Raw genomic sequence first — 72,089 nt, 5'->3', positions numbered from 1 at the left:
CTTAGTGACGGTCCCAATGGCGGGGAATGGGCCCATGGTCCGGAGAGGGATCTTCAACTCGACGACCACTTCCCCTATCGGGATGTCCTCCGGAGAATGCTCCTTCACCGCCATGGAATCCTGCGCATCCCCGGTAGCCGCGAGCTCTAAGACTTTATCTGCGACAGCCCTCCCTATATCAGCCACCACCTCCAGCAGGTCTGGTTCCTCGGCTAGAGGGTCTGCATATGAGAGAAGCATTGAATCACAAAGAAATGAAAGTCTTAGGCAAATAGAGAAGCCAGAAGAAGCAACTAGAGCAAGAAAGAAAAGAAGGAACAAATGAAGTACCTGGAGAAGCCTGCCGGGCAGGAACCTCTGTCTCCCCGGAAACAGTTGTCGCCGGGCCCCGAACTTCATCCTCTGCCATGGTTGTCCTGTCAACTTTTTTTGCAGCATCATCCATGAAAGATTCCGTGGGGGTCTCTCCAGCTCAAGCGGCGGGGGAAGAGTGCCCCTAAGGGAGGGGGCTGCCTGCGTCGTCTCACCTCCCCCTCCACCTGAAGGATCAAGAAGGTCGTCAACATCACCCCCGGCGGGTGGATACAAGTCTTCACTCCCGGGCCAAGGGCTAGGCTGGGGGCTCGGCACAGGGTCCTCTGCATCACCCCCCCACCAAGGCCGAGCTCTCTGCGCCCTTCAACGATCCAAGATGTCGGAGCTTCGTCCGGGAGCTGTGGACGAGGGTTTCCGTGTCCTCCTCCACCTCCCTACCGGCGACTATAAGAGAAAGATGTCAGTCAGCAAAAAGAGTTGGGTATGCACAAGCTATCCATGAATGGAAAAATTCCTCCTTACTCTTCTGCAATGAACATGGAAGTCCAACTTGAACTCCATGGGAGGTGGATATTCCCGTCTTCTCTTTAGAGATGGAGGGGCAGAACTTTCCGGCAGCTTCGGTGCTTGCCGCGGCACCAGGGGCACCAGGGAAGACGAGCTCTGCAAGGAGCTCAAATCGAAGAAGGGGCTGGACTGCGGCTCCACGTCTGCCGGTCGCTCGGCTGAGGAGGCCTTGGCCTGGGCAAGAAGAGGAGATTGGCGGCATGTCGCGTCAGCATTGATGGCTTTGGTGGTGGTCTTCTTCAGTCTCTTGGTGGCTGGTTTGGAGTCTACCGCCCCTCAGCTAGCAGTGCGCCTGCGGGAGCGCTGCTCGGGGTCCGACTCAGGGGCTTGCGCCCCAGCCGCGAGCCAATCCTCAAGCTCCGCCACCTCGCCGACCCCCTCCTCCTCCTGAAGCATGGTTGCTGCCGTGGCTAGGGCATCTAGCCCGGCAAAGTGTAACACCCCAGATTCGATGCGCCAGGTGTCTTCCGTTTATTCACCGTCGTTGCCATGTCATTTGCTTGCATGTTGCATTTTGCCATGTCAACATCTGCATGTTTTTCAAAACTTAAATCCGTACGGGTTTCCTCGGTTCTCTCCGTTGTCCGTTCTGAGCCCGACCACACTCGCACGCGCCGGCGGCACCTCCGAATATTATTTTAATAAGTGGCATAAAAATATTCTCGGAATGGGGTGATAGTTGGCATGCGGTCTTATTATAGTGTAGACGGACCACCTGACAAATTTCGTCGCATTCGGAGTTTGTTTGATAGCCCAACCGTTAAACATATAGCGGTACCGTTGTCGGTACCTTCGTCGGACGTTTCGGTCTCCGAAACAGTTTTCGGTCCGCACTTCATATCTCTCCTCTCAGCTAAACCCTCCTACACAGCCCACTAGCCCATCTACCGAACCCCCCTCTGCTCCAGACCGTCCGATCGAGATCAAACAGCTCCGAAACGGAGCAAAACCCCTAACCCTAGCCTCCTTTTCTATATATAGATGCCTCCCCTGCCATTTTTGGCATCCGACCAACCCCCCTCCTCAATTCCCGCAGCCAGCCGTCGCTTCCTCCTTGTTTTCAGTGCCTCCTCCCACCTCGAGGGCCAGGCCGCCGCCTTCCCCCTCTAGATCCGCCGCCGGCCATCTCATCCTCTCCACTAGGCGCCGCCTAATTGGTCGTGCCGCCACCCGGCACCGCTCCCCTCCAACCGCGAGCTGCCACATCACCCCTGCCTCCCTCCTCCTCCCACATGGCCTGTTGGAGCCTATCACAGGACCGCCCCGGGCCAGGTCTGGCCCCGAACGAGCCTGCTGCCGACCTCGCGACATCACGCCCGAGGGCTCGCTGCCACTGCCCGCGTCGCCCCGCCGCCGAGGAGCTCTGCGCCGCCGCCGTCGAACCTCGCCGCGCCAGCGGCCCCGAGCCCTCGCCGGATCCGCGCCCTCGCCGTCCTACGCATCACGGCACTGCCTCCTCCGCTGCCCCGCGCCAAGCGCCGCCGCCTCCCGCGCACGTCCGGCTGCCGCCTCGGCCGTCCCGCCGGCGCCCGCGACCTGCGCCGCCATCGCCGAGCTCCGGCCACGCCTGCTCCAACCTCGCCGTCCCCGCCGCCTCTCGCTCGGATCTGGCTGCCGCCACCTCACCTAGGCCACCCCCGACGCCCCGCCGACGTCTCGTCGTCGACCTCGTCGCTGCCGGCCTCCTGCTCGTCTTGATCGAGTAGGTAGGAGCCCGACCCGACGCCGTCCCCGTGGGCCTCGTGGGCCCCGCGCCTCCACGGCCCAGCCCAGCTTTCCCCACCGGCCTGCCTCACCTCCTCTTCACATGGGCCGAGCCCATTGGTGAGCAATCCCTCTAAAACCCGCCCATGCGTTTTTCAACTATTTGTCGCTCGCTGTAAATATGTCGTCCCTGAAAAGTCATTTTATGTGTGCAACTTTGTCTGCTCATAACTTCATCTATGTAGCTCCGTTTTGCATGTATAATATATCAAAATGTTCATCGTGAGATGCTCTTCATTTTGTTCCATTGTTCCACACTTGTTTGAGTATATCTTGATGCCATTATAGTCGTTGCAAGAGTGCTATATGATGTTAACTGATGTCTGTTAACAGAAATTGGTGAATTGTCTTTTTCATTGGATTTTGTGTGTGCATCCTTTGAGCTTGATGTCTACATGATTTTTGAGCTACATCATGCCATATTTACTGTGGTTCAATCCATGTATTTTTGTGAGTCTTGTAGTGAGTGCATCAAGGTTGTGAGGTAGGGTACTTGTTGTTACTGTTTTGCTAGACTAAATCTGTTATCTCATGATCCTATGTACACCTGCTGCTACAAGTCATTCTATACATAATCTGGAGATGTTCACAAAGGATGTTTTGTTATACATGTCATGATCTATCCATCCATGCTCTTGGTTGCATTTATAGCCTGTTGTAGCTTGTTGTAATCTTGCTATCAATTTGCTAAATAATGTTGCTGTCAGCCTGTTAACATGAAGTTCAGTTTTTGCCATGTGTTTTGCTAGTGATCCATGCACTCTATTAACTTGCTACTTCCATGTATAGCTTCATAAGTATGTCATCTTACTGTTGATCACCTTGTCATGCCATGTATTTCTCTGTGGTGAGTGGTACGAGCTCACCAACATGCCTACTTATTGTTGTTCCTGCCATGTTTGAATCTGTCATATCATTTGCCATGTTTGCATGGATCCTACCATCTTTTATGTTGATCTTTGGAATAAGTTCAGTAAGGGAGTTTTGTTCTGTCTCTTTAACATTAGCATGCCATGCCCTTGTTTGCCATGTTAAGTTCATGTAGCATGTTGTTTGATATCTCTAAACTTTGCAACCTGATGTTATTTCTGCTAAGTCTGTAAACTAATTATTTGCAATCTTGCCATGACCTTTTGAGCATGTTCTAGTGATTTCTGGAGATAGCTCAGTGTTCATGTTATGTTATGCTTCATCTGTACATCATGCCCATGTCTTTTGTTTTCATATTGAGATGTTGTATGTTTTGATGCTTGCAAGATGCGTAGTTGCTGTTTTGGACAGCTTATCCTCTAAACTTGTATAGAGTGTATGTGTTGAACCATTGCTCCGTTTTGAGTGTGCTCTATATGAAACTTGCTTAGAATTGCATGTACTTTCATATTACCTTGTTGCATCCATGTTTTGAGTGTGTTTGCTTGATGTTTGAATGCATTTTGCATCAATGCCATGCTTAACTTGTTTTGCTCATATCTTCTAGGTCGTAGCTCCGAATTAAATGAACTTTATATGTAACTTGACTAGAATTTCGTGTAGATCATCTTGGTGCATCTTAACTTACTGGTTAACAACCTGAACATAAGGTTTATTCAGATCTGTACCAATTTCGAAATTTGCATATGAGGACTTACTGGATTTGTTGTATGTTGTTTCCGGCCTCATTTAAACTTGCCTTGATGTGTTGCTCTTGTTTGCATCATCTCTTGCCATGAGTAGCTTCATGTAGCCTTTGTCATGCATCATACTTGGTTGAGCATCATGCCATGTCTATGTGTTGTGTGTTTACCTTGTTGTTTGCTTCTTTGCGGCTGTGCTTCTTCTCGTTAGTTCCTGTTTCGTTGCGATCGTGAGGATTCGTTCGTCTACGCTTGGTTCGTCTTTGTGGCTTCATCTTCTTCGTAAACTCGTTCTTCTTCCTAGCGGGATTTCAGGCAAGATGACCGTCACCTTGGATCTCACTACTATCATTGCTATGGTAGTTGCTTCGTTCTATCGCTTTGCTGCGCTACCTATCACTTGCTCTTCAAGCCTCCCAAATTTCCATGTCCGCCTCTAACCTTTTCACCCTTCCTAGCAAACCGTTGCTTGGCTATGTTACCGCTTTGCTCAGCCCCTCTTATAGCGTTGTTAGTTGCAGGTGAAGTTGAAGATTGCTCCATGGTGGACTGGATTATATTGGGATATCACAATATCTCTTATTTAATTAATGCATCTATATACTTGGTAAAGGGTGGAAGACTCGGCCTTATGCCTGGTGTTTTGTTCCACTCTTGCCGGCCTAGTTTCCGTCATATCGGTGTTATTTTCCTTGATTTTGCGTTCCTTACGTGGTTGGGTGATTTATGGGACCCCCTTGATAGTTTGCTTTGAAAAGAACTCCTCCAGCAAGGCCCAACCTTTGTTTTACCATTTGCCTCACCACCACCTATACCCTTCCCTTGGGCCGGCCAACCCGAGCGTCATCTTTATTATAGCCCCCCCCCCCCCGGGCCAGTGCTTCTCTAAGTGCTGGTCCGAACTGAGTAGACTGCGGGGCCACCTCTAGGAAACTTGAGGGCTGGTTTTACTGGTAGGATGTCTCATCCGGTGTTGCCATGAGAACAAGATATGTGCAGCTCCTATCGGGATTGTCGGCACATCGGGCGGCTTTGCTGGTCTTGTTTTACCATTGTCGAAATGTCTTGTAAACTGGGATTCCGAGACTGATCGGGTCTTCCTGGGAGAAGGAATATCCTTCGTTGACCGTGAGAGCTTATAATGGGCTAAGTTGGGACACCCCTGCAGGGTATAAACTTTGGAGAGCCGTGCCCGCGGTTATGTGGCAGATGGGAATTCGTTAATGTTTGGTTGTAGATAACTTGACACCAGATTCGAATTAAAATGCATCAACCGCGTGTGTAGCCATGATGGTCTCTTTTCGGTGGAGTCCGGGAAGTGAACACGGTTTTGAGTTATGTTTGACGTAAGTAGGAGTTCAGGATCACCTCTTGATCATTGCTAGCTTCACGATCGTTCTGTTGTTTCTCTTCTCGCTCTTAATTATTTGCGTATGTTAGCCACCATACTTGCTTAGTCGCTGCTCCAACCTCACCACTTTACCCCTTCCTTACCCATTAAGCTTTGCTAGTCTTGATAACCATGGTAATGGGATTGCTGAGTCCTCGTGGCTCACAGATTAATACAACAATAGTTGCAGGTGCAGGTTATGCGATGATCATCACGCGAGAGCGATGTTACTTGTTTTGGAGTTCTTCTTCTACTTCTTCGATCAGGGGATAGGTTCCAGGTCGGCATCCTTGGCTAGCAGGGTGGATGTCATTTGAGTTTCTGTTTGTGTTTCATCCGTAGTCGGATGGTGCTCTTATGTAAGATGATGTTGTATTCGTGTGGCATTATGTGCCTCTTGTATGTATCCCCTACTTTTATGTAATGGTATGATGTAATGATATCCACCTTGCAAAAGCGTCTCCAATATGCGCTTCTATCCTTGGTGGGACCTTCGAGTTCCTTTAGGATAGGGTCGCATATTGGGCGTGACAAGTTGGTATCAGAGCCTCGACCGACCATAGGAGCCCCCTTGATTGATCGTGTAGTTTGGCCGTTGTCGAGTCTAGAAGAAAACTATTTTTGGAGTTTAGTTATATCGGAGAGTAGGAATTCTTTTTACTCCTCAGCCCCTTCGTCGCTCTGGTGAGGAATCTTGACGTAGGTGTTTTGAATTACTCCTCTTCCCCTTCAAATTTCTTTAGGTTCACGCAGTTGGTTTCCGATCATGGGTTGTCAGCTCTTTTCATACGGTGCATTTCTCTTCAAGTTGACTCGAGCCTCTTCATCTTTGCCAAGTTCAATCCTCAGTTCGCTCTCAATGAAGTTGTTTCCCCATCCTCAGTTGTTTTCTTTTCCCACCCGGCCACCCTTTTCTTCTCGGAGCAAGAGTCCGTAATCGAGTATCCTTCCTACTCGTGTGACGCATTTGCATTCTTTCAACCGGTGTTTACTCTTCAAGTTATTCATCGGTTTTTCCCTTCCATGTTGCCTTATTTTTCCCGCCCTCTGACCCTCTTCTTCCCGGAGTCTTTCATGTGGAGTCTCTTCAGTCTTCCCTCAATCATTTCAACCGGTGAATTCTCGTCTCTGTGGACATTCTTCATCTCTTTATCTTCTCTGGTGGATTCAATTCCATTTTTCGGTAGTGATTATATTCTTTCCCACGGCTCAAGTGTTTTCCTTGCTCGTTCGCCTCTCACCAGTTTATCCTTCCGGAGTGTGCAAGACATCTCAGGAGATTCGCATGTGTTCGAATTAATTCAAGGTTATCACCTCATTTAAATATTTCAATTGTTCTGATGCATCATCTATATGTTCAACATCCCTTTCCAATGGTGTTTTTCTCTTTAGTGGGCCCTAACCCACAGGTCTTTTCCCAGGATCTTACCTGGCTCTTCTAATTTCCCGGAGCTATTCTCAAATCGTTTTCGAAGTTTGACGTAAGTATGAATTTCATCAGTCAGATCTTTTCCAAGATCAATTTCGAATCATTTTCATTGTTGCCTCAACCTCTTCGCTTTTCGTTCTCCCGGAGTGCCTTAACAAATTTTGGTGGTGTTTCTCATTGTCATTTGAAGACCGAAGAAGAGTTTTTCCTGTAAATCTCGTCTGTTCTCCCGAAGTTTCGTGGTTCTAGCTTCATGTTATCCTCGCTAATTATTCCATGTGTTAGATATTCTTTTCATCCATCCGGAGTATGTCAGGACTTGCTTTTCCATTTCTTTTCACCGGAGGCCATCGTTCCAAAAGAATTCTTCATCCTCACATTTCAGCTACCGTTATCCAATTATCCCGGTGCTTCATTCAAGTGCTCTTCATTCAGTTCAAATTCATCCCGTTCCCTTGTATCTAAATCCCCTCAAGCATATTTGTTCTTCTAAGTCTTCCCAGTGATTCATTCTCTTTCATCAGTCATTTTTGAATTCTTATGGGGGTTCGTTCAAGATTATTTTTACTTGATTATCATTTTAATCCATTCGTTCTTTCCAATAATACAGGTGGTTCAGTAAGACCTTCTCAGGTTTGCGCTATGTCACTCCTCAATCCTTTGCAAGAGAAATACGTTGTATGCAAATGCATTGCCTCTCATCAATTTAATTGATGGAGGATAAGCATAACATAATTATTACTCTTAGTTCATCATCGTCAAGTAATCCCTTCCTTCGGAGTTTGTTTGTGATGAATAAACTCTAGTTCCAAGTGTTTTCTATATTTTCTTTTCCGGAGTTCAATTTCCTTGGCCATTTCGTCGGAACCTCCATCTAAATCACTGCAAGGCTTTAATCTTATTATTTTCATCCTTCAATTCTATCTCATTGTCCTTTTGTTTATTGGAGTTCTTCATGGTGGTTCTTCATGATTGAATTCATTTTTTCAAGTGTTCATCAAGATACTTGTTGGAGGAGCTCAAGTTTTATTCTTCTTCCATCTTGAAGTGCAATTAATTCTCCATATTCTTTTCAAGTGGAGTTTTGCATTTCTTTGTTATTCCCAGATATTCAAGCATTTGGTTGTGGCATAATTTCATCTCAAGTTTTGAGTTGTTTTGATAAGTTCACAACAAGCTTATTTGTTCGTTGTTGATTTTCTCAACAACTCCATTCAATCCTTCCTTCTAAGTTATTTTAATTCAATTCTTTCAATTCTTCCAGAGGCATTGCATTGTTCATCTCGTCAAGTGTCAACTCATTGGGTGAAGTTCATGTTTTATTCCTTTCATTTATAGCCGGAGTGCTGCCCAAATATTTTCGTGCTTATTTTTTTTACCTTGTCTAACCGGAGTGGTTTCAGAGTCTATCTTGTTTCCATGAGCATTTGATTCTCGTCATATTTGCCGTTCCTCTTTTCTAACCGAGTGCTCTCGACTTTGTTCATCTTCTCTCTTGCGTTCTTACTTCACCTCTTCCTCTTTCTCTTCCGCCTCGTTCCTAAGATCTCGGGACGAGATCTCTTGTTAGTGGAGGAGAGTTGTAATGCCCCGGATTCGATGCGCTAGGTGTCTTCCGTTTATTCGTCGTCGTTGCCATGTCATTTGCTTGCCTCTTGCATTTTGCCATGTCATCATCTGCATGTTTTTCAAAACTTGCATCCGTTCGGGTTTCCCCGGTTCTCTCCATTGTCCGTTCTGAACCCGACCACACTCGCACGCGCCCGTGGCACCTCCGAATATTATTTTAATAAGTGGCATAAAAATGTTCTCGGAATGGGGTGAGAGTTGGCATGCGGTCTTATTATAGTGTAGACAGACCAACTGCCAAATTTCGTCGCATTCGGAGTTCGTTTGATAGCCCAACCGTTAAAGATATAGCGGTACCGTTGTCGGTACCTACGTCGGACGTTTCGGTCTCTGAAACAGTTGCCGGTCGCACTTCATCCCTCCCCTCTCAGCCCAACCCTCCTACACAGCCCACTAGCCCACCTACCTAACCCCCCTCCGCTCCGGACCGTCCGATCAAGATCGAACGACTCCGAAATGGAGAAAAACCCCTAACCCTAGCCTCCTTTTCTATATATAGACGCCTCCCCTGCCATTTTTGGCCTCCTACCAACCCCCCTCCTCAATTCCCGCAGCCAGCCGCCCCTCCCTCCTTGTTTTCAGCACCTCCTCCCACCTCGAGGGCCGCGCTGCCGCGTTCTCCCTCCAGATCCACAGCCGACCACCTCATCCTCGCCACTTGGCGCTGCCTGAGTGGTCGTGCCGCCACCCAGCGCCGCTTCCCTCCAACCGCGAGCTGCCACGTCGCCCCTGCCTCCCTCCTCCTCCCGCAGGGCCCGCTGGAGCCCATCACAGGCCCGCCTCGGGCCAGATCTGGGCCCGGAAGAGCCTACCGCCGATCCCGCGTCCCCGCGCCCGAGGGCTCGCTGCCGCCGCCCGCGTCGCCCCGCCGCTGAGGAGCTCCGCGCCGCCGCAGTCGAACCTCGCCGCGTCGCCGAGCCCGAGCCCTCGCTGTCCTTCGCATCACGGCACCGCCTCCTCCGCCGCCCCGCGCCAAGCGCCGCCGCCTCCCGCGCCCGTCCGGCTGCCGCCTCCGCCGTCCCACCGGCGCCCGCGACCTCTGCCGCCATCGCCGAGCTCCGGCTGCGCCTGCTCCGACCTCGTCGTCCCCGCTGCCTCTCGCTCGGATCTCGCCGCCACAACCTTGCCTAGGAGACCCCCGACGCCTCGCCGCCTTCTCGCCATCGACCTCGCCGCCGCCTGCCTCTTGCTCGTCCGGATCGAGTAGGCACGAGCCCGACCGGCCGCCGTCCACGTGGGCCTCGTGGGCCCCGGGCCTCCACGGCCCAGCTCAGCTTCCCCAACCAGCCTGCCTCACCTCCTCTTCACATGGGCCGAGCCCATTGGTGAGAAATCCCTCTAAAACCCGCCCGTGTGTTTTTCAAGTATTTGTCGCTCGCTATAAATCTGTTGTCCCTGAAAAGTCATTTTATGTGTGCATCTTTGTCTGCTCATAACTTCATGCATGTGGCTCCGTTTTGCATGTATAATATATCAAAATGTTCATTGTGAGATGTTCTTCATTTTATTCCATTGTGTCATGCTTGTTGGAGTCCATATTGATGCCATTATAATCGTTGCAAGAGTGCTATATGATGTTGACTGCTGCCTGTTAACAGAATTTGGTGATTTGTCTTTTTCATTGCATTTTGTGTGTGCATTCTTTGAGCTTGATGTCTACATGAGTTTTGAGCTACATTATTCAATATTTACTGTGGTGCAATCCATGTATTTTCGTGAGTCTTGTAGTGAGTGCATCAAGGTTATGAAGTAGGGTACTTGTTGTTACTGTTTTGCTAGACTGCATCTGTTATCTCATGATGCTATGTAAACCTGCTGCTACAAGTCATTCTATACATAATCTGGACATGTTCACAAAGGATGTTTTGTTACACATGTCATGTTCTATCCATCCATGCTCTTGGTTTATTTATAGCCTGCTATAGCTTGTTGTAATCTTGCTCTCAAATTGCTAAATAAAGTTGTTGTCAGCCTGTTAACATGAAGTTCAGTTTTTGCAATGTGTTTCGCTAGTGATCCGTGCACCCTATTAACTTGCTCTTCCCATGTATAGCTTCATAAATATGTCATCTTACTGTTGGTCACCTTGTCATGCCATGTGTTGCTCTGTGGTCAATGGTACAAGCTCACCAACATGCCTACTTATTGTTCTTCATGCCATGTCTGAATCTGTCATATCATTTGCCATGTTTGCATGGATCCTAACATCTTTTCTGTTGATATTTGTAATAAGTTCATTAAGGGAGTTTTGTTCTTTGTCTTCAGTATTAGCATGCCATGCCTTTTTTTGCCATGTTACGTTCTTGTAGAATGTTGTTTGATAGCTCTCAACATTCAACCTGATGTTATTTCTATTAAGTCTGTAAACTGTAATTATTTGCAATCTTGCCATGACATTTTAAGCATGTTGTAGTGATTTCTAGAGATAGCTCAGTGTTCATGTTTTGTTATGCTGCATCTGTACATAATGTCCATGTCTCTTGTTTTCATGTTGAGATGTTGTAGCATATTGTTTTGATGCTTACAAGATGCCTAGTTGCTGTTTTGGACAGCTTGTCCTTTAAACTTGTATAGAGTGTATGTGTTGAACCGTTGCTCCGTTTTGAGTGTGCTCTATATGAAACTTGCTTAGAATTACATGTACTTTCATATTACCTTGTTGCATCTATGTTTTGTGTGTGTTTGCTTGATGTTTGAATGCATTTTGCATCAATGCCATGTTTAACTTGTTTTGCTCATATCTTCTAGGTAGTAGCTCCGAATTAAACGAACTTTATATGTAACTTGACTTGAATTTCGTGTAGATTATCTTGGTGCATCTTAACTTGCTGGTTAACAACTTGAACATAAGGTTTTTTCAGATCTGGACCAATTTCAAAATTTGCATATGAGGACTTACCGGATTTGTTGTATGTTGTTTCCGGCCTCATTTAAACTTGCCTTGATGTGTTGCTCTTGTTTTCATCATCTCTTGCCATGAGTATCTTCATGTAGCCTTTGTCATGCATCATACTTGGTTGAGCATCATGCCATGTCTATGTGTTGTGTGTTTACCTTGTTGTTTGCTTCTTTCCGGTTGTGCTTCTTCTCGTTAGTTCCTATTTCGTTGTGATCGTGAGGATTCGATCGTTTACGCTTGGTTCGTCTTCGTGGCTTCATCTTATTCATGGAGTCATTCTTCTTCCTAGCAGGATTTCAGGCAAGATGACCGTCACCTTGGATCTCACTACTATCATTGCTATGCTAGTTGCTTCATTCTATCGCTTTGCTGCGCTACCTATCATTGGCTCTTCAAGCCTCCCAAATTGCCATGTCAGCCTCTAACCTTTTCACCCTTCCTAGCAAACCATTGCTTGGCTATGTTACTGCTTTGCTCAGCCACTCTTATAGCGTTGTTAGTTGCAGGTGAATTTGAAGATGGCTCCATGGTGGACAAGACTATGTTGGGATATCACAGTATATCTTATTTAATTAATGCATCTATATACTTGGTAAAGGGTGGAAGACTCGGCCTTATGCCTGGTGTTTTGTTCCACTCTTGTCGCCCTAGTTTCTGTCATACCGGTGTTATGTTCCTTGATTTTGCGTTCCTTACGTGGTTGGGTGAATTATGGGACCCTCTTGACAGTTTGCTTTGAATAGAACTCCTCCAGCAAGGCCCAACCTTGGTTTTACCATTTGCCTCACCACCACCTATACCCTTCCCTTGGGTCGGCCAACCCAAGGGTCATCTTTATTTTAGCCCCCCCCCCCTGGCTAGTGCTTTTCTAAGTGCTGGTCCGAACTGAGTAGACTGCGGGGCCACCTGAGGGAAACTTGAGGGCTGGTTGTACTCATAGGATGTCTCATCCGGTGTTGCCCTGAGAACGAGATATGTGCAGCTCCTATCGGTAATGTCGGCACATCGGGCGGCTTTGCTGGTCTTGTTTTACCATTGTCGAAATGTCTTGTAAACTGGGATTCCAAGACTAATCGGGTCTTCCTGGGAGAAGGAATAACCTTCGTTGACCGTGAGAGCTTATAATGGGTTAAGTTGGGACACCCCTACAGGGTATAAACTTTCGAGAGCCGTGCCCGCGGTTATGTGGCAGATGGGAATTTGTTAATGTCCAGTTGTAGATAACTTGACACCAGATTCGAATTAAAACGCATCAACCGCGTGTGTAGCCGTGACGGTCTCTTTTCGGCGGAGTCCGGGAAGTGAACACGGTTTTGGGTTATGTTTGATGTAAGTAGGAGTTCAGGATCACCTCTTGATCATTGCTAGCTTCACGACTGTTCTGTTGTTTCTCTTCTCGCTCTTATTTGCGTATGTTAGCCACCATACTTGCTTAGTCGCTGCTGCAACCTCACCACTTTACCCCTTCCTTACCCATTAAGATTTACTAGTCTTGATACCCATGGTAATGGGATTGCTGAGTCCTCGTGGCTCACATATTACTACAACAACAGTTGCAGGTGCAGGTTATGTGATGATCATGACGCGAGAGCGATGTTACTTGTTTTGGAGTTCTTCTTCTACTTCTTCTTCGATCAGGGGATAGGTTCCAGGTCGGCAGCCTGGGCTAGCAGGGTGGATGTCATTTGAGTTTCTGTTTGTGTTTCATCTGTAGTCGGATGGTGCTCTTATGTAAGATAATGTTGTATTCGTGTAGCATTCTATGCCTCTTGTATGTATCCCCTACTTTTATGTAATGGTATGATGTAATGATATGCACCTTGCAAAAGCGTCTCCAATATGCGCTTCTATCCTTGGTGGGACCTTCAAGTTCCTTTAGGATAGGGTCGCATATTGGGCGTGACACAAAGTTTTCGCCGCCAAGCTCTTTCCCGGCAGCTCCTTTCGTGGCTTGTGCCTCGCTGCCGCCATGGGAAGAATTCCCGTCCTTGGCTTTCCCCTTGCCGTTTCCGGCCATTCATGCCTTCCTCATCTCAGCAAGCCGAGCGGCCTTGTCCTCCTCGACCCTCTTCAAAATATAGCCACCTCCACAGAGGAGGTGCGTTGATGCATTCTGGTTTCAATCCTGTTGGCCCTCTCCACCAGGGTGTTCGATGACTCGAGCTCTTCATCCAGGGTGGGTAGCTGCCAAGTGCTCGCTACCGCTTCGGCATTGTAGTCCGGCATCCATTTCAATATCTGGTCTCGGGTAGAATTGATATTCAGAGGGATGACGGTTATCGGGAGCTTGAACAACTCGAAGCAACCAAATAGTTGGTCGCACAACCAGCCATGGCCATAAACTGATAAGTTGTTGGCCAACCCTGGGAACAGCCTCATCCTATCCGCAGCATCACCATACATCCAGGAGGATCGGTCCCTTTCCTACAGCGGCAAGATGCGATGGAGAAGGAAGTCTGCCACCACATCCTCGATGGTTAACCCGACAGTTCTCAAATGGGTGATGCCATTGATTGCCGGGTGCAGCCTGTCCTCAGTAAGGCATTTGGCGCTCCAATCCTTGCCACGCACGACACATTCCTTTCGGGTTTCACAACACCCAGGGGCTTCCTTATCGTAGATCCAGCACCAATCTCCTCTCCATTCATCCCACCTCTCGTGCTAGTATCCAGGGAGGTAATCCCAAATCTTGCTCGCCACGCGTGGCATCCAGCTAATAATTCCGGAGCGGTAAAATTTTCTCTCCACAAGCGGGACGAAGTAATGCCGGAACAGATCCACCTTGGGTCTAACTCCGATGAATTTCTCGCATAAATGCGCAAAGATGGCCATAGTCTCCATTGCGTTTGGCGTGAAATCAAGGAGGTGGAACCCATAGATATTCATGATTGCCTCAAAGAACTCGGAAAAGAGGGGACAAAGTGTCGGCATTCTAGGAATGGCGGTGAGGGAGTGCTAGATTATGGGGTCCTCAAAGAGCCGACCTATGTGACATGGGCCGGACTGACGGGCCGTGAAGATACAGAACCGAAGGCCTTCTCCCGTGTCCGGATGGGACTCTACGTTGCATGGACGGCAAGCTTAGTTTCTGGATGTCTAGTTTCCTTCCTCTGTTAACCGACTTTGTATAACCCTAGCCACCTCCGGTGTCTATATAAACTGGAGGATTTAGTCCGTAGGGCAATCACAATCATACAGGGTAGATATCTAGGGTTTGCTATTACGATCTCGAGGTAGATCAACTCTTGTAACCCCTATACTCATGAAAGTCAATCAAGCAGGAAGTAGGGTATTATCTCCATTAAGAGGGCCCAAACCTGGGCAAACATCATGTCCCCTGTCTCCTGCTACCTTCGATCCTCAGATGTACAGTTTGGGATCCCCTACCCGAGATCTGCCGATTTTGACACCGACATTGGTGCTTTCATTGAGAGTTCCTCTGTGCCGTCGACAGAAGGATTGATGACTCGCCATGTCATTAGGGACAACATCACTTCTGGAGAAGCCCTAGCTTTAGGGAAAACCCTCCTCTCGACAGCTTCATCATGGGCGCTCGCCCGGCCATTAAGCCTGAAGGAGCCCAACTTGTCGCCGAAAATAGCCTCCGCGTTGGCCCTGAATACTCCTACAAGATGGATCCGGTAAATGTATCGGCCTTAAACGAACTGCTAGATTGCATCGCCACCCTGGGGGTTGCAACCGACTATGATCGGATTGGGCTTAAACCCGATCAAAGAGAAACCAGATCTCCGCCGATCACCCATCTTGTGGGAATCGTGGAGGAACATGCTGACAATAACTCTTCTCCTACGTTGAGAACAAAGTACGTTCGGGTTTCCGAGCTCGGAGAACCGGACTCCTGTCTTCTGGAAGACACTTCTTGTCCTCCGCACATGGAATCGGGCACTGAGCCTACAAACACGCCGGATGCTCCGAAGCCCAGGCGTGTAACCTCGGAAATTCTTCAGAATCCGGACATCTCACTGGGTCAGGGTTCAGATTTGATCCCTCCCACCGACCACAAGCAATATTCCCCAAGCAACTCTGGTCCTCCGGACATATGCGACCTAATGAATGTGCGACAGCAGCCTCAGGAAACAGTCCACAACTTTTGGGCTAGATTTCTACTTGTTAAAAAACAAGATCAAGGATTGTTGTGACGACGACGCGATCTCGGTGTTTTGCAACAATTGCACCGATGAGGGAATCCTTAATGCCCACAATCACCATCGCGTCCTGCACTTTGCCGATTTGGCACACATAGTATAGAAGTACTGTGCAATGGAAAGCGCCTGGAAAACCTTGACAGCCCACTGGGAACCGCAGGCCTTTAGGCCATATCCCGAACGAGCAAAGAGGATTGATACGTCTCCAACGTATCTATAATTTTTGAGTGCTCCATGCTATATTATCTACTGTTTTGGGTAATATTGGGCTTTATTATCCACTTTTATATTATTTTTGGGAGTAACCTACTAACCGGAGGCCCAGCCCAGATTTGCTGTTTTATTCCTATTTCAGTGTTTCGAGGAAAAGGAATATCAGACGGAGTCAAAACGGAACGAAATCAACTGGAGAAGTTATTTTTGGAAGGAAAGCCACTGGATAGACATGGATTCTATGTCAGAAGATACGGGAGCTGGTCACGAGGGTGGGGGGCGCGCCCACCCCCCTAGGGCGCGCCCCCCTGCCTCGTGGGTCCCCCAAAGCTCCACCGATGTACCCCTTGCACCCATATATACCTACGTACCCTAAAACTTCCAGAACAGAAGATAGATCGGGAGTTCCACCGCCGCAAGCCTCTGTAGCCACCAAAAACCTCTCGGGAGCCCGTTCCGGTACCTTGCCGGAGGGGGAATCCATCACCGGTGGCCATCTTCATCATCCCGGTGCTCTCCATGACGAGGAGGAAGTAGTTCACCCTCGGGGCTAAGGGTATGTACCAATAGCTATGTGTTTCGTCTCTCTCTCTCTCTCTCTCTCTCTCTCTCTCTCTCTCTGTCTCTCTCTCTCTCGTGTTCTCTCTCGTGTTCCCTCTATGGCACGATCTTGATGTATCCCGAGCTTTGCTATTGTAGTTGGATCTTAAGATGTTTCTCCCCCTCTACTCTCTTGTGATGAATTGAGTTTCCCCTTTGAAGTTATCTTATCGGATTGAGTCTTTTATGTGAACACTTGATGTATGTGTTACCGTGTTTATCTGTGGTGACAATGGAATATCATGTGCCACTTTATGTTTGTTTTGGTGACCAACTTGCGGGTTCCGCCCATGAACCTATGCATAGGGGTTGCCACACATTCTTGACATTCCGGTAGAAACTTTTGGGCACTCCTTGAAGTACTTTGTGTTGGTTAGATGAATCTGAGATTGTGTGATGCATATCGTATAATCATGCCCACGGATACTTGAGGTGACAATGGAGTATGTAGGTGACTTTAGGGTTTTGGTTGATTTGTGTCTTAAGGTGTTATTCTAGTACGAACTCTTTTATAGATCGATCCGAAAGAATAACTTTGAGGTGGTTTCGTACCCTACCATAATCTCTACATTTGTTCTCCACTATTAGTGGCTTTGGAGTGACTCTTTGTTACATGTTGAGGGCTTGTTATATGATCTATCTATGTTATTATTGTTGAGAGAACTTGCACTAGTGAAAGTATGAACCCTATGCCTTGTTTCCTATCATTGCAATACCGTTTACACTCCCTTTTATCATTAGTTACCTTGCTGTTTTTATTATTACAGATTACAAATACCTTTATCTACCATCCATATCGAATCTTTTTGTTTCTTGTTTTAGTACTAGTCTAGTTTATAAAAGAAAACTACAAAAAAAATGGAGTTAAGTTTGTCTCATACGCTTCGTCTTTTTAATCTTTTTCATGAGTATGATGGAACGGATAATTGTGCTCAAGTGCTAGAAGAAGAAATCTCTAAATTGTTTGGCACAAAATATTTGAATGATGAGCATGATTGCAATGTTGTTAGTACGAGTTCTTTAATGATGATTGCACTAGTTATTATGAAAATGTCTCCTATAAACATGTCAACTTTTGCGGAGTGCAATGGGTTTGTAAGTACACACCAAATAGGGAAGATAGATATTGCAAGAGGCATAAGTACTTAGAAACCAAATTGTTGCAACAAGAGCTAGATGAATGTGCTGAAAGATTCAATATTTATAGTACCTCTTGTGAACTTTGCAATGAACATGGTCATTTAAAGCTCCAATGCTATTTGTTTCATGATCAAGTCGTTTCCAAATATTGTGATAATTTTATTACCCTTGAGCATCATAAAGAGCTTAGCCTTCTTTTGGGTTATCAAGAAATGAAACGTATAACTGAGGGTATTCCAAAATTTAATCTTGATAGATTTCTTGATTTTTATCTAGAGAAGATTTATATGTATTGTGCGGTGAATTGCATTGAAAATCCTTATATTGCCAATTACATAAAGAAAAGAAAACAAATAGAAGATGAAGAGAATGCTAACGAAAGGGAAGAGACTTCCCAATATCCTCCTATTATTTCTTAAGATGAATCAGGTAAAGAGGAGGAGTCTTCTATCCAACCAATCTCATTAATAAGGAGCTCCAAAAAGAGGATTGAACCCACACATGAGGTGAAGAAGAAGAAAAGACAAAAGGAAGAGAGATAAAAAGGTATCTCTCCCAAATAAAGTTGCTCCTATTATTGTTGTGCCTCATGAAAATGAAGATGAAACACTTGACAATGATCTCGTTATGCCTATTGCTTGCTGTGATGATTATGATTGGGAAGATAATGATACTTCTTATGATCTTGAAAATCTTTTTGGCACTTGCTTGGAAGAATATAATAATTGCTATACTATTGGTGCTATCTATACTATTAATGATGAGAGTGATTATGCTTATGACATGAAAAGGCCCAAGCTTGGGGAAGCTATGTTTGATGAGGATGACATATTTGAGAATATATTTGCTGTAATTAATGTTTGTCCCAATCTTGGGGATGCTATGCTTAATAATGATAATATTTTTAGCCTCTCAAGTTTTGATATGCAAAGTAGTTATGATGATAGCATGCCTTCTACCTATGATGATTATATTTATGAAAGTGGGTTTGGAAGAGTGTCAACTTTAGGAAGTAGTGATCCCACAATATTGGAGGATTTTGAATCTTATAATATTTATGGAAGTGGATTTGGAGAGGTCATGACTTTATTTAGTGATGTATCCACTATTTCGGAAGAGGTTTCAATCGATTATGATGAGAACAAAGTTGCTACTCATGATGATTATTGTGATAAAACTTATGCTATAAAGAGTAGTGATGATTATATTTATAAAACTTGTCATGATTATGAGTACCCTTTCTCTGAACATTACTCTTTTAATGTGGAAACAATTTATTGTATTCAAGTCTCTTATGATACTCCCACTATTCCGAATGAGAAGAATTTTGCTTATGTGGTGAGTAATAAAATTTCTATGCTAGTAGATCATGAAAAGAATGTTTTAGGTGCTGGTTACGTTGTTGAATTCATTCATGATGCTACTGAAAAGTATTATGAGGGAGGAATATATGCTCGTAGGAATTGCAATAATGCCAAGTTTCCTCCCTATGCGCTTAAATTTTTGAAGTTATGCTTGTTTAGCCTTCCTATGCTTGTTGATTATTGTTCCCATAAGTTGTTTGCTCACAAAATCCCTATGCATAGGAAGTGGGTTAGACTTAAATGTGCTAGTCATATGCTTCATGATGCTCCCGTTATGTTTCAATTCTTATCTTTTATGTGAGCATCATTGTCATCATCATGCCTAGCTAGAAAGGCATTAAAGAAAAGTGCTTGTTGGGAGACAACCCAATATTTATCCTTACTGTTTTTGCGTGTCCACATTATTATGCTACTGTAGTAATCATGTTTTATAGCTTTTCTTTCAATAAAGTGCCAAGTAAGACCTTTAGGATAGCTTACGATGATAGTTGTGTTGATCCTGCTGAAAATCAGAAACTTTTTCACACAGTAAATTAGTTTTGTTAATTCACAGAAACGTGCTCTTGATCTGATTCTTTTTGCTCTGGATTGGTACACAAATTGCTTAGGACCTCCTAATTTGGTAGAATTTTTGTAGTTCCAGAAGTATATGTTTGATACAGATTACTACAGGCTGTTCTGTTTTTGACAGATTCTGTTTTCTATGTGTTGTTTCTTATTTTGATGAATCTATGAGTAGTATCGGAGGGTATGAACCATAGATAAGTTGGAATACAGTAGATATTACACCAATATGAATTTATAATGAGTTCATTGCAGTATCTAAGTGGTGGTTTAATTTTTTTTATATTAACGGAGCTTACGAGTTTCTGTTGAGTTTTGTGTTGTGGAGTTTTCAAGTTTTGGGTAAGGATTCGATGGACTATGGAATAAGGAGTGGCAAGAGACTAAGCTTGGGGATTCCCAAGGCACCCAAGATAATATTCAAGAATAGCCAAAAGCCTCAGCTTGGGGATGCCCCGGAAGGCATCTCCTCTTTCGTCTTCGTTCATCGGTAACTTTACTTAGAGCTATATTTTTATTCACCACATGATATGTGTTTTGCTTGGAGTGTCATATCCTTTTGTTAGTTTTTGCTTTCTGTTAGTTATAATAATGTTTTGCATCTTTATTTTCAGTAAAAAGTCAAGGATAGCCTTTGCCATGCTTATTTTGCTAATATACATGTTGCTGTTTGAAAACAGAAAGTTTACCGCTGTTGCAAAAATTCCCTAGAAACGTCAGAGCATGATATAAGATTGAAACTTTTTGCATAATGAGCTCTGATAAATTTAATGCAGTGGGAATTTTATTTCATAATTTTTGGAGTTAGGGAAGTTTGATGAATCTTGCATTCTTTACAGGCTGTACTGTTTTGGCAGATTACTGTTATGTTTGCATGCTTGCATATGTTTGCTTGTTTAATGATTCTATTTGAGGTTAGGAGTATTAAATATGCAGAGGCATTTAGTATGCAATCTTGAATAATAATTTTAGTTATTTGTTACAGTAGGAAATGATAAGGTTTTGCATTGGTTTATACTAACCTATCTCACGAGTTCTTGTTGAGTTTGTTGTGAATGAAGCTTTTGATAAAAAGAGAAACCATGATATGAGAGGAATTAAGGAGACACAAAAGTTCAAGCTTTGGGATGCCCAAGGCACTCTAATATAATATTTCAAGAAGTCTCAAGCATCTAAGCTTGGGGATGCATCTCAAGCATCAAGAAGTCTCAAGAAGTCTCAAGAAGTCTCAAGCACCTTTCTTCTTCAACAACTATCGGTTAGTATCGGTTGAGACTAAGTTTTTGCTTCTTCACATGAGTTGTGCTATCCTTGCATTGTCTTTTTCTTTAGCTTTGCTTGCTGTTTGAATAAAATACCAAGATCTGAAATTCTTAAATGTTAGAGTGTCTTCACATAGTTGCACAATTATTCGACTACTCATTGATCTTCACTTATATCTTTCGGAGTAGTTTGTCATTTGCTCTAGTGCATCACTTATATCTTTTAGAGCATGGTGGTAGTTTTATTTTTAATAAATAGATGAACTCTCATGCTTCACTTATATTATTTTGAGAGTCTTAAACAGCATGGTAATTTGAATAAAAACTATCATAGAAAGTGAATTGGATGCTATGATCAATTTGATACTTGATAATTGATTTGAGATATGGAGGTAGTGATATTAAAGTCATGCTAGTTGGGTGATTATGAATTTAAAGAATGCTTGTGTTGAAGTTAGCAAGTCCCGTAGCATGCACGTATGGTTAAAGTTGTGTAACAAATTTGAAACATGAAGTGTACCTGTGTCGGTGTACTAGAGTAGGGGTACCTTAGTATCCCGAACTTGTGCACGGGCAGTTGCAGCACCCCGCGGCAAGGCTCGCCAGGCCACGGCCAAGATCCTCTGTGGATCCTCAGAAGGCAAGACCCCGGCAAGAGGAGCTTACCGGGAAGCCATTCAAGAACAAAGTATTCAAACCAAGAAGACAAGGCCCCGGCAAGAGAAGCTCACCGGGAAGACCAACCAAGGCATCTCAAGAACGCTTGCCGCGACGCGCCACGCGTCCCGGCAAGGCACGGTGAGCGACAAGCTCCCGAGCCCGACAAGGTAGCGCCCGCGGCAAGACACTTGTCGCGGCAAGCGGCCACACCGCACCCGCACTCCAGCACATCCACCCATGTGTCGCTCAGGGGCCCTCCCGGGCACGCGTGGCGGTAGGCTATGTAGCCAGGGGTGCACGGTGGCAAGCGGCGCTGACGAGAAGGCCATCGTGGCGATCGCTGGCGCCCCTGACGGTCTCTGTTTGCACTGTTTGGGCGACACAGACGGGCATTTAATGCCCTTGTCCCCTGCCGTCAGAGTTAGGTATGATACACTGTGTCTACAGTATAGGTAGCTGTACCTACCGCACTCTTTTTCTTTTTTACCCTTTCTGTCTGCGTTGCCACCTGTCGGTGAACCCTTGAGCATATAAAAGGAGGCCCATGCGCAACGTAGAGGGGGTTCGGCTCATTCGAAACACCAAGAACACTCTCACGCTCGGTCTGGTAGCGCTCATCGCTCCTGAGCAAGAACTCAATACAATCAAACAAGCAGCAGTAGGAGTGTTATCTCTCCGGAGAGCTCCGAAGCTGGGTAAACTGCTCGTGTGCATTTCCTCGATCTGCTCTTCGTGCGACCTCCGCCCCCCTCCGAACCGAAAGGGGCTCGGTCCGCCGGTCCCTATATGTGTTCGTGGATCAGTTTCCCCGACATCTTTTGCGCGCCAGGTAGGGGGCGTCGAGATTGTGGGAACCCGATCCGGCGTGCACACGAGCTAAATCTTCATCATCTTCATCGGCATGCCACCGAAGAAGAAGGCTTCGGAGGCAGCTATTCCGTCCGCGTCGTTTCTACCGCCACCGGAGCAAACGGGTGGTGGAGTAGACGCCGGCGGAGGGTGCTCACAGTGCTGCCAAGTCCAAGGACAAGGCGGCACAGACCTCGGCGTCCGTACGCGCACCGCGCCCGTCTCAGGAGGCGCGGGACCAGCAGCATCATGGCGTTCGCAGCGCCATACGTCCACTGGGCCAAGATCAAGCTGGTGGATCTCGCGGAGTTCAAGACCAGCATGCACGCCAACATGCTGGCCCCAGCGAAGTGCGGTCGCCTGGACGGGATGTTGCTCCTTCTAACATAGTTAGAAGTCTGAGCATATCCCGCTCCACGCACCGTTCGCCGCTGCCGCCCACCACTCCAGCAGAAGCCTTGGCGCGAGCTCAACTGCTTCTAGATTACCCTCCAACGGCGGACAAGACCGACGAGTGGAGGGCCACCATTCAGAGTCTCATTGGCTTCGCCAACGGCGACACTGCGCGGCAGCCAAGCACCTCGCTGCCGCGGCAAGACTGCCGGACGCGAGCCGATGGCGACAAGACTGATGGGGGTGCGACTTCCATGCACTCTCCACCACGAAGGCCAAGATCGCCAACTCACCGGGTCCACCTCGATAGCGACTCCACCGCATCATCGGATCCTCGAGCTCGTCGCGATCAGCGCCAAGTTCTGCACGAACGACAGCAAGAGGACGCTCGTACCCGCATCGAGCGCCGAAGGGAAGCGCGGCGTCAATCTGACCAGCGCGCTGGGCCCTCTGTCGACATGCATATGCCAGGGGACCCAGGCGACTTGCCATACGCGCTAGGTTTCCCTGCGTTCACTCGTGAGCTGCGGCAAGTCCAGTGGCCCAGCAAGAAAAATTTCAAGCCAGATGTGCCGGAGAAGTACGATGGCAAGTCGCATTCGTCGGAGTTCCTCGGCATCTACACCATCGCGGTGCAGGCTGCCGGGGGACGAGACGACAAGATCCTTGCCAACTACTTCCCGCTGGTGCTCAAGCCTAACGTCCGATCCTGGCTCATGCACTTGCCGGACAACTCCATTTCTTCTTGGGCAGATCTATGCCATCAGTTTGTCGGCGCCTTTACGGGCGGCTACAAGCCTCATGGCCAAGAAAGCGATCTTCATCTGCTCGCCCAGAAGGAAGGAGAGCCCTTGCGCAAGTACATTCAGAGATTCAGCCGTGTACAGCACAACATCCTAGATGTCCATCCTGCCGCGGTCATCAGCGCGTTCCATCAGAACGTAAGAAGCTGCAGGATGAGGGAGGAGTTGGCGATGTGCAAGATCAGGGACGTCAGCGAGCTTTATGCCCTGGCCGACAAGTGTGCACGTGCTGAAGAGGGGAGGAGACTCCCCGGAGAGAATACAAGAGCAGGAGGATCCGACAGTGAGGATGCTGCCCCGGCAAGGAAAGGCCGGCGGCGAAACAACAGAAAGAAGAAAGGCAAAGAAGTGCTAGTTGTTGAGCAGTCCGGCAACGGAGGTGGTGCCAGGAAAGCTAAAGCCGGTGACTTCGACAAGGAGAGCCAGGCTGTGGCGGCCGCCGACAAGTAGGACAGCTCCGGCAAGCAATACTGCAAAATCCACCACACCAAGGGCCATGACCTCCAGAGCTGCAAGAAGGTCGAGCAGCTTGTTGAGCAGCAGAAGGTTGAGTATGAGCGGCGCGACAAGGAGAAAGCCCAGGAAGGTGCTGGAGGAGCCAGCAAGAAACGCCCTGGCCAGGGAGGACACCGCGGCAAGGCCAAGCAGCGGCAAGGAGATAGGCCTCCCCGTGGCCGTGACAAGGATGAAGATGACGACGACGACGAAGATATGGATGATGATGAGGCCGATGAGCAGGAATTCCAGAAAGCCACAGAGGTACTGTGCGTTGACGGTGGTGCTTCCCTGCATACCTCGCACCGCCAGCTCAAGCAGTGGATGCGAGAAGTCAATGCAGCGGAACCATCCATGGAGTCACGCAGGCCTCTGAAATGGTATAGCACGCCTATCATCTTCGATATTGAGGATCACCCTGATCGCATAACAGCGGTCGGGTGCTTGCCGATGTTGGTTTCCCCAACTATCCGCAACTCAAGGTCACAAAGATGCTAGTTGATGGCGGGGCCGGCTTGAACCTGATTTCCTCCGCGGTCCTTCAGAAACTCCAGATCCCTGACAGCGAGCTCGAAGAGACCGGCGCATTCCAAGGAATCAACCCGGGAAGGAGCAAGCCGAATGGAAAGATCACATTGCCGGTCACATTTGGCAGCGAGCTGTACTTCAGAACTGAGAGGGTCACTTTTGACATTGCTGATTTTCCATTACCTTACAATGGGATCCTCGGCCGTCTGGCACTGGCCAAGTTCATGGCAGCCTCTCACTATGCATACAACGTGCTCAAAATGCCAGGCCCGATAAGTGTCATCTCTGTCCCTGGCGACAAGAAGGATGCCCTTATCTGCGCCGACAAGTATACCGGGAAGTAGCAGCCGCAGCCGATCGCAAGACACTTGCCGCTAAAGCTCCCGAGGGGAAGAAGAAGACCAGTTCCGGCAAGAGCTCTGATGCCCACTCCGGGAAGCGCACCTCTTCAGAGTGCTGCGCTACCGTCGAGGACGCACCATCGAGCTCCACCGGCAAGTGTAAGAAGACGATGGCGGCTCCACAAGAGACCAAGAAGGTGTCCGCCAAGGAGGACGGTACTGGTGGTACCTTCACCATCAGTGCCGCTCTCGACCCCAAATAGGAAAGCGCGCTCATTGCTTTCCTGCGGGCGAATATCGACGTTTTGCATGGCAACCGTCTGATATCCCCGGTGTTCCCAGGAAAGTAATTGAGCACCACCTAGCCGTTTGTCCTCATGCACGGCCCGTCAAGCAGAAAGTCAGGAAGCAAGCAGTGGAGCGCCAAGAGTTCATTGCAGAGGAAATCAAGAAGTTGGAAGCAGCAGGCCTTGTCAGAGGAGTGCTCCATCCTACGTGGTTGGCCAATCCTGTAGTCTTGCGCAAAGCCAATGGGAAATGGAGGCTTTGTATTGATTTCACTGATGTCAATAAAGCTTGTCCCAAAGATCCATTTCCCTTGCCGCGTATCGACCAGATTGTTGACTCCACAGCCAGATGTGATTTTCTTTCATTTCTTGATGCATACTCGGGATACCATCAGATCTTCATGGCAGAAGAGGATGAGGAGAAAACCGCATTCATCACCCCATGTGGCACATATTGTTTCGTACGGATGCCCTTCGGGTTCAAGAATGCTGGTTCAACATTTGCAAGAGTAGTCCATGTCGCTTTTGAGCCCCAGATACACAGAAATGTGGAAGCCTACATGGATGATATAGTGGTCAAGAGCAAGGACAAGGCTACTCTGATTCAGGATTTAGATGAAACCTTTGCAAATCTGCACAAGATCAACCTCAAGCTTAACCCCGAGAAGTGCGTGTTTGGAGTCCCTTCCGGCAAGCTTCTCGGGTTCTTTGTGTCTCAGCGGGGAATTGAAGCCAACCCCGACAAGATCAAGTCCATCGAGCAGATTGAAGCACCGAAGCGTGTCAAGGACGTGCGAAGGCTTGCCGGTTGCGTGGCTGCACTCAGCAGGTTTATCTCTAAGTCTGCTGAGCGCGCCCTACCGTTTTTCAAAATATTGAAAAAGGTAGGTCCAATGAAATCGACTCCGGAAGCGGAGGCTGCACTGCAGGACTTGAAGAGATACCTGTCCTCCACTACAATACTTGTCGCACCTAGGCCACAAGAGAAGTTGCTGCTGTATCTAGCGGCAACCAATCAAGTGGTTAGTGCTGCGTTAGTGGCGGAGAGGGAGGCAGATGATGAGCCAGCAACCACGGCAAGTGCATCCAGTGACAAACAGGGGGCTTCGCCGACAAGCTCTGGTCCCGACAAGGATGAATCTGCGCAGGTGCGCGGAGAGGTGCAGAAGAAAATGGTGCAGCGCCCAGTTTACTTTGTCAGTTCCCTCCTGCAGGGGGCTAGACCGAGGTACTCTGGTGTGCATAAGTTGCTTTTCGGCCTTCTCTTGGCCTCGAGAAAGCTGCGCCATTACTTCCAGGAACATGAGATCACAGTTGTCACTCGCTTTCCGCTGAAGAGGATACTGCAGAATCCAGAAGCAACAGGCAGGATTGTCGAGTGGGCACTGGAACTGTCAAGCTTTGGCCTCAAGTTTGAGAGCACTTCAACGATCCAAAGCAGAGCATTGGCAGAATTCATAGCAGAGTGGACGCCAACACAAGATGAAGAAATCCCAGAAACGAGCATCCCTGTCAAGGAGGCAAGCAAAGAGTGGCTGATGTACTTTGATGCTGCCTTCTCGCTGCAAGGCGCCGGTGCTGGCGTGCTGCTTGTCGCACCCACCGGAGAGCACCTCAAGTTCGTAGTCCAGATGCACTTTCCCAAGGAGCAGGCAACAAACAATACTGCAGAGTATGAAGGCTTGCTTGCCGGTCTCAGGATCGCGGCAGACCTTGGGATCAAGAAGCTCATTGTCAGGGGTGACTCGCAGCTTGTCGTCCGCCAAGTAAACAAGAATTATCAGAGTCCGTTGATGGAAGCTTATGTTGATGAAGTGAGAAAGCTAGAAGAGCACTTTGACGGCCTACAGATGGAACATGTCCCAAGAGCCCAGAATGACATTGCTGATGGCCTGTCAAAGTGCGCCGCACTAAAGTTGCCTGTGGAACCAGGGATTTTTGTGCTCAAGCTGACTCAACCATCCGTAACACCATCAACTGGATAGGGCAAGAAGAGGAAGTTGGTTTCTGGTGACTACTTTCCGACAGAGCTTCCCGAAGCCGCCACCAAGAAGGTCCCCAAAATCGACGGCAAGAGTGCTGAGGGGCAGTCTACTCCGGCAAGCCTTATGGTTTGTTCCGTTGAAGCAGACGCTCCCGACAAGTTTTGCTCCGGCAAGCTTGTCGGGGAACATCAAGCTCCGGCAGGGCCGCAGGCCCTTGCCGTCGAAGCGGATGTTCCTGCAGCAGCAGATGTGCCTTTAGTCCTTGTTGTCGAGCCACAAGCTCCAGCATGTGCGCGGCAGATTGTCCGTTTCCTTCAGACAGGAGAACTTCCCGAAGAGCAAGAAGAAGCAGAAAAAGTAGCCAGGCAGTCAAGTATGTACAAGTTTGTTGACAACACACTGTACAGAATAAGACTCAACGGTGTGAAATTGAAGTGTATTCGCCGGGAAGATGGATAGCAGCTGTTGGCAGAGATACATGGAGGCGTATGTGGTCACCACATTGGCGCAAGGGCACTTGGCGGCAAAGCGTTCCGGCAAGGTTTCTTCTGGCCGACAGCCCTCCAGGATGCAACTTCACAAGTAACCAAGTATGAAGCGTGCCAGTTCCATTCCAAGCAGATACACCAACCAGCTCAAGCTCTCCAGACGATCCCTTTGTCCTGGACATTTTCGGTCTGGGGGCTCGACATCCTCGGTCCCTTCCCCTGAGCTGTCGGGGGCTTTGAGTTCTTGTACGTCGCCATCGACAAGTTCACAAAGTGGCCGGAAGTGGAACCAGTGAGGAAGGTGACAGCACAGTCAGCAGTCAAGTTCTTCAGGTCGATTGATTGCCATTTCGGGATCCCTAACAGGATCATCACCGACAACGGCACGCAATTTACGAGCCGCACCTTCATGCAGTATGTCCAAGATCTTGGCGCCAAGGTCTGCTTCGCTTCCGTTGCTCATCCGAGAAGCAATGGTCAAGCGGAGAGGGCAAATGCTAAAGTGCTGCGAGGCCTCAAGACTAGAACTTTCGACAGGCTGCACAGGTGCGGAAGAAACTGGATCGAGGAGCTGCCGGTGGTTCTTTGGTCGATCAGGACGACGCCAAATCGAGCCACTGGCCAGACACCTTTCGCTCTAGTCTATGGAGCAGAGGCAGCTCTCACCACGAAACTCGTTTACGGGTCGCCTCGAGTGCTCGCTTATGATGAGCTCGAGCAAGAGCAGCTGCGACAAGATGACGCGCTGCTCCTTGAGGAGGACCGTCTTCAGGCTGCTGTACGAGCTGCTCGATACCAGCAAGCTTTGCGCGCTACCATAGCCGCAAAGTTAATGCCAGAAGTTTCGAGGAAGGCGACCTTGTTCTTCGGCGCGTTCAGTCCGCCAAGAATTCCAACAAGTTGACGCCGAAGTGGGAAGGCCCTTATCGGGTGAAACGAGTCACTAGGCCTGGCGCTGTCCGCCTTGAGACCGAAGATGGCATTCCGGTGAGCAACTCCTGGAACATTGAGCATCTTCGTAAGTTTTACCCGTAAGGGCGCGGTTGCCGGAACCCGTTCCGGCAACCACCTTTTGTACAAGTCTTGCCGATGTTGCATGTAATCCTTTGTACAAAGCCGGGCGCAGACCCCGTGCATAAGTAAAGTCATGTGCTCGCACATCTTGTCAATTTCATGCTTTCTATTCTTTGCATGTATTATCTGACACTTTGGCAGCACCTACCCCCGGTAAGCAATAACGAGCCGTAAGGCTCCATATCTTTATTTTCTCTTCTTTCTCATTTCTCAAAGAAAGGAAGGTTCCCTCGCCCACAAGTTTGCCGGGGGGGAAAGGAGAAGATAATGGTGTGGACCAAGCGTCGTTCGTTGAAGTTTCGCCTTACCAGGAAGCAAACGACAGAAAAAGCTAAGTTGCTAAAGTTTGAGCAATCAGTTTTAAAATTTTAAGTTATCTTCCTCGAACGACCGTGCTTTGTATGGAAAACCTGTGCGCGGAGGAACCAACTCGTAGCTAGTTGCGCCCTTACTTTGTTTCGAGTCCGCTCAACAACTTAAGTGAGCTGCGACTAGTTGCGACAAGGTTTCTTGTCGGTAGCGGCACCGCCAGCAGGCTGCTGACATCCCGCACTCAGCGCTCGCGGCTAAGGTGCCTGCGCCGACAAGTTCCTGAAAGCGATAGGGCAAAATAATACAAAGGAAGGAATCAAGTAAAGGAAATGACATAGCAATCATTACCTAAGATAGAGTTATATTACAAAAATAACTTGTCGCGGCTCTAATAAAATGTTCTCATGACATGATTAGCAGCGCAAGCAAAGAAGAAAATGGGCGGCCTAATCTACGCGGCCACCATCGACCCTCTTGACCTCATTCACCTTGTCCACAATGGGTGCGACAAGGGCCTTGAGCGCGTCAAGATCAGCATCCGCCGGCAACTTCTTCAGGACATTGGTGAAGTTGAGGCCTGGGTTGCGGAAGGCCACCTTCACCAACACCTTTTCCAGGACCCTGGCGCAGATCGTGCGCGACTCGGCCAGCTGCTTCGGGGTCTTCTCTCGAAGCTGCTGGAGGGCAGTCGCCACGCCTTTGAAGAACAGGGTGAGTTTGGCGTTGGGTGGAAGGTTCTCGTCGGAGGAGTACCCGAAGTCCTCCACCCCCAGCTGCGCCAGCTCCCCGTCAATGATGGCATCGATGTTCACGAGGCCCTCCGTCCAGAGCTCCACCGTATCCTTGAAGGTGTTCTGAGTTTCGGCGTCCCTCGCCAGCAACGCCTCGTTGCCCTTGATCTCCTCCTTCAAGTCCGCCTCCCGCTTCTTGGCGTCGTCCAGTGTCTCCGTCAAGGTGGCCAGCTTAAGCTCCAAATCGGCGTTGGAATCCTTGGCGGTGCTCAGCTCCTTGCCCTTCTCGGCGAGTTGACCCTGCAGCTCACCGTGGGTTAGGGCGTACTTCTCGCGCTCAAGATTGAGCGCGGCAAGCTCTTCGCCGCCCGCCTTCAGATCAGCCTCCAGCTGCGCCACCTTTACCTCCAATCCCTTCTTGGCGGCCTCGGCAGCCGCAGCCGCGTCCTTTGCTTCTTGGAGCGCCCCGCTAAGTGCTTGCTCATGCGCGGCAAGATCCTCCTCGTGGCTGTCAAGGTTAACTTTCCGTTGAGCCAGCTCACCTTCTTGCGCATACAGCTTCTCACCGACGAGCCGCTGTTGCTCCTCAGCTTCGGCCTTCTCGAGGAGGAAGGCCTTCTGCTCCTCAGCAAGCTGCTCCCGCTCCTCCGCCAAGGCCCGAAGAGCTTCCTGGTGGAGACCCCGGAGCTCCTCCGCGTGCTTCTCAATGTCCATGCTTGCCTTCGCGACTAGCACCTCCCGGGACTCCAGATTGGCTTGGCAGGCGCGGTAGAGCGCCAGCAGCCTCCATAGCAGCCGCTCCTCCTCAGGCTCGCCGCTCCTGCTTCCCGGCGCGTCAACGATCTACAAACCAGCGGAGGCAAGCACCTCCCCATCCAGGGCTTCTCCTTCAACCGGCGCCCTGGAGCTTGACGCCCAGGGGAGCTTGATGAAGATGCCCTTGCCGGCCTTCAGATAGGCGTCGGGCTGGGGCTCCTCGGAGCACGGCGCTGCGGCGGCAGCGGAGGGATCGGCGGTCGGTGTAGCGCCTGGCGCTCCTGCGGCCTCAGGGCCGTCAGTGCGATCGCCGGATCCCTCGCCGGCTTCCGCAGCAGCAGCCTTGGCGGCCTCTTCGCCGGCGGGCGCATCAGCACCGGCTCCTTCTTCAGTGGCCACGGCATCATCAGTGTTGCCGCGCGTGTTCTCCTCGCCGCCCGCTTCGGTCTCCATGGGCTCTGTGGAAGGTGGGTCTGGCGACCGGAGAAGGAGAAGAAGTCAAGCAAATATCCAAAAAAAGAGAAAAATCAGAAGAACACAAGGGAGGCTTCGGGCAAGAGGTTACCTGCGCTGGGGTCCGTGGACATGGGCTCCACCATCGGAGGATCGCTAGTATCGCCCCTTGCCGGAGACTCCTTCCTTGCCGGGGATTCCTCCCTTGTCGGAGAGCGCTCCCTTGCCGGAGAATCCTCCCTTGGCGGTGTAGAGGAAGCAGACGGCACGTCGGAGACGGCTTCCGAGCTCTCCTGGTGAAGCTGCTCTGCTCCTACACAAGCAATCCAACATTTGGATATCAGCAAGAGAGTACCCGTGCGCACCCAAGAGCAAAAAAATGAACCATGTACTTACGCTGGGGGCTGCGCTGGGGGCTGCTTCATGGAGCGGTGTCAGGGTCCGGCAAGGTAGTCTCAGGCGTGCCCCCTGCCGTCACAGTGGGCTCGTCCTTGATGATAACCACTGGAACTTTGGCCCTCTTCGCCGCTCTTTGAGCCAACGTCCTGAAAAGGAACAGGTTCAGATGAAAGCAAATCAGATACAAGACCAAGCAACGAAATCAAAGAACTACAAGTACAGCAGAAAAGTCTTACTCTTCTTCCTCCTCGTCGGAGCTGAGCACGGAGAGGTCGAAGTCCGGCCCACCTGCGGCGCGACGAGGCGGAGGAGTAGGATCCCTTGTCCGCTTGGCGGGCGCGATGGCGGTGGCGCGGGAACATCCAGCTCTAGTTGCCGCAGCGGCACGAGGCGCTCCCGCGGCAACATCGCTTGTCGTGGTGGAGCGTGTCGCGCGGCGCGTCGGTTGCTGACTCCTTTGTCGCCCCACTGCGTCCCCGCCCCTGTGAAGGCGCCTTCTTGGTTGAGCTGGGGGCTGTGCTGTGGGCTCCGTCTGCGGCAAGTGGCCTGGAGATGGCGGGCCGCTCACACCCTCGGCGGGCTCGCTCGACTCGACCTCCGGTGCGGCAAGCTCTTCCTCGCCATCAATCCACTCTCGCTCGGCAAGGCTTGCCGCCGCCTCCGCCTCTGCCTCTGCCACGGTGAATGCGAACTCACCCGCGGCAGTGGCAGCCGCCGCCTCTTTCGCCCTGGTGGCGATGCGTCGCATCTCCTCCTCGGTAGTGTTGCGTGTGAGGCTCCTCTTCTCGTTGGCACGGACCTCCACCTCCACCAGCCCGTCGAAGAATTGCTGCACCACCTCGTCGGCTCGCTCTTGCCACGTTGGGACAAGACCATGCGAGTCGCACTGCGGCATCATCGCACGGATACGATCGAGGGAAGAATTGTTGCACAGCGGGACGACCCCCTGTCAGGACCCCGACTCGATGTCACATCGATCTAGCTGGTAACACCTCATATCACTTTGCGGCCTCACGCACGGTATCCCCACGGTGTCGTCTTACCTTTTCCCGGGACCGTTTGCGCCTTTTGGCTCACGTATATGATAGTGTCGCTAGCATCCATATGATAAAGAGCCCGGGCTGACATGACTAGTCGTAAACCCAAAGTGGCACAGACTTACAGGGACAGGCATCCATGACCCAGCTTCGAACGTGTCGGTCATCAGCAAGTGGGTCCGGGCTGTAGCACTGGGCTAGCAGGACTCCGGTAAACCGGGCTGTAGCGGGCTAACAGGACTCCGGTACTCAAAGCGTGACATTTCCCCGAAGGGACAGACACAGGAACGAAGAAGGACACATGCCGGCCAGCCTAAGTGTTCCAGAGCAGTAGCAAGCTACCATGGCTCAGCGGTAACACTAGGAGACATTTCCCGGTAAGAGAGGCTACTAAAGATAAACAACTAGATAGTCAGATCCCACACATACCAAGCATTTCAATCATACACACAATATGCTCGATATGTGCAAATACAACGAAGCATCACAACATGACTCTATGACACAAGTACTTTATTTAAGGCTCAGGGAGCCATACATATCATACACACAGGTACGGGTCTCACGACCCAACATACAAGTCATACAGTCATACAAGCCAACAGCGGAAGTACTTTGTCTGGGTACAGACAACTAGTAAAATAAAAGAGGCTTGGAAGCCTAACTATACTACGTGGTCCATCACAAGCTCAGGGTCACCACCTGGGTCTTTAGCCTACTCGTTGATGTCAACGTCTACATAGAACCCATCAGAAGGGGTTGCAGCGTCTTCTGTAAAAATGTAGATTATAGCAACATGAGTACAAAGGTACTCAGCAAGACTTACATCAGATCCTACATACATGCATAGTATCAAGAAGGGTTGGTGGAGTTATTGCAGCAAGCCAGCTTTGACTCTTGGCTAGACTATCCTACGATACTCCAACTTGAAATAGTTTTGCGCACACGAGTCCACTACTCACCACTTCAATACACTACCGAGGATCCACCTCCGTCTTCCTACGGAAGAGCCATCCTCGGCACTCACACTTATCTTGAGGCTTTTAATAGTTTCCATTTACTTGTCTATGAACTGTATAGGCAACCAAGTAGTCCTTTACCGCGGACGCGGCTATTCGAATAGATCATGTTAACCCTGCAGGGGTGTACTTCTTCATACACGCTCTCACCACTTACCGTCGTTTACACGACATGTACTCGGCAACCTTCAAGCGGAAGCCCAACGTGGGTGTCGGCCACGACCTACCTAATCACCTAAGCCTCCAGTCCAGGTTTATCGCCTATTCAGGTTCCATCCGCAGGGAGTCCGGCCGAGGTTTCCCATACGGCCCCGAACGATGTGAACAGGGTTCCCGAGATACCTAACGGGTATTCGGTACACCCGGCCACGTACCTACCGCATCACAGCCCACCCCTACGGTCAGCGCTGTCCACGGCCTCCAGTAGGCTACAAACACCAGAAACTACTTGCAACTCCTGGACGGAGAACTAGGGTGAATAAGAAGTCGAGAGGGTCCATTGGTTTCGGGCCCAATGCATGGTAGTAGCTGATTCTTAAATCACACATACAGATCTCAGTGCTTAAGGTCGGCTTCAATGAAACAACCCACCATGTACTCCTACATGGCCTCTCATCGATACCTTTACCAAATCGTGTTCACCACACCACTCTCATTACCGACATAATCATTTCACTCTAGCCCATCACCCAGATGAACCAGACCTGACACGACTCTAAGCATAGCAGGCATAGCAAGGTAGGAACAACACATACATATGGCTCAATCAACTCCTACACATGCTAGTGGGTTTCATCTAGTTACTGTGGCAATGACAGGTCATGCAGAGGAAATGGGTTCAACTACCGTAGCACACAGCAGTTTGAATCGCGTTGTCTTAATGCAGTAAAAGAGAGCAGGAGCGAGAACATGGGATTGTATCGATATGATCAAATGGTTGGTTGCTTGCCTGATGGTTCGTTGCACGGATACGGTTCTTCGTTAGGGTAATCACGGTACTCCTCGGGGACAGATCCTGTCGCAAAGGACACCGATACACAAGCATCACCAAACAATGTGCAACAATATGATGCATGCATGAAACATGGCAATATGAGTGTGTTGGGCTAATGCAACTAAAACCAGAAGGGTTTGAACAAATTTGAATCAAAGATTCAAATTTCAAATTCAAATATGGCCTTTTAAAGTGCTTTTCCTTGTTCTGATTAAAACATCAATTTAACTTGTTTGATCATGCATGAAAATAGTACAGATGGATAGATTGGATTTTTCTGATCATTTTTCATATATAATTTGTCCAATTTGGAGTTACAGAATAAAAGTTATGAATTTTTGAAGTTTAAATAATATTCTGGAATTTCCTGATTTAATTTAAATCCAGAAATTCAATTACTGCGTCAGCCTGACGTCAGCATGACGTCAGTGGTCAACTGTGGCTGGTTGAAGTCAAACCTGACGTGTGGGGGCCACACGTCAGTGACAGGGGGGGTTAAACAGATTTAAATTAATCCTAATTACTAATTAGTGGCGCTGGGGCCCACTGTCAGTGTCAGGGGGGGTTGACTAACAGTAGTTAGCGCTAACCTAACCACCTGGCCGACAGGGCCCACGCGTCAGTGACCCTGGGGGGTCAAACCCCAGGTCGGTCAAGTCAAACCCCACCGGCGACATGACGCCGGCGAGATCCGAGACGGCGGCGAGAGTGCTTTTTGCCATTCCGGCGACCAAATGGACGGCGGAAGGCATCTACGTGTTGCTGAGGCTGAGCCGCGTCTATTGGTGGTGGTGGTTGGGCTCGGGGTGGCCGGAGTTGACGGCGGCGAGCTCGGCTGCGGTGGCCGGAGTTCGGGTGCGGTCGGGATCAGTGTTGCAGGGGGTTTGGGGAGGCGTTGGTGCGTTCTACGTGCTCCTGGTGATGTGTGGAGCACGATGGTGTGCTCGGTTGGGCGCTACGGCGACCGTGGCCACGACGGCGACATCGCCGGCGGCGTGGAGCTCTCGGTCGAGGTGGAGCTAGGGCCTAGAGGTCGGGAGAGACCAGGGAAGAAGGGGGAAACGCTCCGGGGGCTCACCGCGGTTGCAGTGGGCGTCGAAGCGGGCTCGGGGACGCGCCGGAGACGACGAATTTGACGGCGACGGTGGTCGGAGTCCGAAGAGGGGAACGGCGACGTGGCGGCGATGCAGGGCTTCCGGGGACCCGTGGAGCGGTGGGGAGGAAGAGGGAGTTGTGGCGGAGCTTCTGAGCTAATCGGGGGAGCGAGGGGTGGTCGGAGGCGGTGGCTATGGCGAACGGCGGCGACGGTCGTGTTCGGCCGTGTGAGAGAGAGAGCGAGGGAGAGGAAGGAGAGAGCCGGGGAGAGTGAGAGAGAGCAGGGGGGATCGGGACGGGCTGCGGGCGTCGTCCACGCGGCCAGGAGGGCGTCGGCAAGCAGGAGGTGGCCGCGCGGCCGCGCGCGCGCGAGCACGCAGCAGCTTCGGGGCGTGGGGAGGAAGACGACGGGGAGCTACAGTGCTGGGCTGGGTCGGTTGCTGGCTGGGCCGGCCGGCTGGCTGGGCCGCACAGGTAAGTCTTCCCCTTTCTTTTCTGTTTTCTGTTTTTATTTAATATATCTGCAACTTTGTTGAATTAAATAAAATACCTAGGCAACTCCAAAAATCACCAAACTACTCCTGGTCCATAGTTGGATTATTTCCAACATGAAACATTTTAGTTTGGAGATATTTGAGCATTTAAATATTTTATATTATTTTAAATGCCCAAATTCAAATAGTTATGATTTAATTCAAAAACCCTAGGATGGCCTAGGAAAATGTGCACCACTTTTGGCAGAGGTTCTGAACCAAGACAAAAATGATGGGCATTTTAGAAGGGCATTTCAGGTTCATTGAAAATTATTTTAGTAAACCCTAGTTGGTTTCAGAGGGGACTGGGGGTTCTGTCATCCCCATTTCAAGTTTCTGATGAAAGAGTAAACATGATGCAACACTCTAATGCATGACTAGCTAGGGTGTGACAACTCACCCCCACTCAAAAGAATCTCGTCCCGAGATTTGGGTTCCTCCGGGAAGAAGGCGGGATACTCGAGTCGAAGACGATCCTCCCTTTCCCAAGTTGCTTCATCTTCAGAATGATGCGACCATTGAACTTTGAGAACTTGATGTTATGACGTCGCGTGGTACGCTCGGCTTGATCGAGGATACGAATGGGGTACTCTCGATATGTAAGATCATCTTGGAGATCAAGCGTTTCGTGGTCCACTTCACGGATAGGATCCGAGAAGCAACGCCTGAGTTGAGAAACGTGGAAGACATCGTGAACTCTGGAGAGGTGCGGAGGTAGTTCCAACTGGTAGGCAACTTCTCCTCGTTTGGCAAGAATGCGAAAAGGTCCAATGTAACGAGGAGCCAATTTGCCTTTGATACCGAAACGATGGGTTCCCTTCAGAGGGGTGACCCGAAGATAAGCCTTCTCGTCAACCTCGAAAGTCATAGCCTTATGTTTTCGGTCATATTGACTCTTTTGACGAGATTGGGCTGTTTTCAACTTTTCACGAACGATACGAACTTGTTCTTCTGCTTCCTGAATCATATCCGGGCCAAAGAATTGTCTTTCCCCGGTCTCTGACCAGTTAAGGGGTGTTCGACATCGTCGTCCATAGAGAACTTCAAAAGGGGCTTTACCCAAGCTAGATTGATAGCTGTTGTTGTAAGCGAATTCGGCAAATGGAAGGCACTTCTCCCAGTCCATTCCGAAAGAGATAACAGAGGCTCGAAGCATGTCTTCTAGAATTTGGTTGACGCGTTCCACTTGACCACTTGACTGAGGGTGGAAAGCGGTGCTAAAGGAGAGACGAGTTCCCATAGCATTTTGGAAACTTTCCCAAAATCGAGAGGTGAAAAGACTTCCTCGATCCGAATTGATTTCCAAAGGAACACCATGGAGGGACACTATTCGGGAGATGTACAAATCTGCCAGCTGACTAGCGGTTATACTCTCACGAACAGGTAAGAAATGAGCTACTTTGGAAAGACGATCGACCACGACGAAAATAGCATTATTCCCTCTTTTGGTCCTGGGAAAACCGGTAATGAAATCCATACCAATTTTATCCCATTTCCATTCAGGAATAGCTAAGGGTTGAAGGGTGCCAGCAGGCCGTTGATGCTCTGCTTTTACACGACGACAGACGTCGCAATTTGCAATATACTGAGCAATTTCTCTCTTCATCCTAGTCCACCAGAACCTCTGGCGTAGGTCCTGATACATCTTAGTACTACCGGGATGAATGGTGAGAGGAGATTCATGAGCTTCCTTAAGGATCAATCGCCTCAGGTTGCGCACCTTGGGAACCACTAGTCGATCCCCGAAGTATACGACTCCTTGATCATTAACGGAGAAACAATTCGCAATTCCTTTCTGAATGTTTCTCTTGATGCGGGAGATTCCCGGATCTACCTTCTGTGCTTTGATAATTTGATCCGTAAGGGTAGGTTTTGCCACCAAGGTGGAGAGAAAACCTTGAGGTACAATGTGAAGGTTAAGCTTCCGAAATTCCTCATGGAGAAGCGGTTGACTTTGTTGTAACATCAGGTTGTTACAATAAGATTTACGACTTAGCGCATCAGCCATGACGTTGGCTTTCCCTGGGGTGTAGGTTATTCCTAAGTCGAAGTCTGTGATCAATTCAACCCAACGTCTTTGCCTGAGATTCAGATCCGGTTGGGTGAAGATGTACTTCAGACTTTGGTGATCAGTGAATATTTCGCAACGATTACCGAGGAGGTAATGTCGCCAGGTCTTAAGTGCATAGACTACGGCTGCAAGTTCTAGATCATGAGTAGGATAATTCTCCTCATGTGGGTGCAATTGCCGTGAAGCGTAAGCAATTACGTGTCGATCTTGCATGAGAATGCAACCTAGTCCTTGTCGCGAGGCGTCGCAGTAGATAACAAAGTCCTTGGAGAAGTCTGGCGGTACCAGCACGGGAGCAGAGGTCAGGCGTCTTTTCAGTTCCTGAAAGCTGTGCTCACATTGTGGAGTCCATTCGAACTTCTTATCTTTCTTGAGGAGTTCGGTTAGAGGTTTAGCAACTTTGGAGAAGTTCTCGACAAAGCGACGACAATAGCTCGCTAAGCCTAGAAAACTCCGAACTTGCTTGACCGATTCGGGTGGAGTCCAATCAAGGACGGCTTGAACTCGCTCAGGGTTAACAGCAATACCTTTACCAGATATTACATGACCCAGATAGGTCACTTCTGACAACCAGAATTCACATTTAGAGAATTTGGCATAAAGGCGATGCTCTCGAAGTTTCTTCAACACTAGCCTTAGATGTTCGGCATGTTCTTCCTCGTTCTTGGAGTAGATGAGTATATCATCGAGATAAACTACGACGAATTTATCCAAATACTCCATGAAGATTGAGTTCATTAACCGAGAAAAGTGGCTGGAGCGTTGGTTAAACCGAAGGACATGACGGTGTACTCGTATTGGCCATAACGAGTAACAAAGGCCGTTTTAGGAATGTCCCCGTTTCTGATTTTGATTTGATGGTAGCCCAACCTCAAATCCATCTTGGAGAAGACTGAGGATCCAGCGAGCTGATCATACAGGTCGTTGATCCTGGGAAGCGGATATTTGTTCTTGATTGTGACCAAATTGACAGGTCGGTAATCTACAACCATCCGGTCCGTACCATCCTTCTTCTTGACGAATAGGACGGGGCAAGCCCACGGAGATGAACTAGGGCGGATGAAACCCTTTTTCAAGGATTCATCGAGTTGTTTCTTAAGCTCGGCTAGTTCTAGGGGTGCCATCTTATAAGGTCTTCTAGCAATCGGAACGGTTCCGGGATGAGGTCTATTACGAACTCAACATCCCTGTCAGGTGGAACACCTGGCAATTCCTCTGGAAAGACATCCGGGAAGTCACGGACTACCGGAACGTCCTCAAGGTCTGGCAAAGGGCTGGCGTTAAGAGAATATAATTGTCGCTTGGCTATTCGGGTCAAGACATTGACTATCTTCCCCGAAGGATGGGTGAGTTGAACAGTCCTAGAGAAGCAATCAATTTTGGCTTGATGAGCTGACATCCAGTCCATACCCAAAATGATATTAATATCTGAAGATTTAAGGGCTATCAAAGATGCAAGGAAAACAAGTCTGTCGACTTGGATCTCATTTCCATAACTTACCCTAGAGGTCTGCCATCTAGACCCAGGGGTAGAGATTTCCATAGTGGATGGCAAGTCACAGAATGCAACGTTATGCAAACGAGCATAATTTTCAGATATAAAAGAATGAGAGGCTCCTGTATCGAAAAGAACAGATGCCGGGTGGCAATTAACAAGAAGCGTACCGAGAACGACGTTGGGGTCCTCTTGAGCTTCTTCGGCAGAGATACAGTTGACATGGCCACGTGAAGCGGTGACCGGTTTAGCATGGAACACCTTCCCTGTCGGCTTGCCACGGCCAACAGCTTTAGCAGATTGATTGGGGTTGGTCTGGGGACACTCACGCATATAATGACCAGATTCCCCACACTTGAAACAAGTCACGGAACTGGTACGTGGAGGAGCATTATTGGTTGGACCCCCATAGGGCTTGGCTGGTGCAGACTGTTGAACAGGGCGAGGCGCCTGGAAAGATGGCCTCGGTGTGAACCTGGGTGGCAGGGCGGTGTTGGGTACCCACACGCGGCGCTTCTGAGGACCAGCACCGGATGAGGAACCCATGTCACGTCCATGCTTGCGTGTTGCGTCATAGTCAGTCTGACCAGTTTCAGCACTGATGGCTTTGTTGACAAGTTTCGAAAAAGATGTGCACTCATGCAGACGGAGGTCGCGGCGAAGCTCAGGACTAAGGCCCTTACGGAACCTTGCTTGCTTCTTGGCGTCAGTAGACACTTCCTCAGTTGCATATCGGGCGAGATTACCAAACTCTCTGCTATAGCATCCACAGAAAGTCGGCCTTGGGTGAAACTGCAAAATTCTTCACGTTTACGGTCCATGAGACCCTCCGGAATGTGATGTTCACGGAAAGCCTCGCTGAATTCAGCCCAAGTTGTGACATGGCCCGCTGGGCGCATAGCTCCATAATTCTCCCACCATAGACTGGCGGGGCCTTCAAGATGATATGCAGCAAAGGTGACCTTGTCAGCCTCCGCTACCAGCGCGGAACGCAGTTTGTGAGAGATACTGCGAAGCCAGTCATCAGCGTCGAGAGGCTCGACGGAGTGGTGGAACGTGGGTGGATGCAATTTGATAAAATCACTGAGTGACACCACGTTAGCCCTCTGATGGTGTGCTGTATTCTGTTCAATACGCTCCAACAAACGGTTTGTCTCCCGCTTGTTTCTCTCAGCTTCCATCATCACCTCGGCTAGTGAAGGAGGATGAGGCAGATTTTCATTCCTGGCTTCACTGCCTTCGGCCTGCTCTTGGGAAGCAGGGTTGGCGCGCGTGTTGACCATCCTAGGTAAACAAGACAATGATTTAGTCAGAATGATAAAATTCCGACATAGGATACATAATGTAAGGAATAACTCGGAATGCAAGATGATCATCCGTATGACATGGTAGATACAGAAACTGCTTCTTTATTCCATCGTCATACACACCATACAAGGTTTAGTACAAGACCAAACAAAGTACTATTACGGTGAGAAAAGGATTACATCTCATCGGAGGCATTCCAAGCTCCTATACATTATTTTTCTACATCTCCGGAAAGAGTACAAACTAGGTCATATCCCACGAGTCACGCGGGACGATAGACGACACAGCTAGTGCGAACTAGTGATACTACCACTAACTCAGACCGATCCGTAGTAGTCCTCGTAGAAGTCACCTCCATAGCCTGGAAGCTCAACATGTTCATCCGGAAACAGACGATCTCGCGGAGCTTGTGGACCATAGGGGCTAGGATGAGGCCTTGGACCAACAAACGGTGGCCTGCGGGGACCGCGAGGTGGGGTGATGCCTCCTACATCACGCCAAACCATCACGTCTGGCAGAGCAGATCTCACAGGATAGAGATCGCGCATATCTGAAAATCCAGCTTGCACCGCCGGTGCGAACCGAGTCAAAGTGGCCCAGTGGTCAGCACGGGTATTGAAGAGCTCTAACCTTAAGGCCCGATTTTCACGGTCCTTATCCTCGAGCATCTCAGCAGTGGTGCGAGTCCGTGAATCCTCCTGAGTGGAGTCAGCATAGATAGCCTGGAGATATCCTTGTGCTCCCGGAAGTGATCCTGGCATATACCGGAATCAGAGTCCCGAAATAACCAGATCTGACTCGCATAATGGTCATCATAGAGTAGGCGGCATCCTGCACAGCCATCTCAATAGTAACCCCGAGTCCATAGGAGCAGTGAAGAGGCTCAGTGGATCCAGGATAAGATGGAAATATCCTGACAGTGCAGAGATACTGGCTTTGATTGAAGTCCCGGAATTGCTCTTCGACCGTGTACTCAGGATACCAGCGGTATCCAGCCTCAGTCATTACCCTGACCAACTTAGCAGTATGGCCGGGTACATCTAGGCATCGAGTCAGGCGAACCACTTGATTGAGGTCGCGAGTGGCCATCTGAAAGCATGATCATAATGCAAAGGCATTAGAATTTCTAGCAAAATTTCGGCAGCATAACAGCTGTAAATGCTCAAAAAGGATATTGAGACATTTGACAAAGGATTTCGTACACACTCAACATCATCACATCAAAGTTCTGAAACCATTTGGCAACATAATGTGGTAGTAGAACTGAACTAGGCTTGTAACCATCAAACTTATAAGGTACTACTGATTAGTAACTCGTGATCCTGATAGAGAGAACAGATCCTAATTCCTTAACCCCCGGTGGAAGAATGGACTGACTCAGATCAGAATGTCATAAGATATAAGGAGTAAAAAGAGCCTTACGTTCCATCCCACAAACAATTCCCCTACATATAACTAAAGAATTTCTAGACTCAACATCGACCAGTTTGGCTTGGAGAACCTACAGGCAGTCCGGCTCTGATGCCAACGCTGTCAGGACCCCGACTCGATGTCACATCGATCTAGCTGGTAACACCTCATATCACTTTGCGGCCTCACGCACGGTATCCCCACGGGTGTCGTCTTACCTTTTCCCGGGACCGTTTGCGCCTTTTGGCTCACGTATATGATAGTGTCGCTAGCATCCATATGATAAAGAGCCCGGGCTGACATGACTAGTCGTAAACCCAAAGTGGCACAGACTTACAGGGACAGGCATCCATGACCCAGCTTCGAACGTGTCGGTCATCAGCAAGTGGGTCCGGGCTGTAGCACTGGGCTAGCAGGACTCCGGTAAACCGGGCTGTAGCGGGCTAACAGGACTCCGGTACTCAAAGCGTGACATTTCCCCGAAGGGACAGACACAGGAACGAAGAAGGACACATGCCGGCCAGCCTAAGTGTTCCAGAGCAGTAGCAAGCTACCATGGCTCAGCGGTAACACTAGGAGACATTTCCCGGTAAGAGAGGCTACTAAAGATAAACAACTAGATGGTCAGATCCCACACATACCAAGCATTTCAATCATACACACAATATGCTCGATATGTGCAAATACAACGAAGCATCACAACATGACTCTACGACACAAGTACTTTATTTAAGGCTCAGGGAGCCATACATATCATACACACAAGGTACGGGTCTCACGACCCAACATACAAGTCATACAGTCATACAAGCCAACAGCGGAAGTACTTTGTCTGGGTACAGACAACTAGTAAAATAAAAGAGGCTTGGAAGCCTAACTATACTACGTGGTCCATCACAAGCTCAGGGTCACCACCTGGGTCTTTAGCCTACTCGTTGATGTCAACGTCTACATAGAACCCATCAGAAGGGGTTGCAGCGTCTTCTGTAAAAATGTAGATTATAGCAACATGAGTACAAAGGTACTCAGCAAGACTTACATCAGATCCTACATACATGCATAGTATCAAGAAGGGTTGGTGGAGTTATTGCAGCAAGCCAGCTTTGACTCTTGGCTAGACTATCCTACGATACTCCAACTTGAAATAGTTTTGCGCACACGAGTCCACTACTCACCACTTCAATACACTACCGAGGATCCACCTCCGTCTTCCTACGGAAGAGCCATCCTCGGCACTCACACTTATCTTGAGGCTTTTATAGTTTCCATTTACTTGTCTATGAACTGTATAGGCAACCAAGTAGTCCTTTACCGCGGACGCGGCTATTCGAATAGATCATGTTAACCCTGCAGGGGTGTACTTCTTCATACACGCTCTCACCACTTATCGTCGTTTACACGACATGTACTCGGCAACCTTCAAGCGGAAGCCCAACGTGGGTGTCGGCCACGACCTACCTAATCACCTAAGCCTCCAGTCCAGGTTTATCGCCTATTCAGGTTCCATCCGCAGGGAGTCCGGCCGAGGTTTCCCATACGGCCCCGAACGATGTGAACAGGGTTCCCGAGATACCTAACGGGTATTCGGTACACCCGGCCACGTACCTACCGCATCACAGCCCACCCCTACGGTCAGCGCTGTCCACGGCCTCCAGTAGGCTACAAACACCAGAAACTACTTGCAACTCCTGGACGGAGAACTAGGGTGAATAAGAAGTCGAGAGGGTCCATTGGTTTCGGGCCCAATGCATGGTAGTAGCTGATTCTTAAATCACACATACAGATCTCAGTGCTTAAGGTCGGCTTCAATGAAACAACCCACCATGTACTCCTACATGGCCTCTCATCGATACCTTTACCAAATCGTGTTCACCACACCACTCTCATTACCGACATAATCATTTCACTCTAGCCCATCACCCAGATGAACCAGACCTGACACGACTCTAAGCATAGCAGGCATAGCAAGGTAGGAACAACACATACATATGGCTCAATCAACTCCTACACATGCTAGTGGGTTTCATCTAGTTACTGTGGCAATGACAGGTCATGCAGAGGAAATGGGTTCAACTACCGTAGCACACAGCAGTTTGAATCGCGTTGTCTTAATGCAGTAAAAGAGAGCAGGAGCGAGAACATGGGATTGTATCGATATGATCAAATGGTTGGTTGCTTGCCTGATGGTTCGTTGCACGGATACGGTTCTTCGTTAGGGTAATCACGGTACTCCTCGGGGACAGATCCTGTCGCAAAGGACACCGATACACAAGCATCACCAAACAATGTGCAACAATATGATGCATGCATGAAACATGGCAATATGAGTGTGTTGGGCTAATGCAACTAAAACCAGAAGGGTTTGAACAAATTTGAATCAAAGATTCAAATTCCAAATTCAAATATGGCCTTTTAAAGTGCTTTTCCTTGTTCTGATTAAAACATCAATTTAACTTGTTTGATCATGCATGAAAATAGTACAGATGGATAGATTGGATTTTTCTGATCATTTTTCATATATAATTTGTCCAATTTGGAATTACAGAATAAAAGTTATGAATTTTTGAAGTTTAAATAATATTCTGGAATTTCCTGATTTAATTTAAATCCAGAAATTCAATTACTGCGTCAGCCTGACGTTAGCATGACGTCAGTGGTCAACTGTGGCTGGTTGAAGTCAAACCTGACGTGTGGGGGCCACACGTCAGTGACAGGGGGGTTAAACAGATTTAAATTAATCCTAATTACTAATTAGTGGCGCTGGGGCCCACTGTCAGTGTCAGGGGGGGTTGACTAACAGTAGTTAGCGCTAACCTAACCACCTGGCCGACAGGGCCCACGCGTCAGTGACCCTGGGGGGTCAAACCCCAGGTCGGTCAAGTCAAACCCCACCGGCGACATGACGCCGGCGAGATCCGAGACGGCGGCGAGAGTGCTTTTTGCCATTCCGGCGACCAAATGGACGGCGGAAGGCATCTACGTGTTGCTGAGGCTGAGCCGCGTCTATTGGTGGTGGTGGTTGGGCTCGGGGTGGCCGGAGTTGACGGCGGCGAGCTCGGCTGCGGTGGCCGGAGTTCGGGTGCGGTCGGGATCAGTGTTGCAGGGGTTTGGGGAGGCGTTGGTGCGTTCTACGTGCTCCTGGTGATGTGTGGAGCACGATGGCGAGCTCGGTTGGGCGCTACGGCGACCGTGGCCACGACGGCGACATCGCCGGCGGCGTGGAGCTCTCGGTCGAGGTGGAGCTAGGGCCTAGAGGTCGGGAGAGACCAGGGAAGAAGGGGGAAACGCTCCGGGGGCTCACCGCGGTTGCAGTGGGCGTCGAAGCGGGCTCGGGGACGCGCCGGAGACGACGAATTTGACGGCGACGGTGGTCGGAGTCCGAAGAGGGGAACGGCGACGTGGCGGCGATGCAGGGCTTCCGGGGACCCGTGGAGCGGTGGGGAGGAAGAGGGAGTTGTGGCGGAGCTTCTGAGCTAATCGGGGGAGCGAGGGGTGGTCGGAGGCGGTGGCTATGGCGAACGGCGGCGACGGTCGTGTTCGGCCGTGTGAGAGAGAGAGCGAGGGAGAGGAAGGAGAGAGCCGGGGAGAGTGAGAGAGAGCAGGGGGGATCGGGACGGGCTGCGGGCGTCGTCCACGCGGCCAGGAGGGCGTCGGCAAGCAGGAGGTGGCCGCGCGGCCGCGCGCGCGCGAGCACGCAGCAGCTTCGGGGCGTGGGGAGGAAGACGACGGGGAGCTACAGTGCTGGGCTGGGTCGGTTGCTGGCTGGGCCGGCCGGCTGGCTGGGCCGCACAGGTAAGTCTTCCCCTTTCTTTTCTGTTTTCTGTTTTTATTTAATATATCTGCAACTTTGTTGAATTAAATAAAATACCTAGACAACTCCAAAAATCACCAAACTACTCCTGGTCCATAGTTGGATTATTTCCAACATGAAACATTTTAGTTTGGAGATATTTGAGCATTTAAATATTTTATATAATTTTAAATGCCCAAATTCAAATAGTTATGATTTAATTCAAAAACCCTAGGATGGCCTAGGAAAATGTGCACCACTTTTGCAGAGGTTCTGAACCAAGACAAAAATGATGGGCATTTTAGAAGGGCATTTCAGGTTCATTGAAAATTATTTTAGTAAACCCTAGTTGGTTTCAGAGGGGACTGGGGGTTCTGTCATCCCCATTTCAAGTTTCTGATGAAAGAGTAAACATGATGCAACACTCTAATGCATGACTAGCTAGGGTGTGACACCCCCGCCGGCAACCTGAACCATTCTGGATGTTGGGGGTCATGCTTGAACAGCTCCTTGAGCATCGCATCCAGCTCCAGCATGGTGAATTTGAAATTGAGGCTCGGGCGCAGCCTCATGATATCTGTCGGGCCGCCAAACTCCCAAGCGGGTCTCCTCCTCTCTTGCAGGGGGGCGATGCGGCGGCGGAGAAAGTCTGCGCCTACAGCACCCACAGTCAACCCGGCAACCCTGAGACGCAAGATTCTGGTGGTGGCAATCTTCAGCCTAGCATCCTCCGGGGCCAGGCTGCTCCAATCACTGCCGCGCACTACTGGAACTTGGCGCAAGGCGGTGAACGGCTGCGGGTCCTCCTCCACGATCCAACACCACTCAGCTCTCCACTCCTCCCACTTGCTGTGGAGCTCCCCCTCTAGATACGCCTCCTTCTTGCCGGCCCTCGAGATCCAGGCGATCCCGCCGGAAAGTGGCTCTCCTCTCTCGACCCGGGGCATGAAGTAATGGCAGAAAAGAGCAACATTTGGGTGGACTCCAACAAAGTTTTCGCACAGATGTGCGAAAACGGACATGGTCAAGACGGCATTGGGGGTGAAATCAAGGAGATGAAACCCGTAGGTGTTCATGATGTCGCAGAAAAATTCCGAGAAGGGCGGACAGAGGCCACAATAGAAGAACAACAGGAAGAAAGGATACCCGTATGGAGACCGTGTCGAAGCGGCGGCAGAGAGTACCTTCGTGCGCGGATGTGGACGCGTCTCCGCCGACCAGGAGAGATAGAACTGCTGCCTCAGCCCCGCCGCGTCGAGCTCGGCGGGGAAAGTTGCCCGCTCCTTTCGCAGCGCCTCGAGCCGCAGCACCTCGGCCGACTTCGCGACCTTCTCGGTCTTCGGTGCCATGGCGAAGGTGGTGTAGGAGGTCGACGGCGTTGGTGGCGACGGCGGAGATGGGGGGCGGAGCACTACTTTCTCAGAGGAGAGGGGAACGGCAGAGATTTTGGAGTAGTAAACGGACGAGGTGAGCAACTGCCTCTATTTCCTCTGCTTATAAAGAGGGAGGGGGCGAACGTTACGCATTTTCCGAATAAAGAATCCCCCACGATCTCTCCCACGACGCCGCATTCAGCGCGTGCCGTTCGGGGAGGGCGCAGTGGATGCGGAGTAGGAAACGGCACGACCAGGCTGCGTGTGCCCGTGCCCTGTTTTGGGCCTGGCCCAACAGCGCTCGGCACCGTGTGTGGCCCAGGCCCGGGGGTTCCTGTCGGTGTACTAGAGTAGGGGTACCTTAGTATCCCGAACTTGTGCACGGGCAGTTGCAGCACCCCGCGGCAAGGCTCGCCAGGCCATGACCAAGATCCTCTGTGGATCCTCAGAAGGCAAGACCCCGGCAAGAGGAGCTTGCCGTGAAGCCATTCAAGAACAAAGTATTCAAACCGGGAAGACAAGGCCCCGGCAAGAGAAGCTCGCCGGGAAGGCCAACCAAGGCATCTCAAGAACGCTTGCCGCGACGCGCCACGCGTCCCGGCAAGGCACGGTGAGCGACAAGCTCCCGAGCCCGACAAGGTAGCGCCCGCGGCAAGACACTTGCCGCGGCAAGCGGCCACACCGCACCCGCGCTCCAGCACATCCACCCACGTGTCGCTCAGGGGCCCTCCCGGGCACGCGTGGCGGTAGGCTGTGCAGCCAGGGGTGCACGGTGGAAAGCAGCGCTGACGAGAAGGCCATCGTGGCGATCGCTGGCGCCCCTGACGGTCTCTGTTTGCACTGTTTGGGCGACACAGATGGGCATTTAATGCCCTTGTCCCTTGCCGTCAGAGTTAGGTATGATACACTGTGTCTATAGTATAGGTAGTTGTACCTACTGCACTCTTTTTCTTTTTTACCCTTTCTGTCTGCGTTGCCACCTGTCGGTGACCCCTTGAGCATATAAAAGGAGGCCCATGCGCAACGTAGCGGGCGTTCGGCTCATTCGAAACACCAAGAACACTCTCACGCTCGGTCTGGTAGCGCTCATCGCTCCTGAGCAAGAACTCAATACAATCAAACAAGCAGCAGTTGGAGTGTTATCTCTCCGGAGAGCTCCGAAGCTGGGTAAACTGCTTGTGTGCATTGCCTCGATCCGCTCTTCGTGCGACCTCCGCCCCCCTCCGAACCGAAAGGGGCTCGGTCCGGCGGTCATCATAGGTGTTCGTGGATCAGTTTCCCCGACAACCTGGCTTGTGCATCCTTATGAGTGGCGGTCGGGGACGAGCGATGTTCTTTTCCTACCAATCTATCCCCCTAGGAGCATGTGCGTAGTACTTGGTTTTTGATGACTTCTAAATTTTTGCAATAAGTATATGAGTTCTTTTGACTAATGTTGAGTCCATGGATTATATGCACTTTTACCTTTCCGCCTTTGCTAGCCTCTTCGGTACCATGCATTGCCCTTTCTCACCTTGAGAGTTGGTGCAAACTTCGCCGGTGCATCCAAACCCCGTGATACGATACGCTCTATCACATATAAACCTCCCTATATCTTCCTCAAAACAGCCACCATACCTTCCTATTATGGCATTTCCATAGCCATTCCGAGATATATTGCCATGCAACTTTCCACCGTTCCGTTCATCATCATGACATACATTACTTTTGTCATATTCCCATTGCATGATCATGTAGTTGACATCGTATTTGTGGCAAAGCCACCATGCATTACTTTTCATACATGTTACTCTTGATTCATTGCACCATCTCGGTACACCGCCGGAGGCATTCATATAGAGTCATATCTTGTTCTAGTTTCGAGTTGTAATTCATATGTTGTCATCAATGAAAGTGTGATGATCATCATTATTAGAGCATTGCCCAAAAAGAAAAAAAAGAAAAAAAGAAGAAAGGCCAAAAAGAAAAAAAGAATGGCCGAAAAAAATGAAAAGAAAAAATGAAAAAAAATAAAAAGGGGCAATGTTACTATCTCTTTTTCCACACTTGTGCTTCAAAGTAGCACCTCGTTTTTCATATAGTGAGTCTCATAAGTTGTCTTTTTCATACTAGTGGAAATTTTTCATTATAGATCTTGGCTTGTATATTCCTACGATGGGCTTCCTCAAATGCCCTAGGTCTTCATGAGCAAGCGAGTTGGATGCACACCCACTAGTTTTCTTTTGTTGAGCATTCATAGCTCTAGTGCATTCGTTGCATGCAATCCCTACTCCTCATGTTGACATCAATTAATGGGCATCTCCATAGCCCGTTGATTATCCTCATCAATGTGAGACTTTGTCCTTTTTTGTCTTCTCCACACAATCCCCATCATCATATTCTATTCCACCCATAGTGCTATATCCATGGCTCACGCTCATGTATTGCGTGAAGGTTGAAAAAGTTTGAGATTATTTAAGTATGAAACAATTGCTTGGCTTGTTATCGGGGGTATAGAAGTTGGGAACATCTTTGTGTGACGAAAATGAAGCATAGCCTAACTATATGATTTTGTAGGGATGAACTTTCTTCTGCCATGTTATTTTGAGAAGACATGATTACTTTGATTAGCATGCTTGAAGTGTTACTGTTTCTTTTATCAATATGAACTTTTATTTTGAATAATTTGGATCTGAACATTCATGCCACAATAAAGAAAATTTCATTGAGAATTATGCTAGGCAGCATTCCACATCAAAAATTCTTTTTTATCATTTACCTACTCGAGGACGAGCAGGAATTAAGCTTGGGGATGCTTGATACGTCTCCTACGTATCTATAAGTTTTGATTGCTCCATGCTATATTATCTACTGTTTTGGGCAATATTGGGCTTTATTATCCACTTTTATATTATTTTTGGGACTAACCTACTAACTGGAGGCCCAGCCCAGATTTGCTGTTTTATGCCTATTTCAGTGTTTCGAGGAAAAGGAATATCAGACGGAGTCAAAATGGAAGGAAACCAACTGGAGAAGTTATTTTTGGAAGGAAAGCCACCGGATAGACTTGGTCTCTACGTCAGAAGATACGGGAGCTGGTCACGAGGGTGGGGAGCGCGCCCAGCCCCCTAGGGCGCGCCCCCTGCTTCGTGGGCCCCCCGAAGCTCCACCGACGTACCCCTTGCACCCATATATACTTACTTACCCTAAAACTTCCAGAACAGAAGATAGATCGGGAGTTCCGCCGCCGCAAGCCTCTGTAGCCACCAAAAACCTCTCGGGAGCCCGTTCCGGCACCCTGCCGGAGGGGAAATCCATCACCGGTGGCCATCTTCATCATCCCAGCGCTCTCCATGACGAGGAGGGAGTAGTTCACCCTCGGGGCTGAGGGTATGTACCAGTAGATATGTGTTTGATCTCTCTCTCTCTCTCTCGTGTTTCCTCTATGGCACGATCTTGATGTATCCCGAGCTTTGCTATTGTAGTTGGATCTTATCATGTTTCTCCCCCTCTACTCTCTTGTGATGAATTGAGTTTCCCCTTTGAAGTTATCTTATCGGATTGAGTCTTTTATGAGAACACTTGATGTATGTCTTGCTGTGTTTATCTATGGTGACAATGGGACATCATGTGCCACTTGATGTATGTTTTGGTGACCAACTTGCGGGTTCCGCCCATGAACCTATGCATAGGGGTTGGCACACGTTCTTGACTCTCAAGTAGAAACTTTGGGGCACTCCTTGAAGTACTTTGTGTTTGTTGGATGAATCTAAGATTGTGTGATGCATATCGTATAATCATGCCCACGGATACTTGAGGTGACAATGGAGTATCTAGGTGACATTAGGGTTTTGGTTGATTTGTGTCTTAAGGTGTTATTCTAGTACGAACTGTTTTATGGATCGATCCGAAAGAATAACTTTGAGGTGGTTTCGTACCCTACCATAATCTCTACGTTTGTTCTCCACTATTAGTGGCTTTGGAGTGACTCTTTGTTACATGTTGAGGGCTTGTTATATGATCTATATATGTTATTATTGTTGAGAGAACTAGCACTAGTGAAAGTATGAACCCTATGCCTTGTTTCCTATCATTGCAATACCGTTTACGCTCACTTTTATCATTAGTTACCTTGCTTTTTTTATTATTTCAGATTACAAATACCTTTATCTACCATCCATATTGCACTTGTATCACCATCTCTTCGCCGAACTAGTGCAACTATACACTTTACCATTGTATTGGGTGTGTTAGGTACACAAGAGACTCTTTGTTATTTGGTTGCATGGTTGCTTGAGAGAGACCATCTTCATCCTACGCCTCCCACGGATTGATAAACCTTAGGTCATCCACGTGAGGGAACTTTGCTACTGTCCTACAAACCTGTGCACTTGCAGGCCCAACAACGTCTACAAGAATAAGGTTGTGTAGTAGACATCAAGGATGCACCCCCTCGGAGCACCTAATCATCATCCCGTGGACAAGAAAATTAAACCCATTACTGGGCGTAGAGCTCTCCTCGAGGTATGGCTCGACAAGCCCTGTAAATTCACATGACGCCGAACAACGAACTAACACATAGCCTTCGAGCATGTTGGATACTCCGGCAGGTGGCCAAGAGCGGTGAGGGTATCCTCACTAAAAACACTCTAGAGACCTACTCTTCGGAGCACAATGATCCGAAAGTATTCAAGGTCTTCGAGACCTTTACTTCAAAAAATCAGCGCAAAAAGGCACTCCGCGACCTAGCCGAAGTCTGCCATGTGGCAGCAGTAAATCCTTGGAATGACACGGCGATCACTTTCAACACCGACGACGAACGAAGAGCCCGCTCTGTCCGGGCACCAGCCGCTTTGGTCCTAAACCCAATCGTAGACAACTTTCGGCTCACTAAAATGCTCATGGACGGTCGCAGCAGACTGAACCTCATCTACGAGGACACGCTCAATAAAATGCAAATGGACAGGAGTCGCATTGAGAAAAGTAACACAACCTTTCGCGGTATTATCCCAAGTCGGGAAGCCAGATGCTCGAGAAAAATCAAACTCCACGTGGTATTTGGCACGTCGGAGAACTACAGGTCCAAAGAGTTACTGTTCATGTGGTACCATTGAACAGCGGGTATCATGCTTTGCTGGGGCGAGACGCATTCACACGCATCTAAGTCATACCCCGTTACGGGTATATGAAGCTCAAAATGCCCGGGCCCAATGGAATTATAACTCTCACCAGTGATCCGGACAGCACTCCGGGCCGAAACCAAAACCGCCTCTCTGTCCCTTGAGGCATTATCCGAGGCCCTCGCAGCCGAGGAATTGACTGCTCTATGTTCTACAGTAGATAGGGACGATGTAATCCTCGATAAGAGACCCAAATCTACTTCCTTCAAGCCAGCAGATGAAATAGTCAAATTTCAATTCCACACGACAGACCCCAAAAAAATAGCTTCCATCGGGGCACAGGTGGATCCGATGATGGATGCTGCGTTACACGCATTCCTGCATGAGAACTCGGACATTTTTGCCTGCCACCCTTCGGACATGCCAGGTATCCCATAGAGATTGGATGATCATAGTCTCAATATATTAAAAGGATAGAAACCAGTCAAGCAAACTCGGCGGTGATTCTCCAAACCCAAACGACAAGCTATGGGGGAGGAGCTAGCCAAGCTACTCAAAGCCGGGTTTATAAGAGAGATCAAACATCCGGACTGGCTAGCAAACCTGGTCATGGTACCTAAGAATGATAAATCATGGCGCTTGTGTGTCGACTTCAAAACCTTAGTAAGGCTTGCCCTAAGGACCCCTTCCCACTACCTCGAATTGACCAGGTTATTGACGGAACCACACGACACGATTCCTTGTGCTTCTTGATGTATACTCCGGATACCATCAAATTAAGATGAAAGAATCAGACCAAGCCGCCACGACGTTCATCACTCCGTATGGTCCCTTCTGCTTCAACACTATGCCTTTCGGGCTCATGAACGCCGGCGCAACCTACCAACGCATGATGCAAACATGCCTGGAAAAGTAGATCTGCAAAACTTTGGAGGCATATGTAGATGACGGAGTTGTGAAAACCAAACATGTCGATTCATTGGTAGATGACTTACGCATTACATTCGACAACCTCCAAGCGTGTGGCATACTGCTCAATCTGGAAAAATGTGTTTTTGGCGTTCTAGCCGGAAAGCTGCTTGGGTTCATTTTATCCAATAGAGGAATCAGAGAAAACACCGCTAAAATCCGAGCCCTGTCACAGTTGGCAACACCAGCAAACCTCAAGCAGGTCCAAAAGTTAGTTGGGTGCGTGGCAGCTTTAAGCCGTTTTATCTCTAGAATATGGGAAAAGACGTTGCCATTATATCGCTTGCTCCGTCGCACTGACCACTTCGTGTGGACGGACACTGCCACAGTCAGACTAGAAGAAATAAAAGGTTTGTTAGCAAGTAACCCAATCCTGGCCGCACCAAACGTCGGCAAACCGATGCTTCTCTACATATCTGCAACTCACCATGTGGTGAGTGCGGTGCTCATCGTTGAACAAGATGAGGAGGGACATAAAGTCTCACTTCAAAAACTAGTATATTATGTATCGACAGTCCTTACACCATGCAAATCCCATACTCGCATTATCAAAAGATAGCATATATGGTCTTTATGGCATGGCGCAAGCTGCGGCACTACTTTCAAGAGTGCTCGATCACGGTGGCTTCCGAAGTACCACTTAACGATATTATAAACAATCGGGACGCCACCGGCCGGATTGCCAAATGGGCCATTGAGCTCTTACCATTTGAAATAATTTACAAGCCATCTAGCTAATAACTATGGACTCGAAGGTGTGTGGTAAACTACTGACACTTCATCGAAGAGGTAATGGTGTTGATGTAGAAGCCCTCCATGATCAAATCCCCCTCTAGCAAGATGCCGAAAAAGGTCCCTAGATGGGATCTCATGGGTATAGAAGGCAGCGGCATGGAAAAGTGGTTTTGTGGCTCTCCTGGATGTTTTCAGGGTATAAGAGTATATACAGGCGAAGGAACTAGGTCAGGGGAGCTACAAGGGGCTCACGAGGGTGGGGGCGCACCCTACCCACCCGGGCGCACCCTCCCGCCTCGTGGCCGCCTCCTTGCGTCTCCGACTTCATCTCCCAGTCTTCTGGTTTCCTTTCGGCCCAAGAAAGATCATCGCGAAGGTTTCATTCCGTTTGGACTCCGTTTGGTATTCCTTTTCTGTGAAACTCTAAAACAGGCAAAAAAACAAAAACTAGCACTAGCCCCTAGGTTAATAGGTTAGTCCCAAAAATAATATAAATTAGCATAAAATGCCTATTAAACATCCAAAACAGATAATATAATAGCATGGAACAATAAAAACTTATAGATATGTTGGATATGTATCAAGCATCCCCAAGCTTAATTCATGCTCATCCTCTAGTTGGTAAATGAAAAAATAGAATTTTTGACGTGGAATGCTACCTAGCATATTTATCCATGTAATTTTCTTTATTGTGGCATGAATGTTCAGATTCGAAAGATTCAAAACAAAAGTATAATACTGACATAAAAAATAATAATACTTCAAGCATACTAACAAAGCAATCATGTCTTCTAAAAATAACATGGCCAAAGAAAGCTATCCCTACAAAATCATATAGTCTGGCTATGCTCTATCTTCATCACAAAAAATATTTAAATCATGCACAACCCCGATGACAAGCAAAGAAATTGTTTTATACTTTTGATGTTCCGAAACTTTTTCAATCTTCACGCAACACATGAGCGTGAGCCATGGATATAGCACTAATGTGGAATAGCATGGTGGTTGTGGAGAAGACAAAAAGGAGAAGATAGTCTCACATCAACTAGGCATATCAACAGGCTATGGAGATGCCCATCAATAGATATCAATGTGAGTGAGTAGGGATTGCCATGCAATGGATGCACTAGAGCTATAAGTGTATGAAAGCTCAAAAAGAAACTAAGTGGGTGTGCATCCAACTCGCTTGCTCACAAAGACCTAGGGCATTTTGAGGAAGCCCGTCATTAGAATATACAAGCCAAGTTCTATAAAGAAAATTCCCACTAGTATATGAAAGTGACAACATAAGAGAATTTCTATCTTGAAGATCAAGGTGCTACTTTGAAGCACAAGTGTAGAAAAAGGATAGTAACATTGTCCCTTCTCTCTTTTTCTCTCATTTGTTTATTTGGTCCTTCTCTCTTTTTCTATGGCCTCTTTTTCTTTTCTTTTTTTATTTTTCGTCCGGAGACTCATCCCGACATATGGGGGAATCGTAGTCTCCATCACCATTTCCTCACATGGGACAATGCTCTAATAATGAAGATCATTACACTTTTATTTAGTCACAACTCAAGAATTACAACTCAATACTTAGAACAAAACATGACTCTATGTGAATGCCTCCGGCGGTGTACCAGGATGTGAAATGATTCAAGAGTGACATGTATCAAAAAATTATGAATGGTGGCTTTGCCAAAAATACAATGTCAACTACATGATCATGGAAAGCAATATGACAATGATGGAGCGTGTCATAATGAATGGCACGGTGGAAAGTTGCCTGGCAATATATCTCGGAATGGCTATGCAAATGCCATAATAGGTAGGTATGGTGGCTGTTTTGAGGAAGGTATATGGTGGGTGTATGGTATCGGCAAAAATTGCGCGATATAAGAGAGGCTAGAAATGGTGGAAGGGTGAGAGTGCATATAATCGATGGACTCAACATTAGTAATAAAAAACTCACATACTTATTGCAAAAATCTACTCCCTCCTTCCAAAACTATGTGTCTTGAGCTTAGTATAAATTTTGTACTAGAGCTAGTACAAAGTTGAGACACTTGTTTTGGGACGGAAGGAGTAATAGTTATCGAAACAAAGTACTATGCACATGCTCCTAGGGGGATAGATTGGTAGGAAAAGACCATCTCTCGTCCCCGACCGCCACTCATAAGGAAGACAATCAATAAATAAAACATGCTCCAACTTCATCACATAACGGTTCACCATACGTTCATGCTAAGGGAATCACAAACTTTAACACAAGTATCTCTCAAATTCACAACTTCTCTACTAGCATGACTCTAATATCACCATTTTCATATCTCAAAACCATCATAAAGAATCAAACTTCTCATAGTATGCAATGCACTTCATATGAAAGTTTTTATTATATCCATCTTGGATGCCCATCATATTAGGACTAATTTAATAAGCCAAGCAAATTACCATGCTGTTCTAAAAGACTCTCAAAATAATATAAGTGAAGCATGAGAGTTCAACTATTTCTATAAAATAAAGCCACCGCCATGCTCTAAAAAGATATAAGTGAAGTACTAGAGCAATATTGCTAGCTCAAAAAATATAAGTGAAGCACATAGAGTATTCTAATAAATCTCAATTCATGCGTGTCTCTCCCAGAGGGTATGTACAGCAAGGATGACTGTGGTAAACTAAAGAGCAAAGACTCAAATCATACAAGACGCTCCAAGTAAAACATGCATCATGTGGTGAATAAAAATATAGCCTCAAGTAAAGTTACAGATAGACGAAGACGAAAGAGGGGATGCCTTCCGAGGCATCTCCAAGCTTAGGCTTTTGTTTGTCCCTGAATTTTACCTTGGGGTGACTTGGGCATCCCCAAGCTTAGGCTCTTGCCACTCCTTATTCCATAGTCCATCAAATCCTTACCGAAAACTTGAAAACTTCACAACACAAAACTCAACAGAAAATCTCATTAGCTCCGTTAGTATAAGAAAATAAATCACCAATTTAAGGTACTGTTATGAACTCATTCTTTATTTATATTAGTGTAATATCTCCTGTATTCCAACTTTTCCATGGTTCATACCCCACGATACTACTCATAGATTCATCAAAATAAGCAAATAACATGCGAAAAACAGAACCTGTCAAAAACAAAACAGTCTATAGTAATCTGTAACTCTATAATACTTCTGTAACTCCAAAAAATCCTAAATAAATTGTTGGACGTGAGGTATTTGTCTATTAATATTATACAAAACTAATCAACTAAAAATCGCTCTTCTTTTAAAAATGACAAATAATCTCGTGAGCACAAAAGTTTCTGTTTTTCAGCAAGATCAAATCAACTTTCACCCAAGTCTTCCCAAAGGTTCTACTTGGCACAAACACTAATTAGAAAATAAAACCACATCTAACCAGAGGCTAGATGAATTATTTATTACTAAATAGGAACTAAAAGAAAAGAACAAAAATAAAATTGGGTTGCCTCCCAACAAGCGCTAGCGTTTAACGCCCCTAGCTAGGCATAAAAACACGAATAGATCTAGGTATTGCCATCTTTGGTATGCAATCCATAAGTGGCTCTCATAATAGATTCATAAGGCAATGTAATTTTCTTCCTAGGAAAGTGTTCCATGCCTTTCCTTAATGGAAATTGAAACCTAATGTTTCCTTCTTTCATATCAATAATTGCACCAATCGTTCTAAGGAAAGGTCTACCAAGAATAATAGGACATGTAGGATTGCAATCTATATCAAAAACAATGTCATCTATGGGCACATAATTCCTATTTCCAACAATAATAACATCATTAATCCTTCCCATAGGTTTGTAAATGTTGGAATCCGCGAGATTCAAATTTAAAGAACAATCATCAAATTTTCGGAAACCTAGCACATCACACAAAGTTTTTGGAATCGTGGAAACACTAGCACACAAATCCCACAAAGCATAGCATTCATAATCTTTAATCTTAATCATAACAGTAGGTTCCCACTCATCATAAAGTTTTCTAGGGATAGAAACTTCTAGTTCAAGCTTTTCTTCAAAAGATTGCATCATAGCATCAACGATATGTTTAGTAAAAGCTTTGTGTTGATTATAAGCATGAGGAGAATTTAACACGGATTGCAACAAGGAAATACAATCTATTAAAGAACAATTATCATAATTAAATTCCTTAAAATCCAAAGTAGTGGGTTCATTGCTACTTAAAGTCTTGACCTCTTCAATGCCACTTTTATCAATTTTTGCATCTAGATCCAAAAACTTCGAATCATTGGCACGCCTTTTGACTAAAGTTGACTCATCTCCAGTCCCATCTTTATCAAGATTCATATTGGAAAAAAAGATTTAATATGAGTCACATCAATCACTTTTATATCTTCATCATTATTATTTGGAGGCTCCAGTTTAGCGGCCATCTTATTAACTAAGGTGGCCTGTTTATCAGAACTTCGGCCTACTAAATTTTCAAAATGAGCAAACTGAGATTTAAAACCATAAAATTATTTAGACATACATCGAGCTCTTTATTCATATACTGCATGAAACTTTATTGTTCTTTAAGCTCGTTTCTAAAGAAATTATTATGCTCAAATTGTAAAGACATAAAGCTTCTAACATTGTTTTCAATCTCTTCCAACCGCCTAAGGTGAGGGTCAACGCTTTTTGGCTAAGCCATCAAAGCAAATTGGCACACCAACACACAAGCACACAAAAAGTAAGCGAAAAGAGATGAATGGAAGAGGGGAGAAGAAAAGGCAAAGGTTTTCAAAAATTGATTCTAAATGGGGGAGAGGAAAACAGGAGGTGAATGGTGAATAATGTAATGCAAGGGAGAAGTGTTTATGATGGGTACTTGGTATGGCCTGACTTGACATAGATGTACCCGGAAACGGTACCAGAAATCCTTATTGCTACCTCTAGAGCTTGCTTTGGTTTTCCCTTACAGAGAAAAGGGTGATGCAGCAAAGTAGCTTAAGTATTTTCCTCAGTTTTGAGAACCAAGGTATCAATCCAGTAGGAGACAACGCACAAGTCACCAAATACCTACAGAAACAATCAACAACTTGCACCCAACGCGATAAAGGGGTTGTCAATCCCTTCACGGTCACTTGCAAAAGTGAGATCTGATAGAGATAGATAAACGGTAAATTAAATATTTTTGGTATTTTTGGTTTATAGGTCGGAAAGTAAAGATTGCTGACGTATTACGGGTTCCGCAAACCCTTGAGAGGTTTGAACTCTAGGGTGCGTGCGGAGATCTCAACCTACCCAGCCTGCCTACTCGCGATCCTCCTAAGCCTAGCGCGACAAGCTCAAAGAGACAAAGAGACACATCAGTTTATCCTGGTTCGGGCCACCTTGCTGTGTAATAACCTACTCCAGCATTTTGGTGGCTTGCCTCTGAGGGCTAAGGATGAACTAGTACAATGGATGAACTAGCCTTAGGAGGTGAGGTGTTCTTGAGCTCAAGAGAGCTGGTGAAGTGGTCGGGTGAGAATGGATCTGATCCCCCTCTATGGTGGTGGCTAAGTCCTACTTATAGTGGCCTTGGTCCTCTTCCCAAATGTCGGCGGGAAGGGATCCCACAAGAGCTGGATTTGAAAGGGGACAAGTAGTACAGCTTATCCTGACAGAAGTAGTCTTCGCCTGCGAAAAGCCTCTGGTCGTGACGCTGCGGTGGGCTCGTTGAAGACCTCTGTCCTGCCGTCCTGGCGGTCTTGGTCTCTTTGCACCAGAATGGAAACCTTTAGTTGATTCCTCGGGACTCCGCGCCTGTGGCTTGCCTCCCTTGCACCTAAGAGGAAACCTGCGCTCTGTGCCCGCCTGGCGCCCGCCTGGCGTTGGTCCTCATGGATGACGTCAGCTGAACCTCGTGAGGTAAACCTTTCATAGAACTCTCCACCCCTCGGGAGCCAGCCTGGTGAGGCTGATCCCCTCAGTGGTCTTGGCGTCGTCCGCCTCATGAGGCTTGGCCCTTCGCGAGGGTCTTGAGTTGTTGATGTTGAAGCTTGGTCGTACCAGGTCGTCGATGGAGCCACGTGGTGGGCCGCAGGAAGGCAGGGCTGGATACCCCCATATCCAGGACGCAGACATTAGCCCCCAGGCCCAAGGTGCACTCGGACTTGTCTTCCAGGCGAAGCCTAAGGGCAAGTGAGAATCGCGGTGGGCCCTAACCGCCTGCGGCCTTCATGATGTGTGGCGATTGATGGGACGTGGGCGACTTCGCTTCCCCATGCTGCCTCGACAACTGCTCAACTTGACGGGACGATGCGACATGTAGAAGATCATGATGATGCAAGGTCGTGGAGGCCGACGGTTGGCCTCTCTCGGCTATAAGTGTGAGGGAGGGGCAGAACCCCTCGCCCATTTCTCCTTCGTCTTGCTTTCATCTGCCTCCCTCTTCTCCATCTTGCTTTCACGGCGCCGATCAGGAGGTATTGTACGGCCAGGAAGGGGAAGGCTCCTAGGCGGAGCCGGATCCCCTCCTGCCAAAGAAGCGGATCCGCCTTCCTCACGCCACCGACGCGGGGCGAGAGGTAACTAGGCTTTGGCAATTGAGGCCTCCGCCTGGCTTCCCCCTCCCCATAATACCCGTGCTCAAGATGAAGGTGTGCGCCATCGAGCGGCGCCCGACGATGATGGGAGGGCCAACATTGCCCCGCCGACTGCACCATGGACCCACGCCAAGGGTAACTCACGCAAGTTCGTGGTGTGGGCGGCGATGCCTCCCGACATGTGGATCCGAGTCCCGCAGTTCTTCACCAACGAGCTGCCTCAGAGGGGGCCAGTTGAGCTATGGCTGTAGCACGCTGGGTGCTGCAGCTTGGCTACCGGAGCTGAAGTCGAGGTGGTGCCCCTTGGAGACGTCTTCATGTCGCGAGGATGGGGAAAGGTCGCCCGGGCTTGCAGCGCGGAGGGAGCCCTGGCGATCCACTTCGAGTATGACGGCGCGGCCGCTCTTTTCTTCAAGGTCTTCAACAAGGAGGGCGAACGGGTGGAATGCTGCCCCGGAGGAGACAGCCCGAGGGACGCTGCAGCAGGTGCAGGGCCTGCTGGTGTCCATCTTGGCGCTCTATCCGGAAGCAGTGGCGACTCGTGGGAATCCAGTGACTCTCCTGAGCCTAGTGATTCTCCGGAGTCGAGTGACGACAGCTACGTACCGCCAAGCTCCCGCTAAGGCCGGAGTGCGGCTGCGGCTGCCGCCCGACATTGCCAGCGATGCCATAGGGCTTAGTAGCTGCTTTCCCTCGTCTGCTTTCCTTGCACGGAATGAAGATTAGCCCCCCGTGGGGTTTGTAATGATCGGAATGTACTCAATATCAGCGTTGCTTCTTTTGATTTTTGTGATGAACTCACGTATCCCAGATTGGCACGGTCCCTACCTTTTCTTTTTCCTTGGCGGTGCGATGCTCTACACCGATAGGACCCAGTCCCCAGGCAGGATTCAGCCGTTGCTAGTATGCCAGGTCGCGATGTCGTGGTCAAGGCTAGGAGGTGAGTGGCCCGAGGTCGGGTAAGAGCTCATGAGATGCGATGCTCCCGAGGTCCCCCTTGGCGTGCAAGCAGCTGCCAAGAGAATCGGAAAGGGGAGTGGAACTGCTACAATGGAACTGCGAGGCAGGGTGTGTGGGGAGCAAAGCTGGTGCCACGGCGAACCAAGACTTATCTTTTGGTGTCTTGGTCCGCTAGGGAGATGGTGCTCGCTCCCACGCCTGTGGCGGTACCATTGGGCTCAGCCTGCAGCAACCACCTTCCTGTGCTGCTCGCCTAGGTGCTCTACGTCCTCGGGACCCGGCCATCGAGCGAGCTCAGCAGCCGCTGGTATGCCAGGACACAATGCCATGGTCAAGGCCAGGGGGTGAGGGCTGGAGAGCCAGTAGGAACTCCTGAGACGCGATGCTCGGGAGGCCCCCCTTTAAGATGCAAGCGACTCGCGTGGACAGATGATGGTCGACCAAGCCGACCCATGGCCCACTTCCAGATGAACCTGCAGGTTAGATGACAGGAAAGACCGGGAACGCCTGTGGAGCGGGCCTGCAGCCCAAGCCATAGGACTGAGGCACCAAAAATCTGGCGAGGTGGTGTGCGTGAGGCGGGTCGCGAACCAGAGCTCGATCCCCGGGTTTATCAGTGTTGCAGGGACGGACCAGAGCACAAGCGCCGTGCTGACATGAGTTGTCATGCAGCGATGCGGGAGTGGTACAAGCCAGCGAACACATGGGGGGCCGCGAGGAAGCTAAGGCTCGCGGTCGTATGGTGATGATCATAGCTAAACTCACATAAATGGTTAGATAGTCCTGGTGAATGCAAAGCGATACATGTCGTAGGGCCGGACCACACGACTTGGGGATGATGCAGCCAATGGGGCGCCCCCAGACTAAACGAACTAGAGAGATGTCACCTGGTACCATCGCTGAAGAGGTGTTGAAGTAGCCAAATAAACGTGCACCGCTGGATTCATTCCTCACGAGCCGCTCTGGTGCCGAGCCTAGGGAGGCTCAGAGAGCCTGGGAGGCTCCTGAAGGTGCTCCTCCATCTCCACCAAGGTCGCCTGATGCCTCGCCTCACGAGCCGCCAGGGCAACCTTCATGCAGCGCTGGAACACCACAGCCGCGCTCGGCAGGCCAAAAGGCATGCAGACGTAGCTGTGAGGTGGACCCTCGCATCGGCCGACACAAGAAGGCCAGATGAGCTGCCGAGACGCGGCCCGGTTGAGCCCGGGGATGTCGATGCAGACGCGGAACTCCATACCCTTTCCAGGGCAGTGAGCTGTGCCGCGCGGAAGGCGACGATCGCCTTGCAGAACCCTTGCTTCTTCAATCTCCTCGATTGCCTTGTTGATGAACTCCTGATCGCCTGGCGCCTCCCGCCTGCTGCCTTCTCCTGGTAAGCGTGCTCTGAAGAATGCCTCCACATGGTGCCCGAGCGCCTCCCTCGTGACCTTGGCTAGGTCTGAGGTCCTCCCGAAGAGAGCACTCAAGCCCAGCCTGAGAGGGGCGCCGGGCGCGCCTCCCTATGCGATGGGTGAAGGTGCCGCATCCGGGCAGGCAAGGCTCAGTGCAGCATCCTTGAGCGATGCTCCTTCACGAGACCCCTGTCCCAGCTGCAGCTTCTTCGTCTTGGGGGCGACCTGAGGAGGGACGGAGCCGCCCTCGTCTACAGGGTTCTCGATTGCTGCAGCCTGGAAGGCGCGCTTGAGGGAGCACACCGCATCCTTCTCTTCGCACACGCCTGTGATGACGCCGCCGCTTCCTGGCATCTTGAGGACATTGTAGCCGTGGTGCGTAGCTACCATGAACTTGGCAAGTGTTGGGTACCCTAGGATGGCGTTGTAGGGCAGGCGGATGTCGGCAACGTCAAAGTCGATGAGCTTGGTGCGGTAGTTGTTGCGCTCACCGAAGGTGATAGGGACGCGGACCTGCCCTATCGGGTGTGTAGAACCGTCTGTCACTCTTGAAAATGGCTTGATTGGGTGAAGCCGGTAGTATGGCACTTGGAGCCTATCGAACGTCTGAACAGACAGGACATTGAGCCCTGCTCTGCCATCGATGAGAGTCTTGGTGACGACCACATTGCTGATGACAGGGGAGCAGAGCATAGGGAACGCGCCAGTGGTGGCCACACACTTGAGCTGGTCTGAGGAGCTGAAGGTGATGGCACACTTGGACCACGTGAGAGGGCGAGTTGGCTCGGGCTTGGGGAGCGTTGCATTCACCTCGCGTGCGAACTGCTTGAAGATGCAGTGGGAAGCCTGGGCCTGCAAGCCGCTCAAGATGCAGGCGATGGCTCGAGGCTCCTGGAAGCACCCAGCCCCCTCATCTTGGTGGTGGTCTTCATTCCTTCTTGGCAGTGGAGGTAGAGGAGGCAGAGTTGTGTTACCCTCAGGGCGCTCCTCACGAGGTTGCTCCCTCCAGGTATCCTCGCGAGGCTGGGCTTGCCAGCGGTCCTCATGAGGCTGATCACGCCACTCCTGACGGTGGTCGCATCCGTCCCAGCATCCTCCACCTCAGCCACCTCCATGAACGTAGCCTCAATCATTGCGCTCAGGGTGTCGACCGAGGCGCCCATTGCAGAGGGCCCTGAGCTCCTGACTGTCGTTGGTGTTGTGGCTGTGAACGTTGTGGAAGATGCAGAATGGCCGGTTGCTCTTAGATGACTCGGGGTGGTCGCAGCCGCGCTTCGTCTCTGGTTCGGCCGCAATCACGGCCGGCCCCTTGCGCTTCGCGTCCTTGGCCTTGGCCTTCTTGTCTTATAGATTAGCATCGGGGAGCTAGAGGAGGGAGAGGCTCCCCTCCTCAGCCCTCACACACTTGTTCGCCATGTTGAACATCTCCAGAGCTGTGCAGAGATCCTCATGCATAGCGAGCTCCTCGTTCATCTTGACATCATGGATGCCATCAGTGAATGCTCAAATGATGGCCTCGTCCGACACCTTGGGGATCTTGAGGCGAATGTTGTTGAAGCGCTGGATATACTTCTGCAAGGTCTCTCCAGGTTGTTGCTTGATGCGATACAGGTCACCAGCGGTCGTTGGACGGTCGCAAGTGCCTGATACGTCTCCAACGTATCTATAATTTTTTATTGTTCCATGCTATTATATTACCACTTTTGGATGTTTATGGGCTTTATTTTACACATTTATATCATTTTTGGGACTAACCTACTAACCGGAGGCCCAGCCCGTATTGCTGTTTTTTGCCTATTTCAGTATTTGGAAGAAAAGGAATATCAAACGGAGTCCAAACGGAATGAAACCTTTGGGAGCGTGATTTTTGGAACAAACGTGATCCGGAGAACTTGGAGTGCAAGTCAAGAAGCTTGCGAGGCATCCAGGAGATAGGAGGGCGCGCCCACCCCCTCTGGGCGCGCCCCCCTATCCCCTAGGCCCCACAGGCGGCCACCGACGTACTTGTTCCTCCTATATATACCTACGTACCCGCAAAACATCCAGGGAGCCAACGAAACACAATTTCCACCACCGTAACCTTCCGTATCCGCGAGATCCCATCTTGGAGCCTTCGCCGGTGCTTCGTCGGATGGGGAATCGACCATGGAGGGCTTCTACATCAACACCATAGCCCCTCCGATGAGTTGTGAGTAGTTTACCACAAACCTTCGGGTCCATAGTTATTAGCTAGATGGCTTCTTCTCTCTTTTTGGATCTCAATACAATGTTCTCCCCCTCTCTTGTGGAGATCTATTCGATGTAAACTCTTTTTGCGGTGTGTTTGTCGAGATCCAATGAATTGTGGGTTTATGATCAAGTTTATCTATGAGAAATATTTGAATCTCATCTGAATTCTTTTATGTATGATTGAGTTATCTTTGCAAGTCTCTTCGAATTATCAGTTTGGTTTGTGTCGTGGAATTGTCATATCAGATGTCCTAGCGAAAGGACTTAGTCGTGGAGCCATCACAACTAGGAGGCTTGAAGGGGTTAATCGGGACAAGAGACACTTGAGGTTTTATACTAGTTCGGCCCCTTACGATGAAGGTAAAAGCCTACGTCTAGTTGTGATTGGGATTACGTATGTCTCAACAACCAGGAAGCAGGATATCTTGACCTAGCTCTCGAGTTGTTGCTTTCGTCCCTTGAACTGCTGCCGGGTCATCCCTTTATATACTGAGGTTGACGCCCAACAGCTCTATAGAGTCACGGCCGGCTTATAGATTGTATCCGGCTCGGGCTCTTAACCTTTCTTGCCTTACAGTACAAATTACATAATCAAAGCGGTTTAACACTACGGGCCTTAGATCACCTCTGGGCCGTTGGCCTTTACTAAGCCGCCATCTTCAAGCTTGAGCTTCTGTCTTCAAGAACGCTTGTAAGTATAACCCGGCTCATTTCAGCGGGTCATACCAGTAGTTATATCCCCAACATTAGGCCCCAGGCTGATTTGAACTAGTTCATGTTAGTCTTCAATACTTAAGAAAAAGTTCCCCGCCTCTTATTGAAAGGGATTCATGTAACCCGCCATGATGTCATCCTTCAAGTTTGTGGTAACCCGCCATGACGTCACCTGTCATAAATGTATGCCTTGTCCAACACATCTCAACGGATCTTTATTTTAATGACCATCCGAAAATCGAGGCGCCTTTGTAGTTGGATAATTATACTTTTCAGCCTCCTCGTTTTTCGCGCCCACTTCACAGGTTTTCCTTATAAATAAACCCGACTAGGTATTTCTTCATTCTTCCCTTTCCTCGTCTACTTCCTCTCGCCCCTACTGTCGCTCAACCTCCTCCACCGCTGCAGCGCACCTTCGTCTCCGTCGACTTTGGCCGCTGCATCAACCTGAATCTGACCAGAGAACGGCCGCACCCCTCCGCAATAGATCTACCGCTGTAAGTTTTCCCCTTTCTGCATCTTAGATCCATGCCAGGGTTAGCAAGTTCCTTTGTACATTTCGTAGTTCATCTCAGTTCTTCGTGTTTCTTCTGCCGTGGCTTCTTTTAATCCAACAGTAGCATAGATCTCCTGTGGTAGTTGTTCCGCATCCATTTTAGGCACTAGCAGATCCTCATTCTTTGTAAAGAATCCTCATTAGAACCCATGAACTCCTCTGTATCATGTTTCTAGGTCTAGAAATTTTTCTTTTCTGAACCTTGGTTTGATCCAAAATAATTACTGCAAACTATGAAACTTCTTTGTCCTGCACTTTAAGAAAAATCCATAACTTGTTATACTTGCTAGTCATGGCGGCTCTGACTGCCGGTTTAAGAAAGTGATAATCTGAACTTCTCCTGTTAGTTGAAATAACATTGATGGCTTTAACACACTTATGGCGGCTTACGTAACCCGGATGGAAATATCCTTATACCATTAGGCCCCTTCATAAGCCGCCATAGTTCATTCCAGCGATATTTTTCCTGCCTGGCTTAAATTTGAACCGGCCTTATTTACCTTGCATTTAGGTTTTCAAACATAATGGCGCCCAAGGCACCTACCACTTGCAATTGGGTGAAATCCATTGTCACTGACAACACCTTAGATGAGTTCGTCAAAACTGGCTATCTGCCCAAGAAAGAAGTCATGCCTTACCATGCTCCTCACCCAAATGAATAAATCCCTCAACCCAAAGACGGAGAGGTGGTCGTCTTCACCGATCATATGAACCGGGGTTTCACTCCTCCCGGTTCAAAAATTTTTAGAGATGTTCTGAAGTTTTTTGACCTTCACCCACAAGACATTGGACCCAATTCCGTGTCTAACATCTGCAACTTCCAAGTGTTCAGCGAAGTTTACCTTGGCGAAGAGCCAAACCTATTACTTTTCAGGGAGCTGTTCTATTTGAACCGCCAGACAGAATGTGCCAGCGGTCAGAGCTTGGAACTTGGTGGGATTTCAATTCAGCGCCACAGGGATGCACTTTTCCCCTGTGCCAACCTGCCAAGCCATCCAAAAGATTGGAACATGACATGGTTCTACTGCAAAGATAACTCCCCGGCTGACGAGAATCCTCTGCCCGGCTTTCATGCCCTCCGTCTTGACACCAATCATCATTTGCCAGACAAGATTACTTCCATCGAACGCAGATCCCTCTCTCCTACCATAGCCCAGATCAAAGCTCTGTTAGGGAACGGGTTGACGGGTATTGACCTGGTCCGAGTCTGGCTTGCCTGGGGGGTTATTCCTTTAAGCCGCCGCACCGTCTTAATGTGTGAATACACTGGCGCCGAGAATGACCCCCTGTGCCACGGCTCTGTTGACTTACCTGCTCATGTTGTTGATGACATGACCAAATCTCTTCTCAACGAGACTCTGGCGGATTGTGGTAGAGTCGGTCTTGCCCCATTCTGCAAAGACAACCGGGCTCCAAAGGTGAAAACACCCCTATATAAAAAATGTTTACCTTATTTTCTTAATGCTTCACCCATATTCACAATACACTTACTCCTTGCAGGCGGGCGATAAATTTTGGAAGGTTAAATATGATCATGAAGCGGCTAAGAGTGCCAGGAAAGAAAAAAGAGCCGCCAGGAAAGAAGCTGCCCAAAGGAAGGGCAAGAATGCTACTGCTTCCGACTTGCTTCGGCTGTCAGACTCTTCTGAGTCAGAGGTAGCCCTTGATTCCCTTGAATTATTCTTTAATCATCTTATTGACACTAGTCATCAGTAGGAGGACACTGGGACAAGACGTAGCAAGGCGGACGAGGTAACTATCCTTTCCTCCGACTCTGAGACTTTGCCAAGATAGACAATCCGCAGAGTGGCCCGGAAAGTAAGATTTTCTCATCCTCTAGCTCATCATGATCCTCAATTTCTTTTGAAGCGGCAAATTCATGAGAGCCGAAGGCAGACCCGGACCAACAAGGATGCGGAGCTCTCCTCCGGCTTACCAAATACCCCAAGGAAACGCCGAAACGAGGTTACCTCTATTTTAACTAAATTCTACCCCTTGGCGGGTCTCTTTCGTCAACCACTCAATTCCTCTGACTCGGATTATCAGGATACTTCCCCTCCCTCCGACGAGTCATTGCAATCCAATCTGCCGACTTTCAAGACTGTACCAGGGTATAATAAACCACTCACTTTTTGTAGTTATTGTAATCTTCTTACTTCTGTATTAATCTTTTTATTTGAATGTAGTGTTCAATTTAAACCCAGCAAGAGGGGTAGAAAGAATAAACTAGCTGATGAGAGAGTCGCCACTGATGAGCCGGCTCTTGAAGCAACCGTGCCGGAGTCAAGCACTCATGAACCGCTATCTGAACCAGCACACGATGTGTCACCTCCTACTGACCTGCCTACTGACCAAGGTGCTTCCGGGTCAGAAAATTCTCAACCTCCAAGCCCAACACGGACAGCTGATCCTTCCAATACAGATGTTGAAATTACGGGAATTGTCCATGCTAACCCGGGGAGGCCAACCGTACTGGCCAAATGCTCCGCCAAGGAAGAACTTCTGGACCAGCGCCGAGTCAAGATGGACGTCACCAATTACGCTCATATGAGTATTGGAGATATCTTCTCTGGTTATATGAGCCAAGTGCACAACAGTCGGAGCCTCGAGATTGACATGGTGAAGCAAATGCATCACAAATTCGAGGTATAACTTGTTTTGTCTTGTTCCTTATCCTTCAGTATATTAGCCCCCAAGTCTGCTGCTTAAGATACTTATGTTGTAGACTTAGAAATGAATTTAACAACATGAAAACAAAATAAACTTCCGGCTTGCCATTTAGTCCCCAAGGGGGCGGCTTAACCAATATGGTTGAGCCGGCTCTTTATAGAGAAATTCTTATGGGTCTTTTAAATAGCAGTATGCATTAGCCCCCAAGTGCCAAGTGTTATTGTTTACAAAATGCTTGGGACTTACTCATATGAACCACCATATAATGAACCGTCATAGATCAGAAAAAACTCTGCAAGACATTAGCCCCCAAGTGCCAAGTATATTGCTGGCAAAATGCTTGGGACTTAAATACCGCATAAATAACTTACTTGATTTTATACTTGCATAGGCTACCACGAGTCAACATCAATCGGAGGTGACCAATTTGAAGAGCCGCCTTGAATTCCAAGAGTTAGAACTTGAGAAGGCCAACAATAAGTTCGAGTTCAGTGTTTCTGAACAGGATAAACTGAAGAAAGACTTTGAGACTGAAAAGAAAGCCTAGGCAGATGAGAAGACCGCATTGATAAGGCGGGCTGAAAAAGCAGAAGTAGCTCTTGAAGAAGTCACTGGAGAATTGTCCGGATTAAAACGCCATATTTCCCAAATGGTCGCAGCCATCTTCGGTAAGTCGCCTTGCCGTTGTGTTCATATCGCAAACCGTGCAGTAGAGTATGTGCCAGATTTTAACTTTCCTGAATATGCTTTGTACAGGCCCCAGAAGCGCAAATATAAACCACAACATGCTGACGAAGCTGAAAGCCGTATATACCTTGGTGGAACAATTGTATATCAGGTCACAACAGACCCTTGCTTCGGTGGCCTTATCTAATGAGATTCCAACCCTCCTACCATGGGTCTTGAGTAAGCTTTCAGTCCTCCCTCAATGGATCAATGAATTGAGATGGTCAGCTACAAGAGCCGGAGCAATAAACGCTCTAAGCCGGGTTAAGGCCTGGCTACCTGAAGTAGACTCGGAGGATATTGCCATTGGTTACCCAAATCTCAAGGAAGATGGCACGCCGTTTGAGGATGCAGATTTCCTTGCCTGTGTTAAAGAGGTACACCCCGTGGCGACTCTGATAGCCACTGAAGTAGATTATACCAAGTACCAAGTGGGTTATGATGAACAAAATCGAAGGATTCCAACACCTGAATACGACGTGACCAGTCTCATTCCCCCAATTCGTAAGCATACCTTTGCTCCTGCAATTGACCCGGCCGGTCTTGTTGATGATGAAGCAGAATTTGAAGCCTTAAAGAACATTGACTGGTCATCATCAACCTTCCAGGAAAAGGAGCAGAGCGGAAGCATGGAGAGGGCTAACCCGGACGCTTCCTGCCAATCTTGAAGGTGAAGCTGTCATGGTGGGTCAATACCTGGTGTAAAAAACAATGCAAACTATTGGAACTTAATGAGTCCTGTAATAGGATAGACATAACTCTGTTGTGGCCATGCCATCGTGCATGTTTTGATGCTTAACATTTTTAAGCCTCCTAGTTATATTCGTGCACACAGCTGATTGTTTTTGAAAAAATTGTTCTTCAAATAAACTGCTAGGCCAAAAAATGCGATCAAAAATAATCATAGATTAGCTGGTTGATACTATGATAAAAAAATTCCACTGGTCCAACCGGTTCATATGACCCGGCCGGTAAGGATGAAGATCTGCTATTTTGGATACCTGGAAAGTGTCTCGATGCTTAAGGGTTGGCGACTCATCAGTCGATATTGAACCGGGTTACACACATTATGTGTATAACTGTAAGCCTCAGAATAAATCTTAAGTCAAACAATGGGTCTTCCAAAGATAACTTAAATCAGGAAGGAGAAATAACAATGGCAAGGCTACTGATTCAGATACGATCAGTGAACTGTCCCAAAGGGGTTGAAACTAGGATTCGAATACAATCATGTAGCCCCCAATGGCTTTGGCTTTGCGCCGATCAAGAGGGTATCGACAGCTGTGTTCTCTTTGGTTCGAATACGACCTATGTTTGAACAGGAAGCCCCCTAATGACCTTGAGAGTTTTTTAACGACTCTGATTCGAATACGATCAAAGTCGGTTCCCAAATGGGGTTAAGCTATGATTCGAATACGATCAAGAAGCCCCGAAGTGAGCTCGGCAGTGTGCCAATCAAAAGGGTATCGACATCTATTTTCTCTTTGGTTCGAATATGACCTATGTTTGAACAGGAAGCCCCCTAGTGACCATAATTTTGAACAGCTAGATTCGAATAGAATCTTAAGCCGGATTAGAACAGGCTGAGCCGGATCAAATATGACCCGCCCCCGAACGATCATGTGATAAAAAGATGATAATAATAATGACAAATTTACCTTGTGAGAAGGGAAAAAGGACAAAGGTCCTACTTTATTATTTATCATAATATATACATTGGCAAAATATGTACATCAGTGGAGCCTATGGCTCAAGTGTAGTAGGGCCGGAGATGAGCAACATTCCACGGCCTCCGGGTCTCCTCCTCCGACTTACGTGAGTCTTTGTGCTCTCGAATGTCAATAAGGTAATATGACCCGTTGTTCAAATTCTTACTGACCACAAATGGCCCTTCCCAAGGTGGGGATAACTT

The sequence above is a fragment of the Triticum aestivum genome, chromosome 5B, assembly GCF_018294505.1.
Source record: "Triticum aestivum cultivar Chinese Spring chromosome 5B, IWGSC CS RefSeq v2.1, whole genome shotgun sequence".
Lineage (NCBI taxonomy): Eukaryota > Viridiplantae > Streptophyta > Magnoliopsida > Poales > Poaceae > Triticum > Triticum aestivum.
The sequence above is the reverse complement of the archived record's forward strand: the minus strand, read 5'-3'. Positions refer to the sequence as shown.